At 36.0% G+C, this 72,089-nt stretch overlaps 2 protein-coding genes and 1 non-coding gene across 3 annotated transcripts; 2 read left to right on the plus strand and 1 right to left on the minus strand.

Annotated features, from left to right (window-relative positions):
• The first annotated feature begins 11,344 nt into the window (after positions 1–11,344).
• On the plus strand, positions 11,345–11,450 carry LOC120254823. The gene has a single exon (XR_005534763.1). It is a non-coding gene; the product is annotated as a small nucleolar RNA R71 (small nucleolar RNA).
• A 7,816-nt stretch (positions 11,451–19,266) lies between these two features.
• On the plus strand, positions 19,267–19,857 carry LOC120254817. Its single transcript, XM_039262844.1, has one exon. It carries the CDS (start codon positions 19,267–19,269, stop codon positions 19,855–19,857), a length of 591 nt encoding a protein of 196 aa, XP_039118778.1.
• Positions 19,858–30,172: 10,315 nt separating this feature from the next.
• On the minus strand, positions 30,173–39,037 carry LOC120254818 (terpene synthase 10-like). Its single transcript, XM_039262845.1, has 8 exons — positions 38,771–39,037; positions 38,443–38,466; positions 33,156–33,423; positions 32,548–32,926; positions 32,051–32,272; positions 31,822–31,960; positions 31,208–31,456; positions 30,173–30,478 (listed from the first exon to the last, which is right to left on the minus strand). The coding sequence occupies exons 1-8, from the start codon at positions 39,035–39,037 to the stop codon at positions 30,173–30,175; spliced, it is 1,854 nt and encodes a 617-aa protein (XP_039118779.1).
• Positions 39,038–72,089: the final 33,052 nt, after the last annotated feature.

The raw sequence follows: 72,089 nt of genomic DNA on the forward strand, positions 1-72,089 counted from the left end.
TCTAAGTCTTTTTCCTCCATGATGGTCTCAAGGTGTTTTGTTAAGAATAACCTAGCATTATCCAATGTATCCTCTCCTTCCATGACAAGATGAGAGGCCTCGTACAAGCTAAGCATTCCTTTTATGTCATTGCAAAGGCTCAATTGGAAGTTACCATTTTCATCTTTGAATCCATCAAAAACTCCTATCCACAAGAATTAATAACAATATCAATAAATACAATTTATCCTTTGACTAGAATTAAAAATGCATTTCACATGATTAAAAAATTAGTTTTTTTTTTTAAATGGATAAACCACAATTTATTAAAAAACTGAACAGAACCGAACCGTTTACAAACAGAAAGAAATTAGCTTTTCTTTTACATCTTTTAGCTCCAGAAATAATATTAAATGTTATAATAAATAAATTAAAATTACTCATCTGCAGTTTACTTTTATTTTAAATCTATTTAAAAAAAATTATAAATATCAAATGTTTATGGCTTACCTTGTGAAATCTTGAAACCATGTTCTCTTAGAAGCCTAAAGAGTAGTGAGGTGGCAAATAAATCATCCTTTAAGATCTCAATGTTTTTGTCCAGTAAAACATATATGGTTCCAATGGCATCCTTGATCTCTCTCTCAAAGTGATATGCAACTCCAAGCTGCCTTACAGTGTCAATGAGCTTTAATTGATCAATGATATCTTTGTTTTCATGAAACAAATATTTTGTAGCATCTTTGAACTTTTCAATCCTCGATGTAAATTGCTCTTCCTACGTGAAAGTTAGAATATATTGCCCATGAAAATATATTAAAAAGAACTAGAGATAAGTTTAAAAAAAAAATCAGCATTATTATATGATATGAGAGAAGAGACTAGGTTATTTTTTTTTGGGGATAAAGGAGCTCGAAAGATTTTATTGAAGAAGAAGAAAAGATACAAAAAAAGAAAACAACATACAAAAAGTCGACGATGAAAAAAAACTAAAAATCAAACCCAGCCAGCCTAAAGCCCTTCATAATCCAAAAAGGGAGCTCACGAGCAAGTAGGAAGAGATTAAGACAATGCAAGTTGACACCATGAGCAGCTATATTACAAGCAGGAATAGCCCAGGTCCGAGGAATGAGATGGACAGGAGGGTTAGCAACTGAATTTAAGATAAACTCTAGATTTGGAGAGCCATCGCAAGATTGCAAGTGGTTAATAACTTTAAAGGACTCAGCATTGGTGATGAAGATGTGCCAGATTTGGATATTCATTTGAACAACGCACTCAATAGCAACTTCCAAGGCGAGAAGTTCAGCATTCACAACAGGAACCTGCAAAGGATATATTACAATTAGGATTAGAGCAGAAGAAGCCAACTCCACTAACCTCAGTAGCCGCATTTCAAAGACTGGAGATGAAGAGGAATGAACCAGTATCATTGGAAAAGTTATTCAAAAGGAGCTTCCTTCCATCCAGATTACCAAAAAAGTAGTTATAATCCATAACATGAGATAGAGCCCTGCACGCGACAACATTAGGATTCATAATGGAACTTCTGAATATTTTATCACATCTGCACTTCCAGATGAACCAAGTTGTAGCAACAATAACTGATTTAATGAAAATGGAGAAACCCCCATTGGTTAGCCATGAACCAGGACGAAAGCCATCAAGAAAGTTGATAGAAACACCAACTCTTTGACTAACCAAACCCCAAACCTCATTAGCCCTAGGACAACGGACAAAAACGTGTTCAATCATTTCCAATTCCAGCCGCACAAAGCACAAGAAGAACGAGCGCCCAACCCAATGGAATAAAGGTATTTAGAAGTAGAGAGCCTACTTTTGAAAACAAGCCAAATAAAATTCTTGACTCGAGGAGCTACATTTAGATCCCAGAGCGTTTTCCAACCCACCCAATCATCAGCCCAATTGTGATTATGATTCAGGAAATGATAAATAGAAGATGCAAGTTTGTTAGTGTGAGATACGGGAGTCCACACCCAATGATTAGCAGAATTACAATCAATAGAGCCTAATTTCTTGGAGAAATAGACAAGATTATCACCAAAGAGAAGATAAAAGCTTATCACTATCCCAGTTATCATTGCTAACAACATCATAAATACTCATAGCATTTAAATCCAACTCACAGTTGATAAAATTTAAAAAAAAGGAAAGGGAACATCAGAACATCAAGGATGATATAAAAAAGAGGTTTGAGGAAGATGCACAGAATTAATCCGGAAACACGACCAAAGCTTGTTAGCAGTTCGCATCAAACCTCTAAAAAACCAAGAGCAACGATTTGGAATGCTATCAATCCAAGTATTAATCAAACCATATTTAACATGCAAAATATCAACCCAGATAAGATCATCACTGTTAAGATAATGTAAGATGTTCTTAGCCATCAATGAATGCCTTGCAAGAGTAAGATTCCTGATTGCCAGATCCGCCCTCAATTTTAGATCTAGTAGTATCGTCCCAAGCAACAGCATGAAAGCCCTTTTGATCACCACCTTTATACCAAAAGAATCTCCTAATAATTCTATTAATCTCTTGGAGGATAGTGTCATAAATCGGATAAACAGAAAGGTAATAAATGGGAATGGAGAGAAGAGAGGAGTTAATCAGGGTAGTTTTAGCAACAGGAGACAGAAAGGAATGACTCCATCTGGAGCATTGCCTTTTGATTTTATCGATCATAGAATTAAACACCTCCTTAGCCAATCTTTTGGGAGAAATCAACACACCAAGGTAGGCAACAGGGAAAAAAGCCATATTAAAGAAGAGGATTGAACTGACACGCTTAGCTACCCGTTTATTGAACCAAGAAGGGAAGTAAACGGTAGATTTATTAAGGTTAGGAGACTACCCATAAATTTTCCTATAAATAGAAAGACAAAGATTGATGTTTCGAGCAGTCAGTCTAGAAGCATGAGTGATAAGAATAAGATCATCAGTAAACATGAGATGATTGAAATTGTGATTAAGATGACTGTTAAACCCAGGGATCATGCAGAGGTTTTGAGCAAAATTAAGGATAGAAGTAAGGTTTTGAGCAACAATAATAAAGAGAAAAGAAGATATAGGATCACCTTGGAATGCCTTTAGAGGACTTGATCCAAGGAGAGGGCTGCCCATTGATTAAGAAAGAAAAGGAAGTAGATTTAAGGCAAGCACTAATCCAAGAGATCCAAATAGAAGGGAAATTCATTTTAGTTAATGTGGCGAGAATTGCATTCCAACTGATAGTATCATAAGCCTTCTTAATATCAATTTTCACTAACATCCTAGGGGGTACCGACAATCATACTCCAAAAAATGCACAACTTCTTGCAGAGCAATAATATTATCGAAAGCACATCTACCAACCACAAAACTAACTTGCTCATGACCAATTAATTTAGGAAGAACAAGTTTCAAACGATTAGCAAGAATTTTAGAAATGATTTTAAAGTTAACATTGCAAAGAGATATAGGCCTATAATCGGAGACAGAGCAAGGGTTATCTTTTTTAGGAATAAGTCTAATGAAGGTCTTACCCCAAGCTGAAGGCATGACAGAATTGGCGAAGAAGTATTGCACAACAATAGTCAATTGAACACCAATATCATTCCAAAAAAACTGATAAAATTCAGTGTTAAGGCCATCAGGCCCAGGACTTTTACCTGAAGGAAGGTCTAAAATGGTCATGTAAATTTCCTCCCAAGTAACCTCCCGAGTAAGTAACTCACGATCAACCGATGACAGACAGGGGAGGTCATTCGGGAGGGCATTAAGAATATCTGAAAAAGACTCATTAGAGGCATTAGACTAAAGGCTAGTGATAACACCCCTTGCGTGTGACCTGTAAGTGCACAGGTTTATCGAAGTAATAAATCCCAAGTGAGTGGGGTATCGTATCCACAGGTAGTAGGGAATAAAAAAAATACTAAAATTGCTACTTAACCAAGCGAAGATGAATAATGATTATGTTAATAAAGTGTAATGTAAGCAAAAACAAAAGAAACAAGAATGAGAGACCCAAGTAAGTGAAAGGAAAGGCAATCGATAAAAGTGGGGTACTCAAACAATGCTCCCCCTAGGACTAATGTTTCAAGTGCAAGACCTACTATTATATTTCCTAACTAATGCTTAATGAGTCGTGGAAATCCTAAAGCACACGGTCTCAAACCTAAGGTCAACCGTGACTAACTCTACACTATGTCCCGGCAGAGAAATCGCTCAGTCTCAACACCTCACACTGTGCAAAGTTGCATGGAGTTCTAGGGATTCCAAGTGATAAACCCTATTCCTATGTATAGATCTAACCCTTTAGTCCAGGCGAATGACCCCTAGTCACAATTAAGCCCCATATACTAAAGTCACTTCAACGCTTCACTCTGTTGCTCGCGCAACTAAGCCCCAGCAGAGTTTATCCTTTAGTTCTTCACTCTATTATAACTGTAAAGAACTCTAGGAATTGGAGGTAGGATAAATCACACCAGAGAAGAAAGGGGATGCTCCGCTATCTCTCGACTCACCTTCTCAACCCTCTCCTATCTAGCTTTGTCTAACCCTCATGGCGTGTCACCCATCCACAAAGGTTACCAAGATGAACTCTCAACCCTAGTATCACTGTAAGGGAGAAATCATTCAACAAGTATTCAAGATTGGAACTCAATTAAAAACATCAATTAAGGAAGGCATAATAAAACGTCAAAGAAACAATAACATCCTAGGGTTTACAAAATCCAAGTACCCACTAGGGGGTTTAGCTCTCTATGGAGCAAGATACAATCAATAATGAAATCGAAAGTAAAAACAAGTAATCCATAGGAAAACCCTTTCGGTAGTCGTGTCGATGGTCTTGTCGAGTAGCCTCGTCTTCTCCAAAGGTCCCTTGTCCAGCCTAGGGCACACTTCGTCGGACCGATGCCGACAAAAGCTCCCCTAATAACCTTCTTCCAAGCGAAGCGTGGTGTCGAATCTGTAGAACCACTCCAAAGACTTTCCAAAAGCCTCTCAAAACCCTATCCGACGGCCTCTCAAAAGATGGAGATAAGTTGGAGAAAAGGGTGAAAGATTCTCCCAAAATCGGGCTGAACCGCGGCTTAAATAGGGCTGGAATTGGGCATCCACACGCCTCTGTGGATTTTCCGCACGGGCCTGTGGAATTTCCACACGCCCGTGTGGATTCTCTGGAAACCTGATTTTCAGCATGTTGTAAATAGTAACTGCTACAATATATTGCTACAGTGGTTTGCTCCAGTAACCTCCTACCGTACTCTGCCAAAACACACCCAATTCCACACTTTTCATCGAGGCAACATAAATGGGCACATGTTTATGCCATAGATCACAACTCTTCTTCAATCAAAGGCCTCATTGGTGAAGATCTTGCTATCAATGCACAAGTCAGGATACGCAAATATGACTGCCTTCGTGCCCCTCCAACTCATTGTAATGACTTGAATACATGGAGGTTGGCACACATTCACGTATCTTAGAGCCCCACTTATGTCTTCGCGTTTGTTCCTTCCAAGATTCTACCAAATATTGCGTTCACGATCTACTTTTGGCTTCTTTTCTTAATACTTAGCTTCGCAACCCTACATGCGCAAAAGAACACAAATACACATGTATTAGCGCTTAAACCTAATAAAAGTTATTCTCATCGTATGGAAAGAACACTTCGCATTCTTAAAACACAAGCACTTATCAAACTCCCCCGCACTTAAGCTTTTGCTTGTCCTAAAAAAAAATAAAACATTGAAGCATAGATGAAGGAAAAATTGAAAGTGCTTGGCCTTAGGTTCACCAAAGAATGCAAGGAGAGCATTCTACAAGAAAAGGAACTTTCAACACTAAATACGAAAAATCAATGGTTTAGCTAAAAACTTGAATTAAAAAAGACAACAAACCCGACATCGTGTAAGTGTGTGTAAACTCACTCAATTTAACCCAAGGTATACTCCTCAAAGTTCTAAGTACAAGGGACTTATTTATCTATAAAATGTAACAAAACAAAAAGATGGTAGTAGCTTCACATATCCTCTAAGGTAGCCCTTTCCAAAGCAGCAACTAAGGTGGCTTTCACACTTTCGAGGTGGTAACTCTTTCCACCCCAAAACTAATTAGTGCTTTTCGTTTTATTTTCGTTTTCGTTTTTGTTTTCCATTTTTTCAGCAAAATTGAACAAGAAACAAAACTAATTAGTCCTTTAAACATCGAACTTGAGTTTCCAAAAGAGTTTCATGAGTGAGTGGTGCAACAAATATCAATCGGGCAAAAATTCCTAGGAATTCAAGTGAAAACTAGAGCATGATAACATTTAATGTTAGAAATTCTCCTAAATTCAAGAATACAAACATTGCAACTAAGGTGAACCGCCATTGGCTACGTGAGCTTGTATGTCAATCAAAACTTGTGTAAAAGACATGTGCAAAGTGAACTCCTCCCCAACACTTAAGATGTACATTGCCCTCAATGTACACATGCAAGCACAATAGAAAGTATAGCAATCAAGCAAATATGTGGGAGTGGGCAATTGAAACAATACTTCCCTGACTCCTAATGTTGCATTTAATAGAGCTAAATCCTTAGGAGTAAAGTTCCAACGGGTTATGAAGCACACACGGCCCACATTGGCCATGTCCATGACTAGTTCTCAATTCCCATACTGACAAGACCATCTGCACGCATACACAAGGGGATTCAGTGAAGCTCAGTAAAAACAAAACAACTCGAGTACATAAAGATAAAGCAATGAAATAAACTTGAGACAAAAATAAAAGATAAACTCAGAAGGAAGATCCTTTCTGAGTATACAAATCCAAAATAAAATGTAGATATAAAGAAATGAAAGATGCATCAAGTGTTAGTGTCGTCGGTACCAGGTCTAATGGTGCCGGCAGATATGGTATCGGAGATGCTAGCCGTATCTGAGGGGTCCTCGGTCTCCTGATGAAAAGTAAGGGCGTGTCCCGCTCTAATAACTGCAGTATGGTGTCAAGACGCGCCATCATCCCTGCGTACTACGCAACTTGTGTAGCCCTGACCTTGGCGATCTCGGTCTGAAGCACATCCACAACACTCTCGAGCCTCTCAAAACGATCATGGGCTTGAGCAGGAGTAACAATATGTACCAGATGCTAGGGTATCTCCTATTCTGTGAAGGATGCCCCAGTCTCCCTCGGTGCAAACTGAGGCTTAGCGGGCTGCCGTGAACCCACTGCTGCGTCTCCTCCGCTCTTGGCGGTCTCTGGGATAGGCGTAGCCAAAATGTATGCTCCAGGCACATATCTGTGCACTAACCCTATCAACCTTATTGTATCAAGTCCAAGAGGGGAGAGGATTACCGTCTTTTCAGCACCTCGGATAGCGTCCACTAGGCCCATCCCCAGGACGAGTCTAGTGATGTAAGGGCCAGCGAATAATACTCCCACTCTCACATACTGGCCCTGGTGCCTCAGGAAGTCCGTTACTACGTGCCCCAGGTGAATCGGCACATCCTGGACCATGGAATATAAATAAAGTAGCTCCTGTCGGCTCAGAACACCTGTGTTGTTGCCTCGGCCATTCACAGATCCGCTAAGGACTAAGTGTAAGTATCTGTAGATCAGTCGGGACAACCATGAAGCCGTGGACACTCCCAATTCATAATGTCCCTATCTACATAAAGGTCAGAATGCCTACTACGAGGTCAGGGTGCTGGGGTAATCTGTCGGCAAGTGTCTATGCTCCTCTGTATCTGTGTATATCTTGTCATACAAGCCTATCCGAACTAAAAACTCAATAACACTCATGCTGAACTGATGTCTGAATGACCTAAACTGTATGACATCAATGTTGTCGAACCTCATGTACGACCGATCGAACTCGAAGGATGCCAATACCTCCAACATCAATGTGCGGAAAGCTAGCTCTCGAATCGATAATAATCTCCTCCAGCTTCCCACGGCCAACAGATCATCTATCTCATCAGCTAACTCATCTCCTCGCTGAACCTCTCGCAGTAGACTCAAGTCCATGAAACAGGACTGTCCAAACCTAAGTCTCGATAACCACTCAAACCGAGTCTGATGCTCGAGATTCGAAAATTCAATGTGTGCCAACTCAAGTGAAGTCTCCCTACAACGCATACCCTCTTGCTTCTTCGAACGAGGTGCTATATTTGGCAGAATTGTAGAAAGAAATTATCAAAGAAGCTCACAAAGTAATACTGCACAAATCCACACAGTCGTGTGCAAATTCCCCACGCCCGTCTGGATCCACGGGGCGTGAAAACTGCACGGCTGCGCACCAAGAATTTAAGTATACAGCTCCAAGATTTTCCTAAACTACTTCTAAGCAAGCAATTAAACTTCTAGAGGAAAACTAAAGTATATCCACCGGTTTTAATCCAATGAGAATGAGAAATGGCGAATAAAAGAGGGATTAAAGGATTACCGAAGAGATGAGGATACAAACTTCAAAATCGGCCGAAAAATCGAGTAAAATTCCCTATAAATCAGCGGTGCGAGGTCGGGAGAATGATAAAGGGTGTTCTCGGAGAGATTGGAAGTATAATGAAGAAGAAACGCAAAGAGATTTTAAGAAAAACCCGCGTCTCTTGGAATTCTGCACAACCACAGGGGCAGACGCACTCACCTATGTGCTCTCGAGATAACACTCAATGCTTCTAAATGCAAACACACTGGCGAGCAGAAATTACACACGCCTGTGTACCCGATCCACAGGGGTAGACGCACGCCCTATTGGCTTCTCTGTCCATCCGAGAAAAATCTCTAAGTGTTTCACACGTCCGTACGGAAATTCCACATGAGCGTGGACCTTCACAGGACCAGCTCACAGGAACACTCACACACCCCTGTGTATTCTCGGGATGGAAGAGATCTCTTCTGCAGAGATCCACACGGGCGTGTGGAAATTACCCACACCCGTTTGTTTGTCACAGGTCATCCACAGGGGCGAGTCCATGCCTCTGTGTCTTCTCGGGAAAAATCTCTAAGTCTCTACAGGACGACACACGCCCGTGTGGAAATTACCCACAGGCGTGGACCATCACAAGGTCGTTCACAGGGACGAGTCCACGCCCCTGTGTCCTCTCGAGATGAGCTCGCAGTAGAGACCCACGGTCGTGTGGAAATTCCACACGGCCATGCGTTTTCTCTGGATGCCTTATAAAACTCTACAGGCTCTGCAAAAAATTCCTGAACATATCAATACACTCAGAGCCTGCCTTATCATGCAAAATATACCAAAGAAAATAATGAAAACCTCGTTCAAACGACCAACAACTTCACCATAAACATTTAAGCACACAATAACACCAAAATGTCCACGAGAAAATCACAGCAATAGCATCTAAAAATAAAGACACCAACACTTAAAACCTTATTCATGCAAACACTAGACTAAAACCTAGGAAAACAGTAAAAACTTGGGTTGCCTCCCAAGAAGCGCTTGTTTAATGTCACTTAGCTTGACGTACCTTGTCTTACCTCATAGCGGCTCATAGATGAAGATTCCCCTCTTACCCATGACTTGGAAACATGATGAACATAGCCTTTTGAAGGTAGAGGGAGTGTTATCGAGCTTGTTACCACTTAAGGATTCGTCACCCTTGTTTCATTCTTGCACATCCCCAACAGCCTTGGGGCGTTTCTTGTGGCATTTCCTCGCTGGCTTCATCTTCCAGAGCATCTTCTTTACGATCCCCAGAGTAAATGGTACCTTCTCCTCTAGACCAAGCATCATCACCTCTTCGTTCTCCATTTCCTGGTCTAGCAATCCCTCGTACGGGTCCGAATTCAACATTTGCTGCACATATTCATCGATTAGTTCATCGGTAGTATCAAGAAAATAAAGAGTATTATCAAAGTCGAGAGAATGTCGTATGACTTCGGTGAGGCGGTATGTGAGCTTATCATCTTCAACCCTCACTGTCAACTCCCCACCGTCCATGTCGATAAGTGCCTTGGAAGTGCGCAAGAATGGCCTCCCAAGTATCAAAGGAACATCTATATCCTCATCGACATCCAACATGACAAAGTCTACAGGAAATATGTACTTGTCCATCTTGAAAAGCACGTCTTCAATGATGCCCCTCAGATGTCTCACCGTTCGGTCCGCGAATTGCAATGTCATCCGAGTGGGCCTAGGCTCTCCCAAGTCTAGCTTCTGAAAGAATAAGTATGGCATGACGTTGATACTAGCCCCTGAATCTGCCAATGCCATCTCTTCACCCAAGTTGCCAATGTTGCACGGAATCACAAAGCTTCCGGGGTCTTTCTTCTTGTTCGGCATATTCTTTTGCAACACCACCGAACAAAAGGTATCTAAGATCATCGATACACTCTCCTCCAACTTCCTCTTGTTGGTCAAAAGATCTTTCAAGAACTTGGCATACTGAGGCATTTGAGACAATGTCTCCACAAAAGGAATGTTGATGTGCAATTGTTTGAATAGACCCAAGAACTTCTTGTATTTCTCATCATTTTGGTCGTTCTTCAATCTTGAAGAATACGGGATTCTTGGCTTGTAAGGTGGGGGTGCCACCTCCTTCTCTTTGTTAGCTCTCTCCTCAACCTCCACGACCTCGGGTGCTTCAACATTACCACTTCTCAAAGTGATCTCCTTCACATGTTCTCTCGGATTAGTCTCGGTATTACTCGGCAAGCTTCCTTGTGGTCTCTCCAATAGAGACTTCGCGATTCGCCCCACTTGATTTTCTAGATTGTGCAATGAAGCAGTATAGTTGCGAAGTGTAGCCTCGACCAATTGGAACTGTGTATTCGATGATTGCACATATCTAGTCAAGGCTTTCTCTAAGTCGGTCATCCGGGTTTCCAAGCCTGAAACTCTATTCTCTATGTTCGGGGCTTGTTGTTGTTGAAAACCCGGTAGTGCTATGGCCTTTTTCTGCCCTTGGTTACTCCATGAGAAATTGGGGTGGTTCCTCCACCCTTGGTTGTAGGTGTTGCTATAAGGATTACCTTGTACCCTTCTCGAATTGCCCACAAAGTCTACTCGTTCAGTCCGAGTTGAAGTATCAATTGAAATAGGGCAATCAGACGGCCTATGTGAACCACCACAACTCTTGATCACGGCCACCCTCGGTGAAGTCAATGTATCCAATTTCTTACTCAATACCTCTACTTGGGCTGCTAAGGATGTAACCACATCGATTTCATGGAGTCCGGCCACTATCTTCTTTTCCCCTTGCATTCCATTGGTAGCTATTCATGGCCATTTCCTCTACAATTGTCGGGCTTCTTCAGGGGTCTTGATCCCCATTGTACCTCCTGCTTTTGCATCTAGAAGTTGTCTTATACTTGGATTCAACCCGTCGTAAAAAGTCTGAGTGATCATCCATTAGGGGAAACCATGCTGTGGACACTTCTAAAAGAGGTGCTTGAATCGCTCCTATGTCTCAAACAAGGATTTAAGCTCCATCTGAACAAATGATGATATTTCATTACGAATCTTCGTCAATTTCTCCGGAGGAAAGTACCTTGCAAGAAAAGCTTCGACCATTTCATTCCATGTCGTAATGGATGCTCGTGGTAAAGAATATAGCCACGGCTTTGCTCTTCCTTTTAGAGAGAATAGGAAAGCCCTCAATCTTATAGAATCATTCGTAATACCGTTGATCTTCAGCATGTCACAAACTTCCAAGAAGTTTTCAATATGGTTGTTTGGATCCTCATCGGCCAAACCATTGAACTGCGCCGACTACTGCATCATTTGGATGAATGCTGGCTTTAGCTCAAAGTTCGGAGCTATTATCGGGGGTCACAATGCTAGATTGTGTCCCCAATACAGACGGTCTGGCGTAATCAGAAAGTGTTCTCTATTGTTCATTCTGTTCTACTATGTTGTCAGACCCTTCAACTTCCACTTCAGCTAGATTCGATGGTTCTTGCACAGGTTCTTTATCTTTTCTTCTGAGTATGCGTTCAAGTTCAGGATCACCTTCAATTAATATCGAAGGGTTCCCATGGGTCATAACATGGAGCTGCACCAAAATAAAGAAAACAAATCAGAACGATGATAGAATAAGAAGATGTGATGTAGAATGAATGACAAATGGCTAAGATAACAAAGTGCTCTAAACGGCTACTCCCAGCAACGGCGCCAAAAACTTAACAACGCCCCTTGCGTGTGACCCGCAAGTGCACGAGTTTGTCGAAGTAATAAATCCCAAATGAGTGGGGTATCGTATCCACAAGTAGTAGGGAATAAAAAAAAATACTAAAATTGCTACTTAACCAAGCGAAGATGAATAATGATTATGTTGATAAAGTGTAATGTAAGCAAAAACAAAAGAAACAAGAATGAGAGACCCAAGTGAAAGGAAAGGCAATCGATAAAAGTGGGGTACTCGAACAATGCTCCCCCTAGGACTAATGTTTCAAGTGCAAGACCTACTATTATATTTCCTAACTAATGCTTAATGAGTCGTGGAAATCCTAAAGCACACAGTCCCAAACCTAAGGTCAACCGTGACTAACTCTACACTATGTCCCGGCAGAGAAATCGCTCAGTCTCAACACCTCGTACTGTGCAAAGTTGCATGGAGTTCTAGGGATTCCAAGTGATAAACCCTATTCCTATGTGTAGATCTAACCCTTTAGTCCAGGCGAAAGACCCCTAGTCACAATTAAGCCCCAGATACTAAAGTCACTTCAACGCTTCACTCTGTTGCTCGCGCAACTAAGCCCTAGTGGAGTTTATCCTTTAGTTCTTCACTCTATTGTAACCGCAAAAAACTCTAGGAATTGGAGGTAGGATAAATCACACCGGAGAGGAAAGGGGACGCTCCCTACCTCTCGACTTACCCTCTCAACCCTCTCCAATCTAGTTTTGTCTAACCCTCATGGCGTGTCACCCATCCACAAAGGTTACCAAGATGAACTCTCAACCCTAGTATCACTGTAAGGGAGAAATCATTCAACAAGTATTCAAGATTGGAACTCAATTAAAAACATCAATTAAGGAAGGCATAATAAAACGTCAAAGAAACAATAACATCCTAGGGTTTACAAAATCCAAGTACCCACTAGGGGGTTTAGCTCTCTATGGAGCAAGATACAATCAATAATGAAATCGAAAGTAAAAACAAGTAATCCATAGGAAAACCCCCTCAGTAGTCATGTCGATGGTCTTGTGGAGTAGCCTCGTCTTCTCCAAAGGTCCCCTTGTCCAGCCTAGGGCACACCTCGCCGGATCGATGCTGACGAAATCTCCCCCCAATAACCTTCTTCCAAGCGAAGCGCGGTGTCGAATCCGTAGAACCACTCTAAAGACTTGCCAAAGTCTCTCAAAACCTTAACCGATGGCCTCTCAAAAGATGGAGAAAAGTTGGAGAGAAGGGTGAAAGATTCTCCCAAAATCGGGCTGAACCGCAGCTTAAATAAGGCTAGAATCGGGCATCCACACGCCCTTGTGGATTCTCTGGAAACCTGATTTTCGACTGGCTGTGAATAGTAACTGCTATAGTGTATTGCTACAATGATTTACTACAGTAACCTACTACAGTACTCCGCCAAAACACTCCCAATTCCACATTTTTCATCGAGGCAACATAAACGGGCACACGTTTATGCCGTAAATCACAACTCTTCGTCAATCAAAGGCCTCATTGGTGAAGATCTTGCTATCAATGCCCAAGTCGGGATACGTAAATGTGACTGTCTTCGTGCCCCTCCAACTCATTGTAATGACTTGAATACATGGAGGTTGCCACACATTCACGTATCTTAGAGCCCCACTTATGTCTTCACGTTTGTTCCTTCTAAGATTCCACCAAATAGTGCATTCACGATCTACTTTTGGCTTCTTTTCTTAATACTTAGCTTCACAACCCTACATGTGCAAAAGAACACAAATACACATGTATTAGCGCTTAAACTTGATAAAAGTAATGCTCATCGTAAGGAAAGAACACTTCACATTCTTAACACACAAGCACTTGTCAGCTAGAATAGAAATTAAGAAAGGATTGTTCAATACCAGGTTTGTTAGTAAAAGAAGAACCATTAGAGTCCCAAATCTGATGAATGGAGTTGGAGTGCTTCCTGGCTTTAGTGACAGAATGAAAAAACTTTGTGTTCATATCACCATCATTAATCCACTACAACCGAGCACGCCGAGACCAGCGCTTGGAATCTAAACAATGTAGTGTAGTGGATTTAGCATAAAGCTCTTCAAGAATGGGGGAACTGTCAGCACTAAGAGAGTCAGAGATTTCCAAAGTGTTAATAGAATTCTCAGTAATAATAATATCAGCATCTAAATTATTTAACCCAGAGGCACGCTAGGCTTTAATATTAATGCGAGTACGAGCTATAAGATGATTTAAAGCATGCATGTGATTGCCATGGGGAGAAAAATCCCAAGCAGATATAACAGCATAATGACATCCAACAAAATCGAGCCAGAAATTCTCAAATCTAAAAATACTACGATTAATCGAATTGAGATTAGAACCAGAAAGAAGAAGAGGGGCATGATCTGAATTAAGCCTCGGAAGGTGCTTGAGAGTATACGTACCAAACTTGTTAGACCAAAGCATATTGATAAGACAACAATCAAGTCGAACCCACCCTCTAGAGGCCCTAGCTTGATTGTTACACCAAGTATACTTAGGACCTGAAAACTGAAGGTCAAAAAGGTTATTATCATCAATAAAATTAAGAAAGTGATGAGCTTTATGGGAGTAGTAAGCATAGGTACCACCACGATGTTCATCCCTGGAAGTTATAGCATTGAAATCAGCAGTTATAAGCCACGGAATGTCAATATGAGAAAGTTTAGAGAGCTCATACCACAAACAACATTGCGACTGGATTCTAGAAGCGTTATAGATGATAGAGATGATCCAGTTGGACGAAGCGCCATTAGAGATAATTAAGTGCAAAGCTCTCCGAGACAAAGCAATGGGAGAGACAAGTCCAATCCTCTTATTCCAAGCAACAAGGATGCCACCGGAGAACCCTTCAGCAAGGATGGCAGCCTAATCCCAATTTGTGGGAAGTCTCCTATAGAAGCGAAGGACACGGTCTTCATTCGCTCTGGTCTCAACAAAGCAAACAATCAAAGGCTTGAATTTACGAATGAACTTAAGAGCTCTGTTGGAGATATCCCTCGAAGAGATGCCCCTACAATTCCAGCAAACAAGTTTAATGTGGTCCATATCCATAAAAGAGATAATAGAAGAAAGAAGAACTATGAAAAGGAGAGACAACATTAAACTCCACTTCCCTCAATATTGATCCTTCCCTTTTTTTGAGAAGCCTGCACAGCATGGGACCCCTTCCGGATCAAAGCCTCTTGACGAGCTTAAGCTTGAATTTGATCGAGTGTCATCATGTCATCTGGGACATCGTCTTCCACCATTTCATCTTCACTATCTTCAGAGGATCCATCATCAGCATCCTCATCACTAATTCCATCAGAGGGGTTGTCTTGAAGGATGCTGTTAACCTGATCAACTAACATGGAGTGAGTTCTAGTGGTTTCAACCTCAGACTGAGAGGTGATTAATGGGATGGACTTCCGAAGGACAGGAGGCGGAGAACTCAAGAGTCCCGAGGAACGTTCGGCGCGATGCATTCCATCAGAGAGCCATGTGGAGTAGTACTTTCAGTTGGAAAGGACAACTCATCTTTTTCAGTTAGAAAGAGCCATGTTGAGAGGGCGTTCTCGAGGAACCCCCGCGAGAACGCCCTCTCATCCCGCCACGTAAGCCACTAGAAACAGAGAACCTAGCACCGTCCGCCTGTTCAGTTTTTTCGCCCGTTAAAATATAGTCAACTAACGTATAAAGATAAATATAATTATTATTTTAGATTCGATGAACTTCATAGTACTACACTATCAAATTAGAAAGATATAAAAGTGCTAGTATATAAGAACAAGTATAATATGCTGAACAATAAAGATAAATGAAAATTTGTGTATATACCTATGTAAAAGTGCTTATTTGTGTATACATCCTCATAAAACACATATTTGTATGCATATACCTGTATGAAACACTAGTTTTTATTTTTATTTTTTATTCAAACATCAAAACAATGTTTTAAATTACATATTATGACAAATTATTTTTAATTATTTCACTCTTACAATAATAAGAAAGTAATAAAATTATCATGCGTATAGATAATAAATTATAAAATCTTCATCCAATAACTCATTTTTTAGAATTTAAAAATAAAAAAAGTTGAAAGTAGAAACCATATGATTTTTTAATATATAAATGATGTGAAATTAAACTAATCTCATATAATTAATTAGTCCAAAGCAAAATATAGGAAACAAGTATATAAATAAAAAAAAACAAAGAAGATAATTTTGGATAAAATTATACAAAAATAGAAAAATTAAGGAAATTTGAAATATTCAAGGCTTCAAACCTCTCACCCCATGAGAAGAGAAGATGATTGTTTTCCTAAGTTTAACGTGAGTACTAGAAAATTGCTTTAAATTTAAATCTTGCAAATAATAATATGAAAATTTGAAGTACGTCAAGCATTTAATTAGGTTAATGTAATATTTCTAAAGATTTTTAAATAATATATAATAATAATTAACCAAACATTCCATATATAAGCCTACACAGTGGCGGATCATGGAGGGGGGTCAAGGGTGTGGTTGAGCACCCCCTTGGCCCACGTAATGATATATATAGATATATATATATATATATATATATATATATAGGCTAAAGAAGGAGAATAGGGGTAAGCACCCCTATCCCTTTAATTTCTCTCTCATTTTCGCAAATTAATATTATAGTAAAAAAATAATATTTTTTAAAAAAAATATTAACAAAAATTTTATTATTTGACCCATTGATATATTTCAAAATAGTCTATGTATTAAAAAATGTTTTTTTTTTTAAATATACAATTTAGCACCTTTGTTTTTTACAAATTAGTTTACATAATATAAAAATTATATTTTTACAAAATTTTTTGTTAAAATTTATTATTTTATCTCTGACTTTTATAAACTATGATATAATATATAAAAATATTTTTTTAAAAAAATATTGTTTTACTTTTTCGACGTTTTACTTGATCGCTCCTAAAAATTATAAGCGTGTTTTTATAGCCGTCATTATTATTTTTTTATTTAATTAGATGGATCAAATGGTAAGAACATGTCATTCGATCAATCTATATATATATTTGTAGAGAATTTTTCAAAAATATGTTTTTAGTTTTTTAGTCAAGACCCCTTTTTATTTTCCTCCTGGTTCCTGCTTACGAGCCTATATATATATATATATATAAAAACTTAAATATATTATTGGGTTTCAAGGATTTTCACTTTACATCAAGTATCTGTGTTTGGATTTGAGATACGTATCTAATAGCACTATTTAAAAAGGGTCGTGTTAAGGTTTGGTTAGAGAAGGTGCCCATCAAACTATTAAAATTGTCATCCATAGTGCAAACAAATTAAGCCAGATCCGGCTGCATATATATACAAGATGAGATCGCACCAAAGACCAACAGTAGTGGTAGGAAATTCTCTAAAGAAAAAATATATTCTTTTAATTTTTTAAAACTAGTATCTTAAATACCATATTTCAATTGCTCAAAGCAGTACTCATTCCAATCTTAACAGTATTTTTTAGAGTCTTATTAAAGTTTAGGCATAATAGGTACTCATCAAACTATGAAAATTGCCATCCAGTGCAAACAGGATTAAATCCTATTGCACATGTGAGATGAGATCACACCAAGCATTGGCACACCGAAACGTAGCATTAGGAGACCCTCTAAAGAAGAAAGAGATGTTTTTTTTATTATTATTATTTTAAAAACCGATACCCAACATACAATGTTTCAGATATTCCAGGTTCAAATCCCCACCCATCCCAAACATAATAGTTTTTTTTATTTTTATTTTTTTAAAAAAAGGAATTATTAAAGTTTGGACAAAAATTATGGTCCCCATCCAACTACAAAAATTGCCATTGATAGTGTAAATTAAATAAGGCTAGATCCGACTGCACATGCATTAAGTTTTAGGGTGTGTTTGGTGATTTACCATAGAAATGTTGTGATAGAATTTGATTGATGGGAAAGTAATTTCTGAGGAAATAACATTTTTTTGTTTGAAATGCACTGGAAAATTTATTTAAATTGGTGAGAAAAATAATATTTTTATGTTTAGTATTAGAAGATATTCTTTGGAATCTTTTGGCATAATAACATAAATACTCTTGTGTTATTCTACTTATTAGCTACTTGTCAATCAATTTTTAATATTAAAATAAAAAAAATGTTATTATGCCATTTAATATATTAGGATTTTATTTTATATTAATCTATTAAATTAAGTTAATCATAGATGTTCATGATCGTATGCATGTGATGGCTTGAATATGTTTGTATGTCATATTTATACATGTATGATTGATGTAATGTGAGACCTAATTAATAACATGCGAAATAAATTCTCCCAAAATAAAACACTAAGTTGAAGGGCACGAGATGTCCTGGTTCTCCACCAAGCTTTGGGTGATTAGAGTTAAAAAAGTGCATGATATCTTCCCTGTATGAGGGGGTCTTGTATTTGCTTATAATTTTAAAAACCTTTAGTGCATTGGATGCCGTCAATGGAAACAAATTCCTCCAAAATTATATTGTATGGGTTGAGGGGATGGAATTCAATTGTTAGATTGACAGAAGTTGGTGGGCTTGACTTAGATAGTTTACGGGCCAATTAAACTGTATAGGTTGAGGCTTGGTAAACTATGGGCCAAAATTGATTGGACTACCTATGGAATAGGTTGGCATGGGATGCCCCTTTATTAACTCTAGTGCTGCAATTATACTGTATGAGTTGAGCTCCATTGGATTTAATAGAAAACATACACAATCACTCACTACGAAATCCTACCAACGAGGATTTCCAATTTCTATAGTGGGAGTGTGGATTTGCGAAAAATGTAGTGGGAGCCAAGTTTTATTTAAAGACCTAAATATAACTTAGGTATAATATAAGTGAACTAATAATCTGGTTTTTATTTTCTTGCATTTTATTTCTCGATATGACTAATAACCCACATAATATTTTGCTTGAGAAAAATATTCTTACCGGACCCAATTATGTAGATTGGCTCAGGAATTTGAGGATAATCCTCAATTTAGAGCGAATCGGGTATGTTCTTGAGGCCAATATTCCTACTGAAACTCCATTCGAGGCATGCAAGGAAGAACAAGATATTTATTTAAAATGGTTCGACGATGACTTGCAAGAAGGAGCTATATGTTAGCCTCCATGAGCAGTGATATGCAAAGCTTTCATGAAAAGATGAGTGATGCGAGATCGATACTACTGCACTTGCAGGAGCTCTATGGAGAGCATAGTCAGACTGCTCAGTATGAAATATCGAGAGAGCTTTTTAGGGCAAAGATGAGTGAGGGTGGTGAAGTTGGAGAGCATGTCCTCAAGATGATCTCTATGATTGAGAGGTTGGAAGCTCTTGACTTTTCCATGGACTATAACCTTCAGGTTAATCTCATCTTGCAGTCTCTTCCTGATTCCTTCTCTCAATTTATTGTTAATTTTAACATGAATAATATTGAGTGCACACTGATGGGTCTTCTTAATAAGCTAGTGAGTACTCAGTCTCAAATGAAGACTAAAGGGAAAGATGTTGTTGCTTTGACTATATCTACTCCTAGACCCTTAAAGCCCAAGAAGAAAAATATGGCCAAGAAGCAGTATGCTTTGGCTCCCAAAGCTGTGGGAGGAGTGGGTAAGAATAAAGGTAAGGCTTCTACGGTTCGTGCGAGTGAGAGCTCCAAGCAAGGGGGCAAGTGTTTCCATGGTGGCGAGGCTAATCATTGGAAGCGGGATTGCCCATAGCTCAGAGCAAATGGCGCTACAGGTATAGGATGTTTTGTTTTCAAAACAAATTGTTCAATTTCTGTATTTTCTACTTCTTGGATTCTTGATTCAGGAGCTAGTGCTCATGTTTGTATTATGAATCAGAATCTGGAAAGAAGATTGTTTAGTATTAGGATCTACTTCTATTCTTTTATATTATGGACATGTTTTAGATTTAGAGGATTGTTTAGTATTACCAAATAGGTTAAAGAACATTGTTTCTGTTCCAGTTTTAGTTAGAAAAGGATATGTCTTTAAATTTAGTGAAACTAATTGTGATATTTATTTTGGAAATAAATTAGTTGGCAATGTCTCTTTAGTAAATGGATTGTATTATCTAAATGTTCAAAATAAATTTGTTGTGAATGCTATCACTAAAAGGCATGGTAAGCATGAGATAAATCAAAATCTTGTATGCCATTTGAGATTAGGTCATGCTGGAGAACAAAGAATTCATGAGTTGGAGAAAAATGACCTTATAGGTCCATTGGGATTGAATCCCTATCCGACATGTGAGTCTTGTGTTTTTGGCAAGATGACCAAATCTCCTTTCATTGGGCATCCTGAGAAGGCATCACAAGTTTTAGATTTAGTGCACACCGATGTTTGTGGGCCGATTAATGAGATGGCTGGCGGTGGTTTCCACTATTTCATAACTTTTACCGATGCCCATTCTAGGTATAGTTATGTATACCTAATGAAAAAAAAAGTCATACGTACTTGACATGTTTAGAAAGTATAAGGCTTTAGTGGAAAATCAAATTGGTCATCGTATAAAGACACTACGATCTAATCGTGGTGGTGAGTATATGAATACCAAGTTTAACTTATTCTTAAAGGAACATGGAATAGTTTCATAATTGACACCACCAGCGACTCCTTAACTGAATTGGGGGTGGCTAAGCATAGGAATCAAACCTTGTTGGACATGATTCATTCTATGCATAGTTACATAGATTTGCCTATTTCTTTATGGGGTCATGCGCTTCTCATGGAAGGAGCTTTGGATAGCAATGAAGGGTATGCTGAAGTATTTTATGACTAAAGATATGCTTCTAATCTATAGCAATGGAGAGTTAAGTGTGGATGGTTACATGGATTCGGACTTTCAGTCTGCTATTGATGACCGAAAATCCACTTTAGGGTCAATTATATTCACTCTTTATGGTGAAGCGGTGAGATGAAATACTTGTAAGTTACTACTACAGATTCCACCACTAAGACTGAATATGTGGTTGCATCGAATGTTGTTTGGATTAAGAAGTTCTTGATAGAACATCTGGTGGTTCCAAATGTGGAAGCTCTCATTATCACTTTATTGTGACAACAATAGAGCTATAGCACAGGCGAAGGAACCAAGGTCTCACAGTATATCCAAACATATCGAGCGACAGTACTACATCATTTAAGAGATCGTTGGAAGAGGCGACATAGCCATCTAGAAAATAGTATCAACAGATAACTTAGCAGACCCACTCACCAAGCCACTATCACAAGCCATGTTAGATAGACATCCTCAGATGATGGGTGTAAGATACAATAGTGGTTGGCATTGAGTACAAGTGGGAGATTGTTAGGATTATGCCCTCGAATGTCAATGAGGATACTTATATTAGAGCATTTTATTTGTATTATACATTCTTATTCTTATTAAATAGGCATTTATTTTGATGTTTATATAAATTTTGTAATGGCATTATAATTAGTTTTGAATATCATAGTCCATGTGTATTAAGTTAAACCTTCGACTCTTTGTGGGATAAAGAGGAGAGCACTAGAAAGGTTTGGTACTTATACACTTAATAGTTCATAAATCGGAGAATCTTTAATTGGGCGTTAAAGGTTCGTAATGATTTATATGACATATACTTTGACAAAGAGTGCTAGTTGAACACTATAGAATAGTGGGAGCATATGTCATAACTGCAACAATGGGATTGGTGTATTCGAACATGACTCGCAACAATCCAATCACATTGGTTTTACTCTTTGACAGTCAATGATTGGGATTGTTGGTTATAATCATATAAGTGAACCTTAGACCTAAGATATCATGATCACAATGTACTTGTGACGTCTAGTCGGTTACTAGAGTTGTTAGGCTCAGTTTACCTTTTGGTAGGGCCGACCTCGAAGAGCGACTATGTCGGGCAAGTAATAGTTGTAAGTGATCACCAAGAAGGAATTCGTTCTCTCGGAAGTAAACGAGTTAGTATCTTATGCGATTATAAGTATGTGAGATAAGAAGACCTTGGCCAAGGCAGTCAAACTAATTGTGTGGAACACGAAGGGTAGTTTGGTAATCTCACCCCACTATAATTATTTGTGTATGATCGAGTTCAGTGAGTTTGACAATTATTATGGCTCTCACTCGGTTGGGATACAAGAACGAAAGGTTTATGCACATATGGTAATCATAATCCGAAAGGTTCGTAATGATCTACTCATTTGTGTTCAATTGGATTACGACATGGGGCCATATGGCTGGATAGGTGTCACCCACATTCTTTGGTATCCTCCTATTGCCAATCGGAATGAACCTAGGGAGTCACGGTTAAAGGGATAACGAATCAGTCCCGTTTTGAGTGTAGGGGTAAAATTGTCAATTTATAATTTTACTTATGGGATGAGTGAAATTGTAGATTGGTGTAGGGTTTTTGTCTTAAGTTTAAATTGTGATTTGAATTCAATGGAGTCGAATTGATAATCAAAATTAGAAGGACTAAAAGACAAAAGTGGTTTTAGTTACATTAGAACTCATATTTCTAATAGAACTTCTATGGTAATGTTTATCATATTATGCAGGTTCATATTTTGAATAGGACTTCATAATTGAATAATGTTTATCATATTATGAAGGTTCATATTTCGAATAGAACTCATAATTGAATAATGTTTATCATGTTTTATGAAGTCTCTATGAATATGACTCCTCTCATATTATAGAATCACTCAATTAATTCTCTAGTGAGAAAATCCCCAAGCTCTCTCTTCCTCTCTAACCCTAGCCACTATTTGGAGAAAAAGAGGAGATTGTCTCTTAATTCCAGCTTGTAATCTAGAGGAGTGGGACTTTCGTTCAGTGTTAGGAGATCTACGACAATCCGAGATAAATTAAGCACATCAAAGAAGAGAAAATCATTAAGAGGTAATTTCCTAGGCCTTTTAATTAAATTACGGTGTTCATTAAAACAATTAGAATATGTCGCAATGTTATTTGATTTTTTGCGATATTACCTAACACACTTATATTTATAACTTAATTAATTACACCCACCTAAGCACCGTCCTACACCTTGCTGAGATACAACATGATGTTATTTTCAAATTTGAAACTCAGTCAATACTACTTCAAACTTATAATAAGACAAAGCACTACAACTACAACACCCCACTAGCTTCCAATTGATCTATTTCTTACAGAAAAGCATTGAGCTTTTCATAAGGGTAGTAAATTAAGATATCTAAATCCGTTATCTTATCTTTTTCAAATACAAATTTAATATCTCATTTCACATAGGTATAATGAACATTAATAATAAACTGTCATAATGAATCTAATGATCATATATATAATATATGAAATCAGAGAAAAGAAGCAGCTTACCGTGAAATGATCATCCTTTAATGATTGACGATAATCATTGGTCCATATAGTTGGTGGAAAATTGGCAGATATACGCTTAGTTATTGTTGAAGAAGAAGAAGAAGAAGAAGAAGAAGAAGAAGAATCCAAATGTTGAGCTTTGATGTTGCTAATCATATGTGAGCACTTGTGAACATTACTATTGTTCTTATTACACAATTCATGATTTCATGAAAACTTTGGTAGATAATAGAGAGCAGTACTTGTGAAACCAAGTGAAGTAAGTTGGAAATGTTGAGCTTTAAGTCGTTGGATATGGATCGCAACTATTAGCACTTATTTATAGGCAGAATCTGCAAGGATTAATTATTAGTTGGAATAATAAATTAAACGGGGTGTCAGCGCCTTAAAAAATTATACTTTGAAAAGTAATAAGCACTATCTCATTCAGGTATTCATTGGTTGGCTATGGTGATGAAGTGGTCAATTTAACACCATTAGAGAAGTGGAGAATTAGACGTATAGTTGTGAAAACCTGGGTTGCTACACTTCCAATTTGATTGCAAGATTGAGGTAAATGCGACTTCTGAGGCTCCTCTGCAAATCTTATAGAAAAGGGTTGTTTTTTCTATTTGAAGTGGGAGAACGAGAGATACTACAAGAGTTATAATTTTATTGACAATTTTTTTGTGACACCCTGTTATTTTGCCACAAATATTAGATTTTTGGTGTCAAAAAAGTTAACCGTTAGATTAATTGTGACAACTTATGTTTTTGTCACTATTATAATAATAATTGTGACTTAGTGCCAAATATTTCTTGATGAGAATGATGTGTGATTGTGACAAGACACATTGTCATCATTATAATTTTTCATTTACTATCTACTAAATATTGTCACAAAATTTAAATTTCTTAATCATGTTATTGGGTTGTTTATGATAAAAAAAAAATAATTCTAACTATAGTTTAAATTAGTTTTGATGTCTAATTATTTTGTCACTAGCTAGTACAATTTCAATTATGACAATTTAGTCTCAATTACAATTATGCATCTTATCTTTTTGTGTTTAATTTAGTATCTATCACAAATCTTTTGTGTCGATTATCTTTTGCGTTGACAACTTTAATTACAAAAACTTTAATTTAATATCTATCACAAATCTTTTATGTCAACAACTTTATATACAAAAATTCAATTTAGTATCTTTCACAATTTTGCATCTTATCTTTTGTGTCGACAACTTTAGTAACAAAAAAACTAATTTAATATCTATCACAAATCTTTTGTGTCGACAACTTTAAATACAAAAAATTCACAATTATGCATCTTATCTTTTGTGTCGACAACTTTAGATACAAAAAATTTAAACATGTAGTGTCTACATCCTTTTATAAATTAGTTTATGTGGTTGTAAAAATTATATTTTTATTAGAATATTAAAAAAATTATTTTTCCTACCCAATCACAAGTTATGTATATATTTAAAAAAAAAAGATTATTAGGTGTTTTATGTAATTATAGATAAAATTTAAAAGGTTTTTAAAATTATAATTTATCCAATATTCAAGTAATATTATAAGGCTAAGAAAATATACCTTTAATTTAGATCGTTCATAGGACATATAGCATTAAGGAAAAATTTTATACATTAAAATCAAAATTAAATAAATATTTACCAAATCTCACAAAACAAAATCTAGATAATGTAATCTAAAAAAAATAATTTTAAATGTATATATATATATATATATATCCTCAATAAACTTAACATATAAAAGGAATAAATGAAGATGGTGGAACTTTGAGTACTTATGTGCCTATAAGGAGATCGATGGCGGCAATTTGGCTTTATTTGATTCGGAGAACCAAAGTCACCCAATTAGCTGAAGATGTAGAGATGCATATCATTGATGGTCAAAAGATTTGTTTTTTTTTAATCCTTTTATTAAATTCTTCTGCTTCGTTTATGCATTGAATAAGAGATAATTATTGTTTTGCTTTACCTTTTTCATCATGAAAGTTAAGTTTATTGGATTTTTTCAATGGTTGTTATTTGTTAATGTTTTCATTTTTAGCACTTTGAATCTTAGGTTCATAGTAGGACTACATTGTTTAGATTTTGAATGTGTGGTTTTCTTCTTTTTTTTAATGATTTTTTTACTATTTAAAATAACAAAATGTCAAATGCAACATGGAATTTGTCTCTTCTCAAATGAGAATAAATAATGATATGAAAGTTGTAATTAAATTATAATTAAAATTATTTTATTAGATCTTTATTTTTAATTTTTAAATACGCAGAATAATCATTAAGAAGAGGGAATAATATTACAGTCCCAAGAAAGGAGTTAAATTATAGCGGAATCTAAGGCTGAAAAGCAAAAGGGAAGATTCAAATACATAGTGGAGTATTCATCTCCAAATTTACATTAGAGAATAGTTTAGGATAATTTTATAATTGTATTTTTTGATATTTAAATTTCATATTTTATATATTTGAAATAAGAAATTTATACTTTTTAGTGATATTTATCTATTTTTATATAGTTTTAAATATTTTTATTTAGTGAAAATATTATTGTTAAATAAATAAATTTATTTGTGACAATAATAAACACATGACACTATCTCTAAACAATATTAGTAACGAAGTATTGGTCACCAATAAAAATTACTTTTGACCAAAAACATTTTGTTACCGTTTTAAATTATTAGTGTCAACAATGGTGTCACAATAAAATGAACTATTGTGACCATTTTATTCATCACTATTTTATATTTTTTGTGTCAACAAAATTATCACAAATAGTAATATTTTTGTAACAATATTATTCTATCACAAATACCAATATTTTTAGTGACAATAATTTAGCCACAAAATTTTGAGTATTTGTGGCCTCATAGTTTTATCAAAAATATTGAAGTTTTTAGTGACAATTATTTGATCACAAATTTTTTGTGCAAATTGTGGCCGAATTTCTAAACTAGGCACATTGTATTTGCTATGGAGGTACTTGTGACGAGAAGTGACAACCTCAAAAATCGGCCATTATTACTAATAGTAACAAAAATTACTGTTTTAGTAACGACTTTGGTTTTCACTAAAAACATAATTTCTTGTAGTGTTAGGGCTATTACTAGTATTCACTTTCGTCCCTATGGACAAACACTCTGCTTTATACTCAATATTATTACGCGATCGGCATGTACACTCCCTATCATCTGCCTCTTTCAATTCCATATGGAAAAAAATTGGTTTTGACTTTCATTAATTGAAATTGGTTCCCTCAAGCACAAAGGTTTGAGCATGACAACGACCTCTAAAAGTTTGATTTTCTTTACTCTATGATTGGGTTTTTAAGACTAATTTAAGCTCCATTGTTTGTTCTATCAACGCTTTTGACCTTTGTTGTGCACGTACGATACTCATATGCATGTAATGAACTCAAAAGCTCCGTAACGACTATTGTTTCTGTTAATTCCGCCGATATGATTTGTGGTTTAAAGGACACTCAAACACTCATAAAAAAAACTCACACAAACCAAACAAGAAAGAGACATACAAGATTGGTAACCCAGTTCGGCGTCTACTTGCCTACATCTTGAGGCGAAGCCCGAAGATAAACAATCGACTAAAAGAGGTGGAAAATAGATGAGCACAAACACTTGTCACTCACTTTTCCAACAATAAAGATCACTACCCTCTCTAGATTGTCTAGTGCTCACACACTCTCCTCCATAAGAGACACACACAATCTCAGAGCAAGGTAGCTTATATAGACGGCTCAATGTCCCAAATATAGCACATACATCTTTTAGAATCTCTGCGGCTACTAATTTAAAAACCTTCTAAAATTAGTTGTTCCAACTCCTGTTTTAATATGAATTGCAACATGGCCCTGACTGCTGGCTTGACTGAGTTCTGGTTACGTTACAAATGACCGTTAGACCCATCAACCTCTCGGTCATGCTTAGTCCGATTTGGTGCAGCCCGATCAACCGATCATGACTACTAACAACTAGCCTACCTCCTCAGTTCCTCGCCACGCAGTCCCCTCGCATGGGGCGCATGTCCTTGTGCGTCTTCACGAAACTTACCAAACTTGATCTTCTATTCATCCAAGTTTGCCCTTCAAATCTTCTCAAGAAAGATCTTCAATCCATCATCTCAATTATGCCAACAATAGGCATGTCTTCAATCATACCTTTAATAGTCTTTAATCATACCTACTAAGGTTTCTTCAAATCATACCATCAATAGTCTTCAATCATACCATTGATAGATATTTTTTCAATTAAGCTCCATCCATATTTAGTCTTCAATCAAATCACCTAAATATGGTCTTGATATGATCTTATCTTCAAGTTGTGACATTTTCCAAAAATAGCTCCACCAAGATCTTCAAAATATTTGATTTCTAAGCCAAAACTCCTTGCCATGTCACCATGCTTTGTCATGTCATCATTTATGCCACGTCACAAAGGTTGGCACGTCATCTTGACTAGGTGTCAAATCATACCAATTATAGTTGCGCTAACAATTTCAATATCTTTTGATTCTTCAATTGCAACCACTAAATGTACAATTATCCTTTTAGTCCTAACAGAAGTATAGTTTTTGCCCATTTAGTCCCTTTATTATATTTGGAATTTTGAGCCACTTATATTTTTTATTTATTTTTTTTTCATATTTTAATATAAAATATGCCACATCATCTAAAACCAAAGGCAAAACTAATACCCATCGTGTTGTTCAAATTTTGTTCTTAGGATCTGCATGTGCGCAATTTTAACTAGTTTATCTCCCTTGTAGATCTTTTCAAGGATTTCCCAAGCAACTTTGGATTTTTTTTTTTGGAAAATTAATTGTAATTGATAATGATGTTCTGACACGCTGGATGATTTGTAAAAGTGCTCTAATATCTTTATTTTTCTATAGTTTAGAATCTATCTTTGTTCTCTGATCGGGTAGCACCTCTTATTCTAGATCAATATTATCCACATAGCTTTTTTTAATAGAATTCTACAAGCCTTGAGATCGTAATAGTAATTCATCTTAAGGCCATAGAGATCACAGTGTGAACTTTCCAGTGTGGAAATCTTACGTGGGATTATGTTTATTACTCTAATATTCGTACAACTCTCCCTCATTGACTAGTTAGCTTTGATATCACTTGTTAAAAGCAAAAAGCGATGGAAAGACAACTGATAATTTTATTAATCACACACTAATATTTTGATAAAAGGGCAAACACTTAATAAGATAAACATACCTTGATGGGTTAATGAGCATGTCACCACACACTCGTACCAGATACACCAGACTACCAAAACTTGCCACACTCAATATTTGCCTACATTGTGTTTTACCTATAGAGTTATAGACCATATAATTCAAACCCTATTAAGACCATATAATTCAATGCCAATGTTATACATGCACACTGTCTCATTGTGAAAATTGATCGTATGCTTATATCTTGGTGTTCTTCTATCGCAGAGGGAATTAGGGCGAAGATGGATGACGATATGAGCACCGTTAGAAGAAATCTGGAGTTCCTTGGTCCTCGTGCGCAAGATTTGGGTGAGACTCGGACCTCTGAGGAGACGTATGTTCTAGACTTTGGCTAGGTTCTGAGTTGTTGGTGTTCTTGCGGGCTCTTGCCCTTTTGTTGATCCTCTTGTTTATACTTTACCACATCTAGTGGTTGGTGACTTTTGTACATTTTTTTTGTTATTTTAATTTAAAGTGGTTTATCCACCTTTTTCAAAACTTAAATCACCTAATACTATTTAAACTTATAGTAAATAGCCATACTCAAACTATAATCCTATTTTATCTCAAATTAATTTTTAAATAATTAAATAATTCAGTGCTTATGTTTACCATAAATTCCATCATAAAAATACAAATTAAAATTAAAAAACTGGAATATTATTTTATTTTGACAATTTTGACATGTCTACAATTAAGTTACTCCATGTTTTGTAGGCATGTGAAATTCAAATTATTTTTGAGAAATTATTCGGTATGTGTTCCCATGGCTTCAGCGTGGCACCATATATATCAAGTTGGTTTTTTTTATTATTTTTATATATTTTTATATGTTTATATATGTGGCTTAAGTGCCACCTTAGCGTATGATATTTGACACATAGTTTTTAGTTTAAATTTTTATTTTTAGACTGATTTGGGAAAGAATTTCCTTTGCAAGATAAGAGGCTTGATATACAAAAATCGAGTATTTGAAATTAACACACAGAGTTTATAGCATTAATCTAAAGTATTAAAGATGTCTATCTAATAATGGAAATTTACAAGAATGTAGTTTTCGAAATTTGATCCAAAAATAAATAATTAGATGGTGGTTTTTTTTAAATATGTTTTTAAAAAATAATACTTATAAGAGGTTTTGAAAATTCTGAATCAAAAATTAACAATTAATAACAATTTTTGAAGTATGAGTAAAAAAACACAGGGCTTAAAACTCATATATCTTGTGTGTTCAATGCGAGTAAGCACAAATGATTGATTTTGTATAATTTGCATAAACCATAAAACTAAAACACATTGAAAATAAATTAACAACTTAGGTAAAATAAAAGTATAAACTTGTTTGTTGAAATTTAATTACTTAATTATATATATTATTAGGTAAAATAATGTTTTAAAGTCAAGAACTTAGCATACACAAAGATAATAGTTACATTTTACCAAGGGGAATGGGTTCAATCAGAAGTGATAAAACCCTATTCTGGGTCTTATAATTTGGTATGCCATATCCATCTCCATTTTGGTAGATGCAATGTGATGTACGTGCAATATTCATTGCCAAATTATTTAAAGATGCATCAAATGGAGAATTCATTGTGAAGATATTTGTATTTAGTTGCTTCCATGTTTCTCGTATAAGGTCTTTTATGTACTTCCTCCCAATAATCTCTGAAACACCTTTCTCATTCATGTAACATTGGATGGATTTGTTGACATCACCTCTATTGACCTCTTCCTATGAAATTATAAATGATAGAAGTAAGTAAATCTAAGTAAATTTTATTTTTGAAGAGAGAAATAAGAAAAGAAAATTTGCTTCTTAATTAGTCATAAAAACCAGTCACTAGTGCAAGGACTCACAAGCAAATATAAAAGAAGAAAAACTTTTTCACACAATTTGGGTTACACCCTTTATAGAAGTACATACATAATCCTTTAACTCCTTTGGCATTTATGATAATATAGAAACCCTAGAAGACATCTAGAATTTCTAAGAGACACCATAGAAACCCAGGAGACAATTGGGAATACTAAAGTTACCATGTATGATAAACACAAAAAAATGAGATAGCAATTTAAAGCATAACATTAACATGCAATATAACCCTAGTAACAATCAATATATTCCACTTACACTTATATGTATATATATATATGTGTGTTGTTTTTTTCTTTACTCCACTTGCTAGCAAACTAATAATATTACAATAAATTCCAACATATATAATGAAAAGATAATGCTATCAATCAAATTTTTTTAATAAATCAATCAAATTTTTTTAATAAATCAATCAAATTTTCAATCCAAGAATCTTGAAAAGCTTTTTTATGATCTTTAATAACTGCCACTCTTGTTTGAAAACAATCCGAATTTTCACATTAAGTTTTTCAAAGTTATGACACTTCAATATTATGATGTAGATAATAATACTATGTAAAGTGAAGAATTAAATTTTTAACTTACCGTTGAAGTTCCAAGATCATTGCAAAGGCGAAGAATTAGAAACGATCGCTGCATTACAATTGGAAAATTCTCTAGACTTTCCAAAGCTTCCATTGATACAGCTTCACTTATCCCAAAAAATGAATGAAAAAAAATAGGAAATGTCCCAATTGAAATCCATGCATTATCCAAGTACTCCTTTGTATTTGGTTTATAATTATTGTGTGCCCACTTTGCCTCCACCAAATAAGCTTTGCACAATTCTAGCCACTGTCATCATATTAAACTATGTAAAAATAATGTTATAGTTTAAAATATATAAAAAAAAATTAAACAAAAAAACTTCAATGAAAATAATTAAAATAGCAAAAAATAAAATAAAATATTATTCTATAATTCCTAAATCTTATAGAGGCTTAAAATGCATATATATTTATATATATAAGCATAAAATCAATATAAGATACACATAACTAAGTGTATGCATTAATCAATCATAGCATGGGATAGCAAAATATTTTAGCATCCAAGATCTGAAGTAATATAATTAATAATAAAAGTAATATAATCATGCTTAACCGCTATCATATACAATGTTCTTGAAAATTATAATACTAATTAAGTTGGTAACATACTGATTTTTTTAGGTATGGAATGCAGTTAACATTCCTCAATTTGAGGACCTTGTATGCAGTATCATTTGTTGTGTTGAAGAGTCCTAGAAAACACATCTTCATGTACTTTGGAAGGTAATCTATGTCATTAACATCCCATCTGAAAATTATATGAAAAACACAAAATATGATTTGTAAGTATTTCATTGTTATTTTATACTTTTGTTCAGATAAGAAGACTAATAATCACCTATCAACAGCAGAAGTAAAAAGCTCAAGTTCATCAAGAGATCCATAGATGTCATAAATGTCATCTATAGTTGTTATCAGACAATTAACTTGGGTAAGAGTCTGGCGGTAGAAAGAGAATTTTGGATTAGATACCCATCCCATGGCAAATAAGAAGTTTTCGACTAATCTGTCTCTCGGGAAACTTAAATCATCGTCAAGAAGATTGAGAGTAGCCCACCACCTGTAACAAATAATCTCTTATTGATTAGTTTAGCATGCATACAAACTTGCATGTGATCTGTTCCTCTTATTTCAGTTCAATATAGATCATCTAATATAATTATCGTTTTAAGATGCTCTAATTCTTGCATATCTCCATCATATAGCATCATATCCGTATAATATATTAAGCAAGTTCTTTGTATTATATCATATTTGGCATAATTAATTCAAATAAATGAATGTTTGTGATGAAGTGATACATATAAATTATTTACGTACGTTATTTGCTCTTACCGAGAACATTGCTTGAGCTCTCTTTTGTATATACTTTGGAGCATGTTGAAGTCTAATTTGGCAAACTCTAACAAATTAGGGTTCATGTTGTCTTCCTTCTCGTACATACCAATGAACCAATAAGTGTGCAACCTTGATATTCTCCAATGCATTGGCAGCTCTAAAGCATGTTTTATATGCTCCTTGAGTATGCTATCTAAGTCTTTTTCCTCCATTATGGTCTCAAGGTGTTTTGTTGAGAATACCCTAGCTTTATCCAATGTATCCTCTCCTTTCATGACAAGATGAGAGGCCTCGTACAAGCTAAGCATTCCTTTTATGTCATTGCAAAGGCTCAATTGGAAGTTACCATTTTCATCTTTGAATCCATCAAAAACTCCTATCCACAAGAATTAAAAACAATATCAATAAAGACAGTTTATCCTTTAACTAGAATTAAAAATGCATTTCACATGATTAAGAATTTAGCTTTTCTTTTACATCTTTTAGCACCAGAAATAATATTAAATGATATAATAAATAAGTTAAAATTAATTACTCATCTATAGTTTACTTTTATTTTAAATCTATTTAAAATAAATTATAAATATCAAATGTTTATGGCTTACCTTGTGAAATCTTGAAACCATGTTCTCTTAGAAGCCTAAAGAGCAGTGAGGTGGCAAATAAATCATCCTTTAAGATATCAATGTTTTTGTCCAGTAAAACATATATGGTTCCAATGGCATCCTTGATCTCTCTCTCAAAGTGATATGCAACTCCAAGCTGCCTTACAGTGTCAATGAGCTTTAATTGATCGATGATACCTTTGTTTTCATGAAACAAATATTTTGTAGCATCTTTGAACTTTTCAATCCTCGATGTAAATTGCTCTTCCTACAATGAAAGTTAGAATATATTGCCCATGAAAATATATTAAAAAGAACTAGAGATAAGTTTAAAAGAAAAAAAAATTAGCATTATTATATGATGTGAGAGAAGAGACTAGATTATTAGAGATAAGTTAAAAAAAAGAAAGAAAGAAAAAAATCGGCGTTGTTGAGCGGGGCACGTGTCTCCGGATGGTAGCGCTCGCCCGTGAGCTTGTTTCATTTCTCTCTTCTTAGCATTGCTTTTCACTCGCTTTACTCCTCATCCCTGGTGAGGATTCCAGTATGTTATTTACTTTTCGGTCTTTTTCTTGTTCATTTGCTTTCTCCTGCTGTTGTACTCCTTTGTTCTCTTCTTTTTAATAAATTGGTGGTTTATCCACTTTATTAAAAAAAAAATCAGCATTATTATATGATATGAGAGAAGAGACTAGGTTATTGAAGAAGAAAAAGAACAAGAAGAAGAAGAAGAAAAAGCAGCAACAGCAGCTTAATTTCCATGGATGGTCTTCTTTTAATGGTTGAAGTTAATCAAGCCATATAGTTGTCAAAGCTATTGATGAAGAAGGATAATACTCCAGATGTTCAATTTTTTAAACGCTAATAAAATTCCTAATAAATGCAAGGGATGGCAATATTGAGGGTGGCCTCAAAAAATACAGCTGTTAAACCCAAACCCATTTAAAATTTTTAAATCTACATCTATCCAGAAACCATTTATAATCTCTACGTAAATTCTTAAACTAGTCTACTTTAATAAATTGAACTTTAAAAATTTTGGAAAATAACCAAAATAAACTTTTTACATAAAAAAATCGTACAATATCAAATATTTGGTAATATTAAAATTACATCATTTAATAAATTTATATAAATCAATTTATCAATCAAAATCGATATGAACTTTTAAAACTCTCCAAGTGGCAATTACAAAATAAACTCATCAACATGTGACTCATTGATGTTTAATGACCGTTAAATATAGTCAACTAATATATAAAGATAAATATAATTATTATTTTAGATTCAATGAACTTCATAGTACTACACTATCAAATTAGAAAGATATTAAGTTAATTATAAAAATGCTAGTATATAAGAACAAGTATGATATGTTCAACAATAAAGATAAATGAAAATTTGTGTATGTACCTATATATGCAAAAGTGCATATTTGTATATACATCCTCATAAAACACATATTTGTATGCATATACCTGTATGAAACACTAGTTTTTAATTTTTTTTTTATTCAAATATCAAAACAATGTTTTAAATTACATATTATGACAATTTTTTTTTATTTTTATACTCTTATAATAAGAAAGTAATAAAATTATCATGAGTATAGATAATAAATTATAAAATCTTCATCCAATAACTAAGTAACCTTTAAATGCTTCATTTTGTAAAATTTAAAAATAAAAAAATAGAAAGTTGAAACCATATGATTTTTTAATATATAAATGATGTGAAAATAAACTAATCTCATATAATTTATTAGTCCAAAGCAAATATAGGAATCAAGTATATGAATAAAAAAAACAAAGACGATATTTTTGGATAAAATTATAAAACAATAGAAAAACTAAGGAAATTTGAAATATTCAAGGCTCCAAACCTCTCACCTCACGAGAAGAGAAGATGATTTTTTTCCTAAGTTTAACTTGAGTACTAGAAAATTGCTATAAATTTAAATCTTGCAAATACTAATATAAAAATTTGAAGTACTTGCAAGCATTAAGGTTAATGTAATATTGCGGCTAATTGATTAAAATATTGTATATTTTTAATTATTTCTCAAATTGCGCATTTCAGTAATTATTTACGGAAATACGTATTTTATATATATATTTTTTTTAAATTAACGGTCCCACTCTATTTTTTTAATATTTAAATTTTATTAAAAAAAATAGAGAGCCCCATTATTTTTCAATATTAAATTTATTTTTTAAAAAACTGTGGTCTCGGTAGTTTTTTAAATTAAAAAAAATTTTCATCCGAGCCCTTATAATTTTCTTTAATTTTTCTTATAACTTATTTTTTCTCACTTCTACTATGTTATTTTTACTTTCGCTAATTGTAACCAGCTGTTAATAATTTAAATAAATAATTTTAATATTTTTTCATAATAAGGGGTTATTGGGATGAATTATTGGTGCCATGTGGCACTAACCCCATTCATGAGAGCCATTAGATGAAATTGATCTTAGTCATCCATTTGTTAGGTGGAGGCCTATATAAACCCTCAAAGTTCCTTTTCTAAAACACACAAGTATTTCTATAAGAAAAAAATTATCAATATAGAGAGAAGCTTTTCTTTTAAATTTTTTTAATTGTAGTTTTTTATTTTCTTGCAAAGTTATTTTATTTTTTAAAATTAAATCTAGCAAAATTCATATTGTCGTACATCGAATAAAGCGAAAACAACCTTGGTTGAGGTAACACCCGACCGAGGCCGCAGAGACTCTTTACGAAAGAATAAGTTTCCACTACGGTTGCTTGTAGTGAAAGTAAAAATAACATAGTAGAAGTGAGAAAAAATAAATTATAAAAAAAATTAATGAAAATTACAAAGGCTCAGATGTAAAATTTTTTGATTTAAAAAACTACCGAGACCCTCAGTTTTTTAAAAAAATAAAAACTTAATATTAAAAAAATAATGGGGCCTCTGTTTTTAAAAAAATAAAATTTAAATATGAAAAAAAATAAAATATGAAAAAAAATACAGTGGGACCGTTAATTTAAAAAAAATAATAAAAAAATATAAAATATGCATTTCCGTAAATAATTACGGAAATGCGCAATTTGGGAAATAATTAAAAAATTACAATATTTTAATCAATTAGCCCCAATATTGCTAAAGATTTTTAAATAATATATGATAATACTTAAATAAGCATTCCATATATAAACCTATATATATATATATAAACTTAAATATATTATTGGGTTTCAAGGTTTTTCACTTAACATCAAGTATCTGTGTTTGGATTTGAGATACCTAAGATTCAAATCCCAACCCATCCCAAAATCTAATAGTAATATTTAAAAAGGGTCGTATTAAGGTTTGGTTAGAGCAGGTGCCCATCAAACTATTAAAATTGTCATGCATAGTGCAAACAAATTGAGCCAGTTCCGGCTGCATATATATCGAATATGAGATTGCACCAAAGACCAACCGTAGTGGTAGGAAATTCTCTAAAGAAAAAACATATTCTTTTAATTTTTTAAAACTAGTATCTAAAATACCATATTTCAATTGCTCAAAGAAATAACCATTCCAATCTTAACAGTATTTTTTTAAGGAGTCTTATTAAGGTTTAGGCATAATAGGTACTCGTCAAACCATGAAAATTGCCATCCACAGTGCAAACAGGGTTAAATTCTATTGCACATGTGAGATGAGATCACACCAAGCATCGGCACACCGAAACGAATAGCATTAGGAGCAGACCCTCTAAAGAAGAAAGAGATGTTTTTTTATTTTTTTATTTTATTTTTTATTTTAAAAACCGATACCCAACATACAATGTTTCAGATATTCCAGGCTCAAATCCCCACCCACCCCAAACATAATAGTTTTTTTTTTTTCTATTTTTATTTTTGTAAGAAGAGGACTTATTAAAGTTTGGACAAAAATTAAGGTACCCCTCAAACTACAAAAATTGCCATTGATAGTGTAAATTAAACAAGGCTAGATCTAATTGCACAATCACCAAGTTTTTGTGTTTCGTGCTTTAATATGGAAATGTTGTGATAGAATATGATTGATGGGGAAGTAATTTTTGGAAAAATAATATTTTTTTTATATGCTTTGGAAAATTTGTTTAAATTGATGAATATATATATATATATATATTTAGTATTGGAAGATATTCTTAGGAATTTTTTAGCATAATGATATAAATACTCTTGTATTATTCTACTTATCAACAACTTGTCAATCAATTTTTTAATATTAAAATAATAAAAAAATATTTTTATATGTATAAAATGTTTTCAATATTAAATATTTAAATAAAATATTTTAAATAATAAATAATAATAAAATGTTTTGTATATTAAAATAATAAATAATAATATTAAAATAATAATAATTCTTAAAAAAAAGTATATAATGCTTTTAATATGAAATAATAATAATAATAATAATATAAAAAACAAATAAATAATATTTTTTAAATAAATGTTTTAAAATAATAATAAAATATTTTAAAAATATTAACTTTTTTTAATTTTTTTATTTAAATATTTATGTTTTTAAGAAATACCTAAGAGGGGAAAGTAATTTTTAAAAAAATTGAGATTATTTTGGTAAAATTAAATGGGCTAATTTTCTATTCCCATGGAATTCCAACTTTTTTATCATTTTGTGAGAGAGAATCACTTGCACTCATTTTGATGGAATTTGTCTCCCATGGCGAAATTACTTTCTAAGAAAACTACTCTACTAAATATGATGGACAGATTCCTATGTGTTATTTTTAAAGAAAAGTACCCAATTTTTTCATGTATCAACCATAAAACAAGAAATAGTAGTTATAGAAGAACCCTCCAAAAAGAAGTAGTACACTGTTAATTCCTTGAAACAGATACCTTATGTACCTTCTCTAGGAGTAAAAGTGAAAACCTAATAGTAGGTTGATAGGTGTCACCAACAATAAATAAATAAATAAGCCTATCATTATAACTGAAGTGTCCATGAATTTTAAATAATTTACTTTCCCTTTATTTGTGATGATGACTAAATTTGAGAAATCAAGGCAGATTAGCACTTACTAAATACATAAATCTTATAGACATATGTGTACATATATGATGACTATATTTTATAACATGTCTAGAATTTCTTTTCCGTATTCATTTTCTTTAATATGTTTTAAGAAATAATATATATATATATATATATATTACAAATATTAAGGATTTATAAAAGCTAGCAGAAAACCTATGAACACTTAAATATATATATATATATATATATATATATTAAAAAAAAACCAATAATTAAACTTACACCCACCTGAGCACCATATCCTCCTCCTTGCTGAGATACAACATGATGCGATTTTCAAATTTGATACTCAGTCAATACTACTTCAAACTGATAAGAGAAGCACTACAACTACAACACTCCACTAGCTACCAATTGATCCATTTCTTACAGAAAAGCAATGAGCTTTTCATAAGAGCAGTGAATTAAGACACCTAAATCTGTTATCTTATCCTTTTGAAATACAAATTTAATATCTCATTTCACGTAGGTATAATGAACATTAACAATAAACTGTCATAATGAATCTAACGATCATATATATAATATATGAAATCAGAGATAAGAAGAAGCTTACCAAGAAATGATCATCCTTTAAGGATTGAAGATAATCATTGGTCCATATAGTTGGTGGAAAATTGGCAGATCTACGCTTAGTTATTGTTGATGAAGAAGAAGAAGAGTCCAAGTGTTGAGCTTTGATGTTGCTGATCATGTGTGAGCACTTGTGAACATTACTATTGTTCTTATTACACCGTTCATGACTTCGTGAAAACTTTGGTAGATAATAGAGAGCAGTACTTGTGAAACCAAGTGAAGTAAGCTGGAAATGGGAACAAGCCATTATTAGCACAGGTTCACAAGTCGTTGGATATGGGGCGCAGCTATTAACACTTATTTATAGGCGAAATCTGCATGGATTAGTTGGAATAATAAATTAAACGGGGTGTCGGTGCCTTAAAAAATTATAATTTGAAAAGTAATAAGTGTTGGAGTTAATTCATGCACTGGCTGACGTGGATTAAGTCACGTGGAGAATAACTAGTCAATGGACTTAGTCTTTATTTGATAATTAGTTGAGTATATAATGGAGATAATGTAGCTAGTGGACGTTGTGGGTTCAAGTGCTAATTTAGTGGAGATAATGTAGCTAGTGGATGTTGTGGGTTCACGTGCTATATATGCATGTCATTATGTATGTGTTTTAATATGCACTTTTATCTATTGAGCTTCTTGTCTTCATTACTGCTTGCTCTCTTTGTCTTCTTCTAATTCATTCTCTCACAAGATATCCAACAGAACTGGTATCAGCGCTAGGTTCGCACTTGCATCCATGGCGACAAATGGAAATGCCTTGAGTATTTCCCAACCTTCATTACCAGTATTCAAGTGTGAATGTTATGACTATTGGGCAATCAAGATGAGTACTTTGTTCAAATCCCAAGATCTATGGGATCTTGTAGAAACTAGTTACACCGAGGGAGATGATGACGCTCGGGTGAAGGAGAACCGAAGGAAAGACTCCAAGGCCCTATTCTTTCTTCAGCAAGCGGTGCATGAGACCATTTTTTCGAGGATAGCTGCAGCCAAAACAGCAAAACAAGCATGGCAAATCTTGAAAACTGAATTTCAAGGCTCTTCTCGGGTTGTTGCTGTAAAGATGCAAACGTTGCGGCAAGAGTTCGAAACTTTGAAATGAAGTCCAGTGAAAGTGTGCAGGAGTTCATCTCACGGGCCTTAGAAGTGATCAATCAATTGAGGGTGTACGAAGACACCATTTCTGACCAAACTGTGGTGGCAAAAGTACTGAGAAGTTTGCCTCCAAAGTTTGATCATATTGTGGTAGCTATTGAAGAAGCAAAGGACTTATCTACTCTCTCCCTAGATGAGCTCAGTGGTTCTTTGCAAGCTCATGAGGTGAGAATTAATCGATCAGCAGAGAAGACAGAAGCCAAAGCCTTTCAAGTTGAAGGAGAAATATCCAGTGCTGGGAAAGGTGATAAGACCACAAGCAGAGGTCAAGGCAAAGGTGCATTTAGAGGCTCATTCAGAGGTAGAAACCATGGCAGAGGCAGGGGAAGGAGTGGAGATCCAAGGCAACACTACAATGACTCAAAGAACTTCAAGAGCAACATTCAGTGTCATCAGTGCAAGAAGTTTGGCCATGTCAAGGTTGAATGTTGGTTCAATGAGAAGACTGCAAACCTAGCTGAAGAACAAGAGGTTAGCAATCTCTTCATGGTCGATTCTGATAATGATATAGTTCCATGCAATATATGGGTGGTGGACAACGGCTGCTCCAACCATATGACAAGCAAAAGAGAACTTTTCACCGATCCTAGATGAAACAATACAATCGACTCTGCGGCTTGGTGATGATAAGAAGGTGCAAGTTGAAGGCAAAGGGACAGTTGCAATCAAGACCGAATGTGGCAAGGTGAAACTGTTGAAGAATGTACAATATGTTCCTAGCTTGGCTCATAACCTTTTGAGTGTAGGTCAATTGGTAGCAGGTGGCTACTCTGTATTGTTTGACAAAGATTCATGCACAATCAAAGATCAAAACACTGGGCATACACTTGCAAATATAAAGATGACAAAGAATCGAATGTTTCCGCTTGAAGTGGCTAGCATGGAGCATCTCGGGTTAGTTGTGAATGAGTCCAAAGAATCTGACTTATGGCACAAGAGATATGGGCATCTCAACATTCAAGGCTTGAAGGTATTGAGCCAGAAAAAAATGGTGCATGGTCTTCCAGTCATCACAGATATAGAATTATGTGAAAGTTGTCTTCTTGGAAAGCAATTTAGAAGACCTTTTCAATCTGGAAGGGCATGGAGAGCATCAACACCTCTGGAGCTTATTCATGCCGATTTGTGCGGGCCAATGCAAACTGAAAGCTTGGGAGGTAATCGTTTCTTTCTCTTGTTTACTGATGATTACAACAATGAATTGGGTGTATTTCCTCAAATACAAAGCTCAAGCATTTGAACATTTCAAGAGCTTCAAGGCTCTAGTGGAGAAGCAGTGTGATTATGAGATCAAGTGTCTGCGTACCGACAGAGGAGGTGAATTCTTATCCAAAGAATTCACTAAATTCTGTGAAGACAATGGGATTCGAAGAGAGCTCTCAGCCCCATACACCTCAGCAGAATGGTGTCGTGGAGAGGAAGAACAGGACAGTGGTTGAAATGGCAAGAAGCTTACTCAAAGAAGGAGGACTTCCAAATCAATTCTGGGGCGAAGCCGTGGCGACTTCAGTATACTTATTGAATCTCTCACCAACCAAGGCTGTACAAAATCGAACTCCACTTGAAGCTTGGAAAGGTATGCAACCATCTGCGAGTCATTTACATATCTTTGGCTGCATTGCATACACTCTAATTCCCTCACATCAGCATCAGAAGTTAGACAAAAAATCTCAAAAATGTATCTTCATTGGATATAGCATAGAGTCCAAAGCTTATAAATTATATAATCCTGTCACTTGTAAAGTCATTATAAGTCGGGATGTAATATTTAATGAGGATGTTAAATGGGTTTGGAGTGAAGACAAAGTTCCTGCTAAGCAGACAATCCCATTGGAATCAATTGAAGTTGCATCACCACCTAGCAATTCTCCATCAATCAATTCAAGCAACAGTGCAAGTCAAAGGAGTCAAAGCAGTCCAAGCAATTCACATTCAAGTCCAAGCAATTCAAATGGCCAAACAGAAGGTTCTTCCAGCTCAGCTACAGTAGGAGAAAATTCATCTTCAAGATCTATTTTCTACTGATGAATCACCTATCAGAAGAGTTCGTTCCTTGAAGGAGATTTATGAGTCCTGTGATTTTGCTCTCACCGTCTCTGACCCTACATCCTATGAAGAAGCAGTAGAAAAGGATGAATGGAGACAAGCTATGCAAGATGAACTCTTAGCCATACAAAGAAACAAGACATGGGATCTTGTTCCTTTACCGAAAGATAAGCAAGCAATTGGTCTGAAATGGGTGTTCAAGACGAAGTTTGGAGCAGATGGAAGTGTTCAGAGGCATAAAGCACGGCTTGTAGCGAAGGGATATTCACAAAGGCATGGAGTGGACTTTGATGAAACCTTCTCTCCCGTAGCTCGGTTTGAAACTGTCAGGTTGTTTCTCGCACTAGCTGCTCAACAACAGTGGCCCATTTATCAACTTGATGTGAAGTCGGCATTTCTCAATGGAGAATTACAAGAGGAAGTGTACGTAGAGCATCCAGAAGGTTTTGTTCTTGCAGGGCATGAAGATAAAGTCTATCGACTAAATAAGGCTTTGTATGGATTAAAACAAGCACCCAGGGCTTGGTATAGCAAGATCGATCAACACTTCATCAATCATGGGTTTGAACGGTGTGAAAGCGAGTCTACATTATACAAGAAGATGTAAGGAAACAACGAGCTAATGCTAGTCTGCTTGTATGTAGACGACATCATATACATGGGTTCCTCTAAGTATATGATCGAGGATTTCAAGCGCAGCATGATGAGTCACTTTGAGATGTCTGATCTCGGGCTATTGCACTACTTCTTGGGATTAGAAATCAAGCAAATGGAAGGTAAAATATTTGTTTCACAGAAAAACTATGCAAAGAATCTTCTTAAAAAGTTCAACATGCTCCACTGCAAGCAATCAGCAACTCCCATGAACACAGGTGAAAAGCTTCATCTAAATGATGTCTCAGGTGAAGCAGATGCAAGATCATATAGAAAGCTGGTTGGAGGGTTAATATATTTGACTCACACACGCCCAGATATCATGTTTACAGTAGGAGTTATTTCAAGGTTTATGCAGTGCCCAACAAAGCATCATTTTGGTGCAGCAAGAAGAGTGCTGAGATACATAGCAGGAACACTAAGTTATGGGCTTCATTACACTCATGTTAATGACTTTAAATTATATGGCTATACAGACAGTGACTGGGCTGGATCTATTGAAGATCGAAAGAGCACTTCAGGCTGTGTATTCGTCATGGGATCAGCTGCAGTCACTTGGAGCTCGAAGAAGCAAGAAATCACAGCATTATCAACCACCGAAGCAGAGTATGTTGCAGCCACCTCCTCAGCATGTCAAGCAATATGGATTAGAAGGATTCTAACCAATATGGGCCAAGGACAAACAGATGCAACAGAGATCTATTGTGATAATAGATCTGCTATCTCATTAACCAAAAATCTAGTTATGCACGGAAGAACGAAGCTTGTGGATATACGGTTTCATTTCATACGAAGCCTGGTTGCGGATAAAGTCATTGATTTGAAGTTTTGCTGTTCAGAAGACCAGCTAGCCGACGTTCTCACAAAGCCATTATCGCCTCATAAATTCAGTTATTTCAGGATGAAGATGGGAGTCTACAGCTATGAATTAAGGGGAGGTATTGGAGTTTATTCATGCACTGGCTGACGTGGATTAACTCACGTGGAGAATAACTAGTTAATGGACTTAGTCTTTATTTGGTAATTAGTTGAGTATATAGTGGAGATAATGTAGCTAGTGGACGTTGTGGGTTCACGTGCTAATTTAGTGGAGATAATGTAGCTAGTGGATGTTGTGGGTTTACGTGCTATATATGCATGTCATTATGTATGTGTTTTAATATGCACTTTTATCTATTGATCTTCTTGTCTTCATTACTGCTTGCTCTCTTTGTCTTCTTCTAATTCATTCTCTCACAAGATATCCAACAATAAGCACTATCTCATTCAGGTATTCATTGGCTGGCAATGGTGATGAGGTGGTCAATTTCACGCCATTAGACAAGTGGAAAACTAGACGTATGGTTGTGAAAACCTGGGTTGTCACACTTCCAATTCAATTGCAAGATCGAGGCAAATGTGACTTCTGAGGCTCCTCTGCAAAGCATATAGAAAAGGGTTGTCTTTTCTATTCGAAGTGTGAGAATGAGAGACAAATACGTGTAAAGCAACTGAAGATTTTTTTTTTTATTATTAATGCCATTAGAACAAGCTTATCATTAATGTGTTAGAACATTAAAGGCTTAAAAGTGAGCCAACTAAGGTAAAATAAGAGAGAGGAGAAGGAAGAATGAAGACTTAAAATCACCAACTTCTTCAGTAATTGCATTATTATACACTGATTACATATATTTATAGCTATATAATGGCGGTTTACAATAATCTAAACATTTCTCTAATCTTCTCGTATGGCGGTTAAGCATGGCGGTAAAGATAAGTCAACAATTACAGCTAGCGTTTTCTCTCCTTTCAATTGTGAATGTATGCTAAGAGAGTGCCACCTGTAAAGCTAGCTTTTAAGCTTCATTTGTTTGTATATATATGCTCCTTATCTCTTATGCATGCATTTACCTCATGTGTCACAATCACTTAAGCCGGTGTAAAAACTTCAACATAATGAGGACATCGATAAAAATCTCAAGAATTATGTGGAACATGCTTTGAAGATGCCCCTCCATTGGAGGATGCCAAGATTCATCGATGCCCAAAAAAATATGAACCCCATGTTACTTCAGTTTGCTAAACTCGACTTCAATGGACTCTAGTGTATACACAATGTAGAGCTAACAAAAAGTTTAAGGTAATTAAGCATATCATGCATGCAATCTTAATTAATCCGATCTATTTGCTTAATTAATTTGTTGAACTGATGAGAGTATAAAAAAAAAAAAAAATTGATTCATGTTTCATTTGGTAGAAAAACCTTGGTTTGGTGACCACCATAAATGATATAATTGATGTTTTTGGCACTTTGGACGAGCTTGAGCTTTTCACTGCTGCCATTGATATAGGTAAGTTGAGAAATTTCTTATTAAATCATACAAAATAATTAATGTCACATATTATTATGAAAAACTATTTGATTGTGATAAAAAATATCTCAGATGGAAGGTCTCCAAGAGTACATGAAGATCTGTTTCACCCTTTATTAAACACAACCAATGACACCTCTTATGAGACTCTCAAATTAAAGCATGAGAACATCATTCCATATCTCAAGGTATTGAAACTATACTGCCTCCATTAATCCTTATTAATAAACAAAGTTCATACGGACTCATGAACGCCTAAATTATTCTAACTAATTTTTATTCATTGTAATAATAAAATTGGGTGGATTTATGCAAAGCTTATTAATTTGGTGGACGCAAAGTTTTTTTTTTAGACAAAATGAACAAAACATAGAGCGCCATCATCCTGCTGTGAAGATTTGACCGATGTCTTCATCCATACGCAGGGAAATCAATGTCAATATACTATATATAAATATTGTTGGTATATAAGGAAAAATTACACACGATTAGAAGATTAAAAAAATAATAATCTTTTGCAGTAATACTATTGTTTTAAAAAAAAAGTACAAGTCCAACTTCTTTCTGATTGCATGAACGTGTACAGAAGCCACTCACAACCTTTAAGATTTGGAGTCGGCCTTCCAAACCTAGTTGTTTAGCTCCAACTCCATTAGTGAAAAGCCTCATGACGAGGACTTCAACCCATAGTTGCTGGTGGCCCGACGGCAACAACGGGGTGGTGGCTAACAAATTTATTGTGATGCATCCTGGGTCGATAGAGCGTCCCTGTGTAGTTTGGGATTTGTGGTCACTAGTAACAATAATCAGATTCTGGTTGCAAGTTTTGTCACGCCCGAACTCGGTGCGGCGACAAGCGGCCCTGAACCACAGGGCGGGGCCCAGTGAACCTGCAAGGCCTCAAAACCTAACACAGACTAGGAGTAGAAATAAACTGACAGAATAACAAATAAGAGTATAACTTAAGGTTTACAACCAAAACTCAAATACAAGGTAAATAAAAATACAGCATGACCTACAAGGAGGTTCTTAACCAATAATACAACTGATGCAAAGACATAAGCATTAAGACATAAATCCCAAAGAAGACATCTCTTTGGAAGCCTTCTAAGATCCTCGGGGTCTCGCTCCCGATCCGAAAAAGGATTTAAATAAATCCATGAGCTCACTAGCCCGATAAGTAATCCAAAAACAACTGAAAGCAAAAGTTCGGGTTTGAAATTTTTGCACAAAAAAATGCAATAGCACAAAATAGTGTAAAACAAAAATCAAAAGGTAAAACAATAAATACAATATCCAAAGTATGTCTCCAAATTCACTTGAAAGTGCCAAAGGTCATTTGTTTACCCTCGTTGATGAGACTCGAGCGAAATAACTGAAATCACTTATTTACCCTCGGTGACCCGAGGTCGAATAACAGTGGCCGTTGATTATTTCACCGAGCGGACACGGTCTGAAAGCTGTAGTCTCATTTTCCAAAAATTACTTGTCGACAAGGTCGAGGGTTTAACCCCCCAGCGAGGGTTGCATATTGTTCATTTGGAGACCAAAAAAATTGAGATACATTTTCAAGCCAAGAATCTGAGAATATACACAAGTATTTTCCAAAAAAATTCATCTAATAAAATAAAGTAGATAAATAAATAATGTAAAAGAAAAATACTCACTTTTCCAAGCCTAAGCATGGTTCTCATTTTTGGAGAAATAATAACAACATTTCACAAATATTTTCCTAAAAATTTAAGAAAATAAAAAGATTTACCAACAAAATAAAAATACCACTAGTATAAATAATAGTGAAACCAATAAATAATTATCCAACCAAACTCAAGGATGAAATGCATGATTATTAATACAATAAAATACTAAAATTTGTAAAAATTCAAGGTCTAATGTATCTCATCAATTGAAGAAAAATGATCCACCTAATGCCAAGATAACTAGAAAAATAATTTCAAGGGAAATATTGACTAAAACAAGGATGCTAAAAATTTTAGGAAGGAGATAGGCTAGGACATAAAGGCAAGTGGATATTTAAGGGATAAATGTATAACCAAATAATATATATGTAATTCAAGTTGATGTTAGGTGGACCAAGGATTCAAGCACTTAATAAATCTTAAGTTTTTGTTATTGGGAATAAACAAGATTACAAAAAGGATAATTACTTTCCCAAATATTTGGAAGTAACAAGGAAATAACATGTATAAGTTTTGGCAAATAAAAGCACTACGGTTCCTACTAAGTATAGAAACTTCTCTTCCTCTAAAAATACAAGACATAAATAGATGGCATTCTCACAATAATTTTTAAAGAATAAATGCAATTAAAATTTCAGAATTTTACATGAAAATAAATCAAAACCACAAAATTTAAATACAAGAGTTTAAGGGATTACTTACTTGGTGATCTCCTAAATTCAAAAGAAATCCAAGATTATAGCTCAGGGTGATCCTATAATCCAAGGAAAACCAACCAAAATACATGAATACATGTACACATGGAAACATACACAATATCATGGTTTTTAAATAGCATGCTAGTTCTACCCTCAAATATGGTCCAAAAAAAAATCTCCACCATGCTTGGGTGAGCAAGAACTAAGCAACTTAACATTCATTAAACTAATGCCAAGGCCAAACCTTTCTCCAAACAAGGATGGTTAAGCACAAGCCTTTGAGCTAACACTAAGCTCCAAGGGTTTCAACAACAATTTGAAAGTATCTACAAGTAGATCTAACATAAAACTAATACTAGTGGTAATAACAATGATGTGGGAAGGGAACATAGAATGATTAAGAGGAACAAGGACAATAGGTGAGAGAAACAAGGATGGAAATAAATCTCCTAGCACAAGTAGTAGATCAATGCATGCATGCATGCATGTATATATATATAATCACAAGGGTGCAAAAATATATAAGGTCCAACACACATGCCAAAACTACAAAACTAAACATTCATTAGGCATGCAAAAAAACTTGGGTTTTTGGCTTGGGTTTCAAGCAAAATGGTATAAACATATAGATGGTTCCATGAATAAAACTTTATGTAACATGGAGACCAAGAACTAAAAGATACTCAAGAGGCACAAGGGTGGGTTTCAACATGCATAAGGTGAGGTTTTTTTCATGCAAGGATAAGCACCAAAAATTTTAAACAACAACCCATGCAAACATAAGCAACAAGACAACCACCATCAACAAGAGGAGGAGAGAGCCTACCTTGCCTTTTGGAGGACGCCGGCGGCTACTTGCTCTTCTTCTCCTCACCTTCGGATGCCAAGACCACGGTGGAGACTCGAACTCCGGTGATGGATGGCCTTCTTCTTCAACTTCAAGGAGTAAACAAGTGGGAGAGTGGAGAGAAAGAAGAGATGGAGGAATGAAGAAAGGAGATGACCATGGGGGTGAAAAACATTCGGCCAAGGAGGGGGCCATGACAAGATGGCTTCCGGGAATTCCTCCGGGAATTCTTCTCTCTAGAAAGACTCCCAACATGGTGACAAGAAGAAGAAGAAAGGATTAAGGGGTAAGGTAAACAAGGTTAGCACTTAACTAAGTTTTATTTTTTCTTTTAGGAGACAAATGAAAGGTGTAGGGACCAGGTTGGCGGGGTCCACAAGTTTAATGGCTTGCATTGTTGAATCCAGTTTGTATGGGGAGGCCAAAGCGATGTTATTTGCGTTGGAGCAATGCACGAAGCGCGACATTAGACCAGACATCATTTTTACAAGTTGTCATAGTCTTTGGCCATGTCTTCTTCATGAAGATGATAGGATGATCTAGACATTGGTTGGAGTGATAAATGATCTGAAAGAGTTGATGCACCGGTTCTTTACTACCAAGGTGGAGGTTATTGATCGGGATTTGAATTGGTTGTTGGGGAGCCCGGGGTCTCAAACACACAGCGGACAATTCCTGGTAGTCAACACTATTCACCCCTCAAGGATCAACGACAACCAAATCACCACAATTTCATTCAAACACTAATGTACATTTTCAGGATGAAGAATCCTTGTGGGAAAACTCTTCACTACAAAGAGAAAACCACAAGAACCTAGAGTATTCAAGTGGTATAAGAAGCAGCTACAATGTTCTTCTTCTTCCTTAAGCTACACACAAGCTTAATCTAGCAAATTGAAGCATATAGTCAAAACATGCCTTTCTTGAACAGTGAAGAACACACAACAAGAAGAAAACCAACTTGCCCTTAGTCAACTTCCCACCTTCTTGCAAACCCTACCTTAGGTTTACAAGAATGAAAGAAAAAGAGCACAAATGTACCTTCACTTCTTCTTCTTAGAGCTCTCAAGCTCAGATCCGAAACTCTAAAACGTCTCCAAGTCTTTCCCTTTGATGGATCTTGAAGATCTAGCCCGCAACACTCTTCTCCTTTCTTTCCTCTCAAAATTCTCCCAGAAATGCACTATTCATTGAAGAAAGAATGAAGACTTAATTAAGTCCTTCGGGATGCTACACTACCCATACAGGTTCCATGTGGGCTGTATGCCGCTTGCATGACTTTTCCCGAAACTTGATGGTTTCTCGCGACCACTACAGTAACTTACTACAGTAACACTTCATACTGATGCTCTCGGGAAATCTCATACGACCATCATGCGGGTTGTATGCCGCCCGCATGACTTTTCCTGAAACTTAGGTCTCTCGTAGCTACTACAGTATCGCTGCTACAGTACTTTCTCATTTAGATATTCTCGGGAAGCCTTATGCGGCCTGTATGCGGCCCACATGACTGCTACAATATTTTTTCACAACTTAATTTTGAGTTATACACATGTTCTAGAGCTCAAACAAGGGCTGGATACCTTACATGAATTGTGTGGTAGATGACTTAGCTAGGCATGCTCGTTATAATCCTGCACTTTCTCTATACCACCTGTTGAGAGTTGATTGAAGGTACAGGGGAAGCATGGTGTGAATGATGGCAAGCATGGGTGGAGAGCATGGACTTGTTCATATATAAGTAAGGAGCCAAGCATGGTGGTATGAAGGCTTTGTTCAAGTACAACGTGGGTACACAATAAAGTTAGTATACTAAGAGATATCAAGGTATGGTTAGGAGTATGTTATGTGTAGGAGCATTAATTGCTCATATCTCTTGCCCATCCAATGGGAATGGGTCCTAGTGTTAAGTATGACCAATAGTATGGCCAATGGTATGACCAATGACAATGCCTCCTTACTTTTTTTTTATTATATAATGAATGAAATGGTAGTGTGCTAGAGGAGCCGGTTTTGGTAATCCTTGAAGAGTCTTCCACTAACTTTGCCCTTTCTTTAGAAACCAGTTCCCTTTATCAATTTAGCTTCTATAGAAGCATTTCATCAGACATTTGTGTTTCCCCTAGTTTTAGCTCATCTTTGATCTAATAATCTGGTATCAGAGATAATGGGTTCCAATGGCACACCAGTGAGTCTCTTACAGCCTTCTGTACCAGTGTTCAAAGGACAAGACTATGGAAGGTGGAGTCTTCGGATGAAGATTATATTTCGGTCGCAAGAGTTATGGGATCGTGTAGAGAAAGATGTTGCTAAGAAGACTAAAGATGAAGCAAAAGATAGGGAGAACAAGAAGCTTGATGCCAAGCGTTGGGACTCATCCAACAAGCTATAGATGAACAGATATTGGATAGGATTGCTGAAGCTATCTTGGTAAAGCTTTAGGAGACTTGATTGTGACACCCGCAAGTGCATGAGGTCATCAAGTAATACCTCTCGCCCAAGCACGAGAGGGTCATATTCCCAAGGCTCGAGAAGCTATTCTTACTTCGTTTTTGCGTTTTGTCTAGCCTACAGATTCGAGTGATTGTGTTCTAAACTACAAAGTAGAAGAAAAAACTCTAAATGTGTGTCTACAGTCGATGCAAATCAGGGGTAGAAATCAAGGGATGAATATGGTCACGGATGTGGATCTCCCTGGGGCTACTAAAGTGAGAAGGATGCTAGAACTATCATGCAATTGGTGGTTCGGACCAAGAGATTCCTGAGATAGGATAACCTGATGGTCATGGCAATTGACCCTTAATCTTGTACGAATATTGATAAGGAATTTCTTCTGACCAAATCCTCCTATGATTGCATTACAAGTAGAAAAATCTCTAATTAGGGCCAAACACAAACTAGGTCCATCCTTAATATCGGAGGGGCACAAAATACCCGATAGTCATGGCATATTTGTACATGGATCCCTTCCAAGCTAGGTGTGTCTAGTACAAGGGTGATGGTCATACAACCTAGTACAACCTAGAAATCGACTTACAGAGTTCTCATGCATATCAATACATCAAAGTACACCAAGCATGAATCACAAACACACCAAAATGCATTAAAATAGATTAAATCATCCAACTACACATGTTCACCCCAAGGTTCACCAACATCAGGTGACATTGGGGTTTAGTTGTTCATACTAAAAAAATACATAATCAAGTCTATAAAAACAACTAAATAAGCGACAAAGAACTCTCTCAAGTGATGAATGTGGAGAGACAAACCACTGGAAACTTCTAAGGATGCCACCAAAGGGGTTGCTTCCTTGCCCTCTACAACCTTCAACAATGGGAGATGATGCCAGATCTTGCTTTTTCCTTTGATTTCCTTGCCTAAAATGTCTTCTTGAGTCATCTTTACCCCGGATTTGGAAGATGGAGAGGAATGGTGAATGCAGGAGAAGAAGATGTGGAAGAAAGCTCCCTCAAAAAGCCCTAAAACCTCCTTTTAAAACTCTCTCGGGTTGGTTTCACGGCCTTCTTCATGGGCATGAAGGAGGCCGTCAGAGTCTTGGTAATTCACCAAAAATTCGCGAAGTGCTACAGTACTATTACTGTAAGACTACGCATTCTTCATCCATTCATGGGCGTCTTCACGACTGTTAGCAAACCCATCAACAAAACTTGAGACTATGTTGTTTCTTGAGTTCTTCGTGCTACAGTGCTGCTACAGTACCGTGGCTCTAAAACGCCATTTTCGGTGTCGTTTTTCTTCTCTTTTGCTTTATCGAGCTCACGTGGGCATTCTCATGACCTATAACACAAATAAGACCAATTAAACCGCATAAAATGTAATAAATCATCAATCTATACATAAATAATACAACAAGAATACATATAAAATACACACATTTAGGCGTTTATCAAACATCCCCACACCTAAGCATTTACTTGTCCTCATGCAAACAACAATGAAGAACAGGAGGAAGATAAACGACTGAATATGCAACCTCAAGCTCAAAAGTAAAGAACTCCACAAGCACAGATTAAAAGAAATCACGGTAGTGAGTTGTTCTATGAATGGTCAAGTAGAAAAGTAGTCTTGTTCTATCTAAAGTGCTCCTATGAGTGTGTGTAAACTTCTAACCTCATCCTCCTCGCCCTAGATTACCCCAGGGGTCCTTTTACCCCACACACTCTGATAGCTGGTGTTAGAAATGCTAAAGATACCCTCGACATTCAGTTAAGAGTCCCTTAGTTTCTAAATAAAACTCTAGCCTTCAAGTGACTATGCAATAGGTTCCAGGAGATTAGTAGAATATTTATTTTCTTTTATGTATATATACATTTATTTTTTCAGAGTCTGACTAATGTAGACCGCACAAAAAATCTTTCTGAAGGATGCACATGCTGATTAGGCACAAGAGGCACCCAACTTACTCGATTACAGTCTATATATAGGCGCATTCACGCTAAATTAGCAGAGGAATACTGTCACAGACTCCATTTTTTTCATATCATATATACAATGTATCTCATGTTTTCTGGTATAAACACCTGCTACAATACTTCACTTACGGCTAAAGAAAAACAATAAAGGAACCAAAAACTCTTAAAAGAAAATTAAGTGTAGAATTTAACAAACAAACGCTAATAACAAAGTGATGGGTTGGTAGGAGTGTATAAGGTAGAAGTTTTCTTGACAAAGCATGAAGGTGCACTAGAGATAAAACAAGACTTTGATAAGTGCTTGTGTATAAGTAATACGAAGTATTCTTTTCTTACATTGAGCATCACTTTTATCTGATTTTATCGCTTATGCGTGTGTATTTGTGTTCTTTTGTGCACGTAGGGTTGTGGAGACAAAGTTGGATGAAAGAAAGCAAAAGTAGATCATGGACGTGAGTGTGATGAAGTTCTTGGATCAAACAAATGTTAAGACAGAAGTTGTGCTCAAAGACATGTAGGTGTGTGCCAACTTCCATTGTGCTCAAGCGAATACACAAAGTGGAGGGGCACAAAGGCAGTCAACTCATGTGTTCTGACTTGTGCAATACTAGCAAAATCTTTGTCAATATGGTGTCATTGAAGATACGACACAATCTACCACATGGATGTGTGCCTATTCATGTGGCCTCGATGAAGAGAGTGGATTCAAGAGTTTTTTTTGGCGAAGTACTGTAGCAGTTTACTATAGCAAAATTACTATAGTAGTTACTATTCACAGCTTGTAGGAAACAAGTTTTAGAAATCCACACGGCCGTGTGGAAATTTTACATGCCCGTGTGGATGCCCGATTCTAGCCCCTATAAATACAACGATTTGAGACCTTTAAGAAATCTTTTTCTAATTTTTTTGCCTATCTTTAGAGACGCTCGCGGCTAAGGTTTGGAGAGGTTTTGCCTAGGTTTTTGGAGTGATTCCATGGCCTTCGACATTGCGTTCCTTTGGAAGAGAGCTATTGGGGGAGCTTTCATCGGCATAGATTCGGTGAGGTGTGCCCTAGGCTTAACAGGGGAACCTTTGGAGAAGACGAGGCGGCTCCACAAGACCATCGATACAGACTACAAGGTTGTTTCATCTATGGATAGCATGCTTTTACTTTGGATTTCATTGTTGATTGTATATTGCTCCATGGAGAGCTAAACCCCTAGTGGGTATTTGGACTTGTAAACACTAGGATGATTTTGTTTCATTGACTCATGTTTTGCTTCTTTAATTGATGTTTTAATTAAGTTTCAACCTTGAATACTTGTTGTATTAATTTTCTCTTAGAGTGAAACTAGGGTTGAGAATCTATCTTGGTAATCCTTGTGCATGAGTGACACTCCATTAGAATTAGACAAAGCAAGATTGGAGAGGGTCGAGAGGATGAGTCGAGAGGTAGCGGAACGTTCCCTTTCCCTTCCAATGTGATTTATCCTACTGATAAGTGATTGTGTATTAGTAATACGAAGTATTCTTTTCTTACATTGAGCATTACTTTTCTCAGATTTTATCGCTTATACATGTGTATTTGTGTTCTTTTGTGTATATAGGGTTATGGAGACAATAGTGGAAGAAAGGAGCCAAAAGTAGATCGTTGATGCACTTTGTTGATAGAATCTTGGAGTGAACAAACACGAAGACACAAGTTATACTCAAAGGCACATGATTGTGTGCCAACCTCCATCATGCTCAAGCAAATAAATGGTTCGGAGGGGCACGAAGACAGTCATATTTGCGTGTTCTGACTTGTGCAACACTAGCAAGACCTTCATCAATGTGACATTTATTGAGGATGTAATGCGATCTACCGCATGGATGTGTGCTTGTTCATGTGGCCTCGATGAAAAGTGTGGATTCGGGAGTATTTTAGCGGAGTACTGTTGCGGTTTCACTGAACCAAAGCACTGTAGCAGTTACTGTTGACAGACCGCAGAAAATCAGTTTCCTAGAGATTCACACGAGCGTGTGAAAATTCCACACGCCCGTATGGATGCCCGATTCAAGCCCTATTTAAGTCGCGATTTTAGCCGTTTTGAAGGATCTTTTGCCCATCTTTTTCTCATCTTTGGAGGTGCTCACGGCTATTGTTCGAGAGGCTTTGGCAAGGCTTTTGTAGTGGTTCTACGGCCTTAAACACTGTATTTCTTCGGAAGATAGTTATTAGGGGAGCTTTCATCGGCATCGATTCGGTGAGGTGTGCCCTAGGCTTGATGAGGGAACTTTTGGGGAAGAAGAGGCTACTCCATAAGACCATCCATACGGACTACAAGGGGGTTTTACTTATGGATTGCATATTTTTACTTTCAATTTCATTATTGATTGTATCTTGCTCCATGGAGAGCTAAACCCCTAGTGGGTACTTGGACTTGTAAACCCTATGATGATTTTGTTTCATTAACCTTTTATTATGTTTCCTTTAATTGATGTTCTAATTAAGTTCCAATCTTGAATGCTTGTTGAAGTGATTTTATTTTAGAGTGACACTAGGGATGAGAATCCATCTTGGTAATCCTTGTGGATGAGTGACACACCATGAAGGTTAGATAAAGCTAGATTGGAGAGGGTTGAGAGGGTGAGTCGAGAGGTAGCGGAACATCCCCTTTCCCTTATGGTGTGATTTATCCTACCTCCATGTTCCAAGAGTTCTTTGCTGTCACAATAGAGTAAAGTGCTAAGAGAGAAACTCCACTGGGGCTTAGTTGCGCAAGCGCCAGAGTGAAGCGTTGAAGTAATTCTTAGTGCTAGGGCTTAATTGAGACTAGGGGTCTTTCGCCTAGACCAAAGGGTTAGATCTAGATTAGGGAATAGGGTTTATCATTTGGAGTCCCTAGAGCTTTAATTAGCCATGCATAGTGTGAGGTGTTGAGATTAAGCCATTTTCCCCCCTGGGCATAGTATAGGATTAGTCACGGTTGACCTTAGGTTTGGGACCGTGTGTTTAAGGATTTCCATGACTTATTAGATATAAGTTAGGAGACATAATGCTTGATCTTGTACTTGAAGCAATAGTCCTAGGGTGGGCAATATTCGGGTGCCCCACTTTCTATCGATTGCTTTTCCTCTCATTTTATTGCGTCTCTATTTCTTATTTTCTTTATTTCTTTTTCACATTGATATTGTTCACACCACCTTGGAATCATCGTTATCCTAGTTAAATAGCAATTCTAGTGTTTCTGATCACTATTCCCTGTGGATATGACTACCCACTCATAAAGGTAATTATTACTTCGACAACCAGTACACTTGCGGTACACACGCAAGGGGTGTGTCACCTACCTCCATGTTCCAAGAGTTTTTTGCGGTCATAATAGAGTGAAGTGCTAAGAGACAAAGTTCATTGGGGCTTAGTTGTGCAAGCAACAGAGTGAAGTGTTGAAATAATCCTTAGTGCTGAGCCTTAATTATGACTAGGGGTCTTTCGTATAGACCAAAGGGTTAGATCTATACTAGGGAATAGGGTTTATCACTTAGAGTCCCTAGAGCTTCCTGCAACCCCGCACAATGTGAGGCATCGAGAGTATCCCTTTCCGCTGGGGTATAGTGTAAGGGTCAGTCACGGTTGACCTTAGGTTTAGGACCGTGTGTTTCTGGATTTCCACGACTCTTTAAACTTCAATTAGAAGGCATAATTAGTAGTCTTGCACTTGAAACAATAGTTCTAGGGTGAGCAATGTCCTAGTACCCCATTTTCTTATCGATTGCTTTTCCTTATCCCTATTTGGTTTCCTTTCTATTTTCTTTATTTCATTTGCATTGATATTGTTCACTGATAAGTGTTAGAGTAAAAATATTTTTATATGTGTTTTACATGCATTGAGCATTATTTTTACCATGGGTTATATCTCATATTGTGTATTTGGTGTTCTTTTGTGCTATTAGGTTGTGAATATCTTGAAGAATTAAAAGGGAGCAAAGATAGGCTATGAAGGCACAATGTTGAGAGTTCTTGTGCATTTCAAAGACCAAAACATGAAAGGAGTTCATGAATGTGGAGATGTGTGCCAACTTCCAAGGAAACTCAAGTCAATTCACTAGTTGGAAGGGCACAAAGGCAGTCACATCTTTATGTTCCTTCTCTTTGTGAAAATTGCAAGACCTCTCAAAGACACGTCGATGAAGAAAAGTATTATAGCCTACCACATGGTCGTGTGCCCAACTATATATCCTCAAGGGGAGAATGATTGGACCGCGTTTGTGAAAGTACTGTATAAAACATCAAAGCATTTTTTTACTGCAGCAGTATTGTAGCAAAATTACTGTTCACACGACTGCGTGGAAATTCCTGCAGCCCACGAGGGGCGCGGAAAATCCACACGAGCGCATGAGGGCACGTGACAAATGTGGTTCTGGGCTATAAATAGGCCGATTGCCTATTTTTCAGGGACTTTTAGTGGGGCTTTTTGCGAGCACTTAGGAGGCAAGGCGGCTAGGGTTTTAGAGAAGGTCTTTGGCAATATTGGGGGGAGTTCATCACCAACTTTGATCGATCTTTTCTCCGTCATAGCATAGAGGGAGCCTTCGGTGACCTAGCTTCGGAGGAGGTTTCTTCAAAACGTTGAGCGACTCATCAAGGCCATCATCGTGAATTCAAGGGGGATTTCCTTCATGGTTTTCATTGCTTTTCATTATATTAATCATTGTTTTGTAACTTGCCCTATGGAGGGCTAAACCCTAGTAGGTATTTGGGCATGTGAACCCTAGGATCTATCTTTTTGTATTGATTTGCTTTATGATTCTATTAAATCCGAGTTGATTTGAGTGTTAACCTTGTGATTTCATTGTTTGCATGTGTTATTGATCCTTCAATTAATTTATTATTGCTTGATTTGTTTCTTTAATGAGAGTGAGGTCTCCATTGGAGTTAGGACTTCAAGGTTAAATATGGTTGAGAGGGTGAGTCATGAGATAGTGGAGTGTCCCCTTTCCCTTCTGATTGAGTGTTTCCTATCTCCGTATTCGCTAGACTCTATGCAACTATATTCGGTTTGAGGCATGAGATTGTTAGATTTCTATGCCAGGACCTTGTAGGGGGTTAGGGATCCTTCGCCGGGAAATAGGGTTGGATCTATCTTTAGGAATCGGTTTCACTCTTAGGTATCCCTAGAACTCATTGTGGTCATATGGGGTGTGAGGTGTTGAGATTGAGTGATTTCTCCACCGGGACCTTGTAGGGGACTAGTACCAGTGGCTTTGAGGCAAGGGCCGGTTGTTCTTGGATTTCCTTGACTCATTAGACTCGGTTTAGAAGCATTTAGCGAATCTTGAGCTCCATGTTAGATCCTAGGGGGAGCATTACCTGAGTACCTCATCTTCATTGATTGAGATCTCCTTTACTCTATATCTTGCCCGTTTGCTTTCTTATTATCTTCTCTTGCAATTAGTTCATTTCATCACAACCATTGATTCTGACTAGATAACTGAGAAGTGGTTAATACTAATACTTTTGTTCCCTGTGGATTCAACTACCCACTCACCGGGGTAATTATTACTTCGGCACCCGTGCACTTGCAGTTTACACGCAATTCGGGCATGTGTCATTCACTCACGCACAAATGGTTCACTCTTTAGGTAAGTAGCATCACTATTTGCTTTCTAACAACTATTCCCTGTGGATACAACTACCCACTCATCAGGTATTTTATTATTTCAACAACCCGTTCACTTGCGGTACACACAAGCAAGGGATATGTCAGACTTCTATGAAAGCATAAGTATAGATACAATTTACATCTATCATTCTTTCAAGCTAGGAAGTTCTAAACTAAGCATCATAGCTATCACAGGTAAAACAAGCATGCAATCAACATAATACCCCATCCCCACACCTAAAGTTGTACATTACCCTCAATGTACCTAAATCAGCAACATATGGTGATAAATAGTAAATAAGGACAAGGAGATGGAGTAAAGAGACTTGCCTATTTTCGGTGATGAATGAACAATATGCATATGAATATGAGGATAGGCTGATCTAAACGGGGTGGTGAACACAAAACTCGTATCATTCTAGTTCTGTAAAGATCAAGAAGCATATCATAACTCAAAACTCATAAATATAAAGAAGCAAGCTGACAAAAATCAAAATGGGTAGAGTTTAGAAGGGACTGAACCCTTGCTAACTACACAGTAAAAAATAACAAACATAACACACAATATGACACGGTACTCAAAACAAACAAATAAAGACATCACAGAAATAACTCATGCACGCTGCATGGCTGGCGGGAGTGGTGGTGCTACTAATGTGGTACCAGCAGATGCGGTGCTAACAGAGGAAAAAGATCCGCAAATGAAGGCTAAAACCTCAGCCATATCTCGCTCAACTCTGCATTGGGATGCAACAATCTCCTTTACCGTGGCTCTAAAATGCCATTTTTGGTGTCATTTTTCTTCTCGTTTGCTTTGTCGAGCTCACCTGGGCATCCTCATAACCAGTAACACGAATAAAACCAATTAAATCACACAAACGACAATAATCATTGATCTATACATAAATAGTACAACAAGAATACATATAAAATATATACATTTAGGCGTTTATCAAGACTGCAAATGGGTGACAGTGAGAGCATCTATAACTACTCCTCTAGATGAAGTGGTGTCCAAAATGCTGAGAAGCTTAGCTCCAAAGTTCGACTTTGTTGCTGTTGCAATTGAGGAGTGTAAAAACATCTCTAAACTAATACTTGATAAGTTCACGGGGTCCCTGCAAGCTCATGAAGTAAGGGTAAATCGAGGAGTAGTGAAGCATAGTGAAAAGGCTTTCCATATGAAGAGTGAGCTCTCAAGCACGAGTTGAGGTAGTACTAGCTCTTGAAACAGTGATGGTGTTGGAAGAGACTGTTGCCGAGGTTATATGCATGGGAGAGGCAGAGGCTATGGAGGTCGTGGAATGAGCTATGAAAACAGAAATAATGTTCAGTGTTTTCAATGCAAGAGATTTGGGCATATGAAGGCGAATTGCAGAGCAAGAGAAAAGCAACATGAGGGTGGAACATCCCTAGTTACAGAAGAGAAGAATGAGACTAATCTCTTTATGGCTAGCACTTCATCTAAAGTTGAACCAACTTATATTTGGATAGTCGATAGCAGATCTTCAAATCATATAACTGGTGATAGATCCTTGTTCAGTAGCCTGAATGACTCTTTAAAGGTGAGTGTGAGGCCCAACAATAACAGGGAGATGATTGACACACCCCTTGCGTGTGACCCGCAAGTGCACGGGTTTGTCGAAGTAATAAATCCCAGGTGAGTGGGGTATCGAATCCACAGGGAATAAGGAATAGAAACACCAAGATTTCTACTTAACTAAGTGTAAATGAAATAATGATGGTGTGGATAAAGATCGATGAAAACAAACTAAAGAAAATAAGAAAGAGAGGCATAATAAAATAAGAGGAAAGACAATCAATAAAAGTGGGGTACTCGGATATTGTTCCTCCTAGGATTATTGCTTCAAGTGTAAAACCAACTGTTATGCTTCCTAACTAATGCTTAATGAGTCATGGACATCCTTAAATACAATGTCCCAAACCTAAGGTCAACCGTAACTAACTCTACACTATGCCCCGGCGGAGAAATCAACCATTCTCAACACCTCACACTATGTAAAGTCGCAAGAAGCTCTAGGGATTCCAAGTGATAAACCCTATTCCTATATGTAGATCTAACGCTTCACTTTGTTGCTCACGTAACTAAGCCCCAGCTGAGTTCATCTCTTAACCCTTCACTCTATTGTGATCGTAAAGAACCCTTGGAACGTGGAGGTAGGATAAATCACACCGGAGGAAAAAGGGGACGCTCCGCTACCTCTCGACTCACCCTCTTGACCTTCTCCAATCTTTCTTTGTCTAAACCTCATGGTGTGTCACTCACTCATAAGGATTACCAATGTAGACTCTCAACCCTAGTGTCACTCTAAGGGAGAAATCATTCAACAAGCATTCAAGAATGGAACTCAATTAAAGACATCAATTAAGGAAAGCATAATAAAAGGTTAATAAAACAAATACATCCTAGGGTTCACAAATCCAAGTACCCACTAGGGGTTTTAGCTCTCGATGGAGCAAGATATAAACAATGATAGAATCAAAAGTAAAAACATGCAATCCATAGTAAGACCCCCTCTGTATTCGTACCGATGGTCTTGTGGAGTAGCCTCATCCTCTTCAAAGGTCCCCTTGTCAAGCCTAGTGCACACCTCGTCGGATCGATGCCGACAAAAGCTCCCCCAATAACTATCTTCCAAGAGAAACACGGTGTCGAAGCCATAGAACCACTCCAAAAACCTTACCAAAACCTCTCTAAACCCTAGCCGCCGGCCTCCCAAAAGTTGGAGAAAAGATGGAAAGAAGGATGCTGAAATCGGGCTGAATCGTGGCTTTAAATAGGCTGGAATCAGGCTTCCACACGGGCATGTTGATTATCTGGAATTCTGATTTTCTGCGGACTATGAATAGTAACTACTACAGTAAATTGTTACAATGATTTGCTACAGTACTCTGCCAAAAATACTCCCGAATCTACACTTTTTTATCGAGACAACATAAACAGGCACACGTTTATGCCGTAGATCGCGTTGCATCTTCAACTAAAAGCCCATTTGACGACGATCTTGCTAGCATTGCAAAAGTTGGGACACACGAATGTGACTGCCCTTGTGCCCCTCTAAACTATGTATTTGCTTGACAATAATAGAGGTTGGCACATACTCTTGTGTCTTAGATCACAACTTGTGTCTTCACATTTGTTCACTCTAAGATCCCATCAACAAAGTGCATTCACGATCTACTATGCCTTTTTTCTTTGATATTTGGCTTCACAACCTTATATGCACAAAAGAACACAAATACACATGTATTAGCGCTAAAATCTAATAAAAGTAATGCTCATCGTAAGGAAAGAATACTTCACATTCTTAACACACAAGCACTTATCAATGATGGTGAGGGGCATAGGCACAGTGAGTGTAAACAATTAGTATGGAGAGCAGAAGCAGCTTTAATGAGTGTAGTTCATCCCAGGTTTGGCCCATAATTTCCTTAGTGTAGGGCAATTACTGACTAAGGGGTATTAAGTGGTGTTTAAAGGTGATAGATGCATAATTAGTGATAATCAGTCGAAGGCTCAAGTCATCTCAATTCAGAGGTCGAAGAACAATATGTTTCAACTTGATGTGACTTATATTGGAAGATTGAATGTTACAGTGAGAAGTTAGTCATAGTATGAAGTTTGGCACCTGCGTTATGGTTACTTGAATTATAGGACCATGAAGGCCTTAACTCATAGGAAGATGATACTCTGAATACTTGAGTTGAAGGATGGTACTCGTGAAGAATGTAGTGTGTCCAAGCAAACAAGAAGTAGTTTCCTATTTGAAGTATTGCAAAGAGCCATTCATTGTCTTCAATTGGTGCACATGGATCTCTGTGGACCCATGAGTGAAGAAACTCTGGGAGGAAACATGTATTTTTATCTGATTGTTGATGATTTTAATAGGTGGTGTTGGGTATTCTTTCTCAAGAACAAGTCTGAAGCTTTCGAGAATTTTTGATACTTCCATACTCTTGTGGAGAGGCAAACTGGGAAGAAACTCAAAGCATTAAGGAGTGATCACGGTGGGGAGTTCTTCTCATTGGAGTATGACACACTAATTTGCGTGCGTGTATCACAAGTGCACGGGTGTCGAAATAATAAATTATCTAGTGAGTCAGGTAATCGAATTCACAGGGAATGGAAATATTAGTAGTAACCACTACTCAGTTATCTAGTCGGAATCAAGATTGTGATGAAATGAACACAATCGCATGACTATGAAAATTGCAAGCAATCAAAGGGAAAGTAAAATAAGGGAAGTCTCAATAATTAAAGATGAGGTACCCAGCCAATGCTCCCCTTAGGATCTAACATGAAGCTCAATATTTACTAAATGTTTCTAAAATGAGTTAAATAAGTTGAGGTAATTGAAGAACAATCGGTCCCTACCTCTAGGCCACCGATACTAGTCCCCTACGAGGTCTCGGTGGAGAAATCGCTGAATCTCAACACTTCACACCACATATGACTGCATTAAACTCTAGGAATACCTAAGAGTACAACCGATTCCTAAAGATAAATCTAACCCTACTTCTAGGTGAAAGATCCCTAACCCCCTACAAGGTCTCGGTGGAGAAATCTCTCAATCTCATACCTCACACCAAATATGGTTGTATAAAGCCTAGGGAATATGGAGATAGGAAGCACTCATTGGAAGGGAAAGGAGACACTCCACTATCTCATGACTCATCTTCTCAACCCTCTTCAATCTTGGAGTTCTAACCCTTATGGAGACCTTTCACTCACCAAGGTAACAAATCATGCAATATAAATCAATCACAAGGATTAATACGACATGCAAGCAATGAGAAAACAAGATTAAAACTCAAATAAACTCAGGTTTAATGGAAAACATAAAGTAAATCAATACAAAGACATGATCGTATGGTTCACATGTTCAAATACCTACTAGGGTTTAGCCCTCCATGGGGCAAGTTACAAAGCAAAGAATAATGCAATAAAAAACAATGAAACCCATGGAATAAAACCCCTTGAATTTGTGATGATGGCCTTGATGCGTCGCTCAACGTCTTGAAGGATCCCTCTTAGAAGCTAGGTTGTCAAAGGCTCCCTTGATGCAATGATGGAGAAAAGATCTATCAAAGTTGGTGAAGAACACCCCCCAAATTCGCCAAATGCCTCATCTTCAAACCCTAGCCGCTTCCCTTTTAAATGCTAGCAAAAAGTCTCCACTGAATAGGGTAAAATGGCTATTTATAGTCATAAACCGTGTCTATCACGTGCCTCCATACGATCGTGTAAGATTTCACTCGCCCGTGTGAGCTGTAGAAATTCTCAGACGGTAGTGTTTTACTACAGTACTCTTCATAAACATGGCTCACACACTCTTTTCTTGAGGCCATATGGTCAGGCACACATCCACGTGGTAAGTTATGAGACTTTTCATCTTCGAATCATCATTGGAAAGTTCTTGCTCTTCACACAAGTAGGGACATGGAAGTGTGAGTGCCTTTGTGCCCTTCCAACTCACAAATTGGCTTGAATTTTCTTAGAAGTTGGCACACACCCCCATGTACATGAGCTCCTTTTGTGTCTTGATCCTTATGTTGCAACAGAACTCCCAAAAATGTGTCTTCATAACCTATCTTTGTTTCTTTTTCTTCCTTCAAGGCATTCACAACCTAATTTGCACAAAGGGACACCAAATACACTTTATGAGACATGTACCATGGTAAAAATTATACTCAATGCATGTAAAACATATAGAGAAATATGTCTACTTAAGAACTTATCAGAGTTCCAGAAGTACTATAAGAATCTCGTCATTAGAAGGGAATTCACAACATCCTACACGCCACAGCAGAATGGAGTGGTAGAGCACAAGAATAGAACAGTGGTCAAGGGCGACAATCTTCCACTCAAGTCTAGGGAGATGAGGTTTTGACAGCTATACACATCATCAACAGATCACCAACTCAGGCGGTGATTAACAAAACTCCATATGAGGCTTGGCATAAGTTAAACCTACTATGAGTCATCTCAGAGTATTTGTATGCATTGCCTTCGCCCTTATACCCTCTCACAAGCATCAAAAACTTGATGAGAAGTATGAGAAATGCTTCTTTATTGTTTAGAATGTAAAGGATATAAACTGTTTAAATCCCATCACTGGCAAGGGGATTGTCAGTAGAGATGTTGTTTTCCATGAAGGTAGTCGCTGGAAGTGGAAGACAAGCAGTGATGTTGTACCAAAAATTACAATAGAAGATGCAATAGAAGACCCTGCAATCATCACCAATAATGTAGATAGCAATGGTGGTATGAGTGATGAAGTAAGGTGTGGAGAATTGTCTTCAAGTAAGACTAGGTTGCTAACAGATGCACCAACTGATCATTTCCTCAAGTAGCACCAACTGATGGCTAGCCACCAAGTAAGACTAGGTTGCTAACAGATGCCTATAATACATGCTCATCTGAATTGCATGTTGCTTGCTGATCCTACAGATTACAGTGAAGCTGTGAAGGTGAAAGGATGGCAAGAGGCCATGGATGTAGAGATTGCATCAATTACAAGCAACAACACATGGGAATTATGTGAGCTGCCAATAGGGAAGAAAGCAGCAGGTCTAAAATGGATATATATAAGACCAAAGTTGATGTAAAGGGCCAAGTGCAGAGAATTAAAAGCATGAGTACTAGCCAAGGGATATTCACAGCAACTTAGGTAGTGTTTGGTGCCCTGGATATCCCAGGATAGGGATGGGATATCTAGGGCTACAGCCCCACCCGGGTGTTTGGTTTCCCGGATAGGGCTGGATGGCGATGGCCCCCATCCCTGAAAATGAGATGATTGGCGTCCCTTTAAATTGGTGGGACGCCACTCATCCCACCATCTCATCTCTTTCTCTCTCTTTCTCTCATCCATCTCCATCTCTTTTAATATTTTAAACTAATTAAATTCAACTCAAAAAAATTAAGTTAAATAATAAATAAATATGTTATTCATTAATAATCCATTAAAATAATTTAAGCTAAATAAATAAAATATATATCCATTAATTATCCGTTATTTAAAAAATCAAATACTGCTTAAAATATTTAAATTTAAATAAATTAAAAAAATCATTCATTAATTAAATTAAATTAAACAATTTAAAAATATTTTTTAATGATAATTTGAAAATACATTCTTAGTTTTTAACCTTCTAGTTATTCATAATAGTTTCCGGTTATTCGCTGCAATTTTTGGTTATTCATAATAGTTTCCATTTATTATGTTATTCATTAATAATCTATCAAAAATATTTCATGCTAAATAAATAAAAATTTATTTATTAATATTGTTATTTAAATCAAAAACTTACTTAAAAATGGATATCCAAAACTTTACATATCCTTATCCCTCTAACCAAACACCAAATAATCTTTATCCTTACTATTAAATCCCTCCAACCAAACACTTAAACATGGATATTCCCATTCATGGATATTTCATCCATGGATATCTCCCATCCATAGAATATTATATCCCACTATCCAAACACTACCTTAGAGTTGACTATGATGAAGTATTTTCCCCAATAGCAAGGTTAGAAACAGTCAGACTTGTGCTTGCATTTGCTGCACATGCAGGGTGGAGAGTGTTTCATTTGGATGTCAAGTCAGCATTCTTGAATGGTGAGATTCAAGAGGAGGTATTTGTTGAATAAAAAGAACAAACAATTCACACAAAAAAGAAAAAGAAAAACATGAAAATAAAACAAAATTAAAGGATACTAGAACTAGGTCTTGGAGCAACCTTCTCACACTCCTTCAAGTCTCTCACAGTGAAACTACCTTTCTGCCTACCATGATAAACATGAAATTGTGAAACCCTAACCATGGCATCATCTTTGAAACCACAATTCTTATACATAAAATATCAAACCCCTTCAACCACAAACCACCACCCTTTCAAAATAAAACAAAGAACACTACACAAAGCTCACAAATTTCAAAATAAAAATGGAAAAAAAAAATAGAAATGGAAATTCTATAGAAAAATAACCAACAAGTATGCCATCAAGTGGAAACTGTCATGAGTTAAACAAGAACACTTGCACACTATCATTAACAAAGATCAGAATAGAGAAAAAAAGAGGCAAGATGAGAAATCCCAAACCTCCTATTAATACTGAGCCAAATACATAATGGAGTAGATGAGATATCTCTGCTTCCCACTATCAAATCAAGCAAATACCCAAGCTTGTCAATCAGAAAAAAGAACAACCCAAACAAGCTCAAATCACCATAAAACAAAAAAAAAATCAAAATGAAAAAGAAAGAAAGAAAAAGAACAAAAATACAAGCTCACCTTCGGTAACGAAGCAAACACCAAATGGCCAGACTGATGACGAGGTTCACCGACAATAGTGAAGCAAAAACCCAATGGCGGGACATATCGCAAGGTTATCGAAGCGAGGGGTTGGGGGGGAGAATGGAGCGCGATACCGGAGTGAGGGTGGAGTGATGCTGGAGTGACGAACCTATTGGAGTAGAGGGGTTGGTAGAGTACTGGGCTTTTGTGTTTTGAATGGAATGCTTTTTGTTGGAAAGAAGGTAATTTTAATCAAGTTGTTTTGCAGCATCTCAACTCACAGCAAAAGTATAATAGCATGTAAAATATTTTACATGTAAATGCATTTCACAGGTAACAAAACAATGTTTTACATGTAACTCCATTTGCAATACAGTTAGTTGCAGCTAGTTACAGCTAGTTGCAGGTTACCAAACATCCCCTACATACAAGTGAAATTACAATGTAGCTGAAAATGCTGTATTTTAACTTATATCATTGTTGTTTGGTTTGTTGTAATTGGATATGCTGCATTTACTTTTTATTTGTTTGGTTTGATGTAACTTTAAAGATTTAGTTACCATGTAAATGAGATGGTGTGCTTAAAAAAGATCATTGGGGAGTGAAAATATAAGGAATCTTATTAAATGAGAAATTTATTCATATATATATATAGAAATGATAAATCTACAAAAAAAAATTAAATAATAATGGTTCTATTCTAATGAGATAGAACATTATCTCATAGTGAATATATTTATCCTAATATAGACTTCCTTCGATAAAATATATTGTTAACGTGAACATGGTTAAAAATTTATAATCAAAATAATTTTTATAAATTATGTGGAAACCTTGTTATTAAATTAACAAAAATTCAAGTTAATTATTTATTAATCATGATTTCAAATAATATTATGATTTTAAGTCCATAATTGTTTAAAAACACACAATATTTTAGAGTGTCTATTAAAAAATACACAAATTATTGTAAATAGGGTTATGGTTTTAAATATATAATATATTTATACGAGTACACACCATTGAAATAAAACTATATTGATTTGTATAACAATATTTTTCTATATGAATAATTTTGTATAAATTTAATTTATTTTAAATAATATTGATAATGGCGGTGAATAATAGTTACAAAAATAATGTATTGTAATAGTAAATGATAATAATACGTGGTAGTAATCTAACACCAACCATTTGTAGTTCAATTGGTTAAAACTTATCAACACCATCAAGAGGTCTTAGGTTTTACAATTTTTCAAAACTATATATTAGTTGATATATGATTAAATTGAATTTTAAAAAAAATCATTGAGTTAATTAAAATGGATTAGTTAACGCCGGGGACTTGAAGAAATCTTACTAGATAAGAGTTTATTTTTTAATAAAAAAAAGTTATTTTTTAATATAAAATTTTAAAACATTAATTATTTTTTTATAATGAGACAATTGTTGCCATGGTCTCATAATGAAGATTTTTATCCTAATTTAGATTTGGCAGAATACCCTAATTAGTCCCCTTACTTAGGTGACTCTACCCTTTTAGTCTCTCTACTATGATTTGATACTTTTTAATCCATTTACTTGGGTCAATCAGGTATAACAGTGTAATGGGAGTTAGTTTTACTATTTGCGTTGGCTAATGTGGCTTAAAAAGATGTTGAACTTTATCGGATCCTAGGATAATGAACCCGGATCCAATAAAGCCTTTCTACACTTCTCTTCCCCATCCTCGAAACCCTACAAGTAATCCACCCCCAATTAACCCCACTCTCCCTCCCGCTCCATGCAAACCCTCCCATGCATCCATCATCTCCTCCATCATCGTCTCTCGACATGGTCCACATCCCCCACCGTACCACTAGCGCTCAACCTCGACTGGTGCAGTATAGCCTCGACTTCGATAAGTGTAGTGCAGTCTCAACAAGAATAACATCTTGAGGAGAATACCTCAACCCAAGGAAGAAGACATTCCCTGGCTAAGTGATCATACAAGGAACTGCGAGCTATGTGGTCTACTATGAATGGTATTTAGGATGACATTCAAGGATGATTTCATTCTATTTTTGGTTAATTGCATGAAGCAATGGACTTTTCAGTTATTCCAACACAAACTGTACTGATTTAGCTGAATTTGTATTAATGAACAAGTTTGAAATCACTCTGCTAATGAGCATGTTTGAATTTTTAGCACAATTTAAATTTGTGATTTTAAAACTTGCCATTGATAATTTCACTATTGTGTTCATAATGGAATTCCTTAACTGTGAAAATGGAATGTTAACAATCTTCAGTGTATGATTTGTTAATTAAGCTTCTAATTTTGCATGCATAATGTCATCACATGAATTTAAAAAAAAAATTCAACCAAAATTTATTTATTAACATACACATCAACAAAAGGGTAAAAACATTCCACTACAGGCAAATAGAGCTATGCTAAACCTGAATAAAAATGAAGCAGTTATCATTTCAAGACAAACTTTTTTATTTAGTTACATACACATCAACAAAACCTAAAAATAATCATGTACAATTTTACAAATTATTGCAAAATCTAAACAAAATTCAAACAATTATTAAAAAAAAAAATTAGACCCTCTAAATTATTGCTCTTCTTCCCCTTAAATCCTAGTAGACCACTTAGCCCACAGTTCCTTGTATGATAACTTAGCCCAGGAATGTCTTCTTCCTTGGGTTGAGGTCTTCTCCTCAAGATGTGACTCTTGTTGAGATTGCACTACACTTGCTGAAGTCGAGGCTACACTACACCGGCTGAGGTCGAGCACTAGTGGTGCGATGGGGGATGTGGACTATGTCAGGAGAGGGTGAGGGAGGAGATGATGCATGCACCAGAGGGTTTGCTCGGAGCCAGAGGGGGAGCGAGGTTAATTGGGGGTGGATTACTAGTAGGGTTAGAGGGATGGGGAAGAGAAGAGGAGAAAGCAATGTTGTCAAACTTGGACCGGTCATCCCTGTTCTACCAGAAAAACCGGGAACCGGCTATGAGGATGGTCCGATTACCCTTTTAACTCGGTGTAGAAATAACCCAGTCAAAAACTGGTGATCGGGTCAATTAACCCGGAAACTAGTTGACCTGGCCGGATCTACATGGTTGAAAAATTAAAATTAAAAAAAAATGCCGTCTAAAGGAAAGAGAGACTGCCGGCATCGGCGGATGCAAGGGGGCGGAGGGGGGCCACTGCCCCCCTAGATTTTGTTAAAATTTCCAATAGCCCCCCTAATGTTTGTAAAATTTTTGATATGATTAAAAAAAATTATTTATATGTAAATATAAACTTCAAAAAGAGTTATGTGAGCAAAAAGGGCCATCACTAGATTTTGGAAAATTTCCCTCTAGCCCCTCTAATATTTGTAAAATTTTTTATATGGTAAAAAAATTATTTATATATAAATATAAACTTCAAAGAGAGTTATGTGAAAAAAATACAAACAACAAAAAGGGCCACCGCCTCTTAGATTGGAAAATCTCTTTCTAGCCCCCTTAATTTTTATAAAATTTTTTATATGGTTTGAAAAAAATTATTTATATATAAATATAAATTTCAAAGGGAATTATGTGAAAAATAAAATAAAAAGGAAATTAAAACCGTTAGTGAGACAGTGAGTCAGTGACCTATCTTCTCTCAATCTCTCTCCCTCCGACTCTCTCCCTCCGTGACCTATCTCCTCTCTTCCTCACTTTAGGCCTTGCCACCACCTCGCCACGACTCCATCACTAGTCAACTATCGATGGTCCACGGCGCAAAGCTCTCCAAGACTCCAAAGATATCATCTTGCTCTAGTTTTTATTTGAATTTTGGGATTATAATTGATGATGGTGTTTTTGTTGTTTTTGTTAGATTTAGATAAAATATGTAGCATTTGTGAGTAAATTAATCCTGAGATTGCATTTGGATCCATTTGTTTTCCTATCAAATTTTCATGGTGTTTGGGGATTGTTTTGTGTGATTTGAAGATGTGAGTCTTAGATAATTTGCTTAGTGAATTTTCTTAGGGTGATTTGTTCTTATATATAGTACTTGAAATCATAAATATATATTAGTGTATATTTGTATTTGTGAACTAGGATTGACAAATGGTGTTGTGTAAATAAATACTTACTATTAGCTCTGTTATGTTTCTTTTGATCACATTATCCAGATTAAGTACAAAATTTTCTTTAACGTGAGGTAAAGATTACAATCATAATCTTTGGTCTATTCTTTGTGGAGACAATCTGAATTTTGAGACTACCATATTAAGCTTGTGAACCATATTTGCCATACTGGACAATGACTATAGAATTTCGCCTCCCTAAGTTTAATTTCTAGATCCGCCATTGACTACCAATGCCATGGCGACTGGCGAGAGAAGTAATGAGAAAGAGAAGGAGAGATGGGCTGTGAAAGATAAGAAGAAATGAGAGAGAGAGAGAGAGAGTGATTTTTTTTTTCTCTTCTTTGATAGTCCCGAGAGAGAAGGGGTGCGTTTGGGTTTTTTTTTTTTGTGAGTCCCGAGAGAAAAGGGTTAAGAAACCATTAGGCTTTTCAATATTTTATTTTTTAAAAAAATATTTTATATAAAATATTAAAACTAAAACTTTAAATATTAAATTTAATTGTATTTTAAATATTTTTTAAATCAAAGAAAATATATAAAATAAAATTTTCATATTTCATATTTAATTAATTGTGCTTTTTAATTATTAAAATATAAGTTATATTATTTTTTATCGCTATTAATTATTATGATATATTTTTTTAATATTTTATTATTAACCTCGGTTTGACCCGGTCAAGCCCATTGATTCCTGACCCCTGGACTTGGCCGGGTCAATGGTCGGGCCGTGTTTGACTACCTTGGGAGAAATGCTCTATCGGATCCAGGTTCATTATCCTAGGATCCGATGAAGTTCAACATCTTTTAATATTTTTAATGTTTTTTCAATTTATGTAATGATAGTTTATTAATAACAAATCGACGTTAGGCAACACAAATGGTAAAACTAACTCCTGTTACACTGCTATATCTGATTGACCCAAACGAACAAGTAAATGGATTAAAAAAATATCAAATAATAGTAGAGGGATTAAAAATACAGAGTCATCTAAGTAGGGAGACTAATTAGGATATTCTACCTTTAGATTTCTTTAAAATAGATTGTTAAATGAGGATAGATAAAAATTCATAATTAAAATTTTTTTTTTTAAATTATATTAGAGTAAATATTTTCTTGTCAATTTAATAAAAGTTTAAGTTAATTATTATTAATAATGATTTCAGGGAATATTATAATTTTAAGTTTATAACATGTTTAAAAATACACAAGATTTTAGAAATTTCACTGAAAAAGAAATACACAAAAATATTGTAGAAGAATTATGGTTTTAAATTAACATGTTTATATTATTGCACACTAAATTATGTTACTTTTTTTGTATAATAATATTTTATGTACAAA

This window comes from Dioscorea cayenensis, unplaced genomic scaffold (genome assembly GCF_009730915.1).
Source record: "Dioscorea cayenensis subsp. rotundata cultivar TDr96_F1 unplaced genomic scaffold, TDr96_F1_v2_PseudoChromosome.rev07_lg8_w22 25.fasta BLBR01000644.1, whole genome shotgun sequence".
NCBI lineage: Eukaryota > Viridiplantae > Streptophyta > Magnoliopsida > Dioscoreales > Dioscoreaceae > Dioscorea > Dioscorea cayenensis.

What these genes read in the sequence shown, in the direction of transcription:
- LOC120254817 (XM_039262844.1), top strand. Translation starts at nt 19,267, where the DNA reads ATGAGCAGTGATATGCAAAGCTTTCATGAAAAGATGAGTGATGCGAGA.
- LOC120254818 (XM_039262845.1), bottom strand. Translation starts at nt 39,037, where the DNA reads ATGGCTTGTTCCCATTTCCAGCTTACTTCACTTGGTTTCACAAGTACT. An exon ending in TTCCATACCTAAAAAAATCA is followed by an intron (nt 31,457 to 31,821) that starts GTATGTTACCAA and finishes ATATGATGACAG; the next exon opens with TGGCTAGAATTGTGCAAAGC. An exon ending in ATGATCTTGGAACTTCAACG is followed by an intron (nt 30,479 to 31,207) that starts GTAAGTTAAAAA and finishes ATAATTTCATAG; the next exon opens with GAAGAGGTCAATAGAGGTGA.